Genomic DNA, 72,089 nt, shown 5'->3' with positions numbered 1-72,089 from the left:
TATGTATTTTTAATTAATTTTTTAAAATAAATTATATATGATTATTAATTTTTAATTATATATAAATTTTAACAAATATTAAATAATAATAAATATATTATAATTCGTTTGATTAAGAATTTATTGATACAAGAAAATAGGTTATTTTTTTTTCTTTTTATTTTAGTTATGGCGAATCAATAATTTTTTAGAATAATCAATTTAGGTGAAGCGCAACATCAAATTTAGTTATTACTGCTATAATATTAAAAGTCAAAACTCTATAAAGAATAGAAATTTTACTCATTATCTTATCACAATGAGAAAACGGGAAACCTACTCTTTAAACCTTTATTACACTGAGAGATTATAAAACCTATTCGTTGAACACTATCACAGTGCGCAATTTTTTTTTTAAATAGCCAACTAGTTAATCCAATTATATTCAACGTGGCGTGGTTTTGTAATAAAAACAATACCTATCCCATAACTAATTTGACTTCAGAGGTAGAATACATTGTTCCACAATTTCAGGAAAACACGCATAATCTAATTATATTCCAGATTTCCATATGACGTGGTTTTTAATGAATTATCTGATATTCTTAATAATGAATGAAGTGTCCTTAATATCCCTATAATATGATATCAATTCCTCTATAAAAATGGACCATGATACAATACAATAGAATTATTTTTCCTTTCGCAAAGTTGTTGATACTATGCAAATATTGATATTGTTCTAAAGGCATGTAACACTTTGTAAGGTTTTTATTTGGTGTATATCAATATAATGCTCTATATGGGATATCATGTTATAGGATTATTAATACAAATTCCTTATATCGATCTTTTGAATAATGTAATTCATGCTAAGAAAATCCATTAAGGTCTATTATGTAGGTATTTTGTTATGGTTTATCTTTAGGAAAAGGAATGGTGAAAAATTAATATACAAAGAAAAAATAAATAAGAAAAAAGAGAAGAAACCTAAATATGATCTTCAAAAATAATTTTTGAAGACATTACAATAAAGTTTATCATGTAAATTGCAAGAACTGAAAATAGATCGGGAGGATAATAATCATTCCTTCAAACCATTTGATATAAATCTATTTGACTTAATAGTATTAACAATAGTATAAAATATATTCAAATATATTCAAATTTAGTGTTACACAGTTAATATTAATATGAAGAATAATAATACTAATAATAATTTAAACAAAGTCTTTCAGTAGAAATCACATGAAAGAATTTTTTGGCCAACGTGTTTTGAACCAACAAATATGGTTCATCATCGCAAAAGCTTAAATACAAAAACTAATAATAATATTAATAATAATATTAATAGTATATAGTAATAAAAATAATAATAAATTATCATGATAATACGAATGATACTATACAAAATAGTTTATGTAAAAAGTATTAACAATAAAAATCTCTAATAATAAACTAGAGAAATAATAATAAATATTATACATATCTTTTAATAATAAAATGCTATATTATAAATGTTACAAATATTATAATATTTTAATAATATTAATTATCAATATAATATAATTGTAATAATATTATCAAATATAATAATAACAAATAACATTAAAACTATTAAAAAAAAAAAATCAAAACATGAAAGATAAAAGAGAAACAAAGAAAACCACTAGAAAAATGAGCATTGAGTAAAAGACATGCCTCGATACTAATACAAGAATCCAATTTATGTCAATCTTTTATATTTTATCAAAGTATAGTTTTAATAATATTATTAAATATAATAATAAATCTATACAGAGAAGGAAAATTCAAAACATAGAAGATAAAGGAGAAATAAAGAAAACAATTAGAAGAGAAAGGATTGCTTAGTAAGAGACATGCCTTATACTAGCACAGGAATTTTTTATTTTTTTATTAATTTTCCATATTTTATTTTTTCTTAACTTATTAGGGTGTTTTTCATTTTAATTGTTTTTTTTTCTTAACTTATTATGGTGTTTTTCATTTTAATTGTTTTTTTAAATTTCATACGATGATAGTGATCAATTTTGATTAAAATCTTGATATATATATAGATGTAATGTGTTTTCTCGAAAGTGTTCTGCTGAGGTAAAAGAATGAGAATGATTATGATTGATCTTAGTGGAGTGTTCTAAAATTTTTACTCGAAAAATAAAATACATTGTTCTACAATTTGACTTCAGAAGTAGAATACATTGTTCCACAATTTAATCTAATTATAATCCATATTTACATATGATGTGGTTTGTAATGAATTATCTTCAGATTAAAAAAAAAAAAATAAGTGATACGTATTTCATAGCTGATACTTCCAGGTTATAATAAATTATTCCACAATTTCTAAAAAATTACCGATAAAAAGGTGGCCAATTTTATGTCGGACACTTGTTTTACATATAATTATTCTAATAAAATATAAAATATAATTCATCTACATTAAACTAATCTCAAGGCAGATATTTTTTCACTATATAGTAATTTAATTATTTGATTTTGAAGATATAATCTTTTAAAATAATCAACCATATATAATGTCAAATTGTATTTTGAAAATTACTCAAATTTTCAAACATACACATAATTATTCTAATAAAATATAAAGTATAATTCATATACATTAAATTAATATGAAGTCAGCTGTTTGACTTCTATATATCTTATAATAGCGGTATTTCTAAATTTAATGTTTTCTTCTTCGACCGTGAATGATATTGTAATATTTTCTAAACATTTTAGATATGTTCCATTAACAATCACTGTAGTTGCATTAATGTTTGATATATTTGATTGGAAGAGAATTGTAAAGTTAAACGTGGAAGCTGTCTTCGTATAGTTAAAAAATATTAAAATATTAAAATATATATAGATTTAATATCCATTTATTTATATATTTAAATGTATGTTTCAAATAATAGAAAATAAGGATATCATGAAAAATTATAGGTCAAATTTTGACCCAAAAAAATATAAAAAAATTAAGTGTCATTCAAATCCGCTAACTATTACTATAAATAGGTTTGTGATATCAAGAGATATAACATATGATTTTAAATTAACTATGAGAGAGACTCTCTTTGCATTTTTTCATCCATTTATTGGGTATCAACATTGTCCCTTGAGTGCGGTTAGGAGAGGGAGCATGATATTCTTTAACATTGTTAGTAACTTCCCTTCTGCTAGCCATATTTTTACTTTCAACTTTCCTTGCTAGACTAAAAGAACATTGTAAGGATTTAAAACCAAAGGGACATAATCAATGTTGGATGCTTTGTTTTAAAGAACTTTAAAAATGTCTAACAAATTATACTATGAAATTTTCTTTAACTTGAGACTCAACTTTGTTGAGATTTTCTGTTTGAAGTGAAATAGGCAGAAGTCTCTGTAGGTGACAACAATAGGAATTCAGTTCCTAGATTAGCTCCAGGTTGTTGGGAGGGAGTTAATGCCTCCTATATTTGATGTGAGTGAGTTAATGAGGCTGTTAGATTCTCTATGCTATATAACAGGGAACCATTCGGATGGTTTGCTGAGTGTGTGAGAGTTTTGTGAGGATTTCTTGATGTAATCTCCTGTTTTGATTAATAAATTCCTGATGCCTATGTTTGGTGGACGTAGCCCAGATTGGTTGGGTGAACCACGTTAAAAGCTGTGTTTACTGTGCATGATTAATTCTGCTGTGTTATTTGTTGTTTAATTTAGCTGTGCATCACTCCAACAATTGGTATCAGAGCGCGTTGGAGGAGCGGCACTGCTAGAGGTGGAGCGCGGAGTTGGTTTGGTTGCTGGAGAGCAGATCGATTGCTGCCTGGAGGTGCTGCGTGGATCAGGCAGTGTCTGCTGAACAAATGGTGCTGGAGCGTGGAGGCGTTACTGCTGCGCGGAAGAGACCAGACCTGCGTGCTGGTGCGTGAATGTTTTACTGTGCGTGGATTGCTGGTGGAAGACGGTGCGTATTGCTGATAATGCATTGTGTTGCATAACTTTAATGCTGATTTTTTTTTTTACCGTGCCAAATACATATACATTGCAATTGAGAGGCATATATATTGCAATTCCGCGTGATATAACTTGTGTTTGGTCGCTGATATAACTTTGGACTGGTTACGGCTTGGTTGCTGGTTGCTGTCCCCCTTTATACGGCCCTTCTGTCATCACCCTTACCAGGAAATGCCATGAAACAATGAAATCTGTTTTATTGAAAGAAATATATACAGTGAAAAACAGTAATGCAATAAACAGCAGATACAAGTAATTTATTCACATGATCAAAACTTGCAACACATTTCTTTGAAAAAAGGAGATAGAATCATTGGATCGCCTGGCCCTAAAGTTTTGTTTCCAAACCGGTTTGCGTATACGTTTGGAGGAGACAGTTCTGTGGACGTGACTGGTATGTCCGGGGGCTATGTCTTGTTCTTATCACTTCAATATTTTTTGGGCATTTGAAACCTGTCTGCGTTAACCGCTGCCGTCTGAGATTATTGCCTTGATTAAAGAAAACCACGTGTCAGCTACCGCACGATGCTTTTAAGTTTTCTAAGTTCTCTGGGCAATGTTTGTTGATAATTCAGAGGGCATGGATTTCAGAGGATAAACTGTAATGTTGCGCAGAATTATTTTTTTTGTGTGAAGTGCGCATGAATATTGCAGATTTTTGAGCCAGAAGCAGGGAATTTGTTTTTTATTTTGGCGGTGGTCTTTAAATGTATTGTAATTCACAACAAAATTGTTTTTTGTTGTGTAAAAAGAAAGGCATAGGCAGTTTTTTTGTGTAAAAACAAAGGCATAGGCAGTTTTTTTTTTTTTAAATTGCTGGTATTTAAACGTTGAAATTGGAGATTCTTTGTTTTAGACGAGATGGCCAAAACTCAGAGTGCCCGTTTTGAAATAGAGAAATTTAATGGGAAAAATAATTTCGAGATCTGGAAGGTAAAGATGCACGATCTGCTGGTTCAATAAGGTGTGGCGAAAGCACTGTTGGGGAAAAACAAAAGACCTCCTTCCATGACGGAGGATGAATGGGATGAGATGGACGATAGAGCTCTGAGCGCAATTCGGTTATGTCTGGCGGACGATGTTCTGTTCAACATTGTGTCAGAGAAAACCACTGCAGGCTTGTGGTCGAAGCTTGAGAAGCTCTATATGACGAAATCTTTGACAAATCGGATTCTCCTGAAATGGCAGCTTTACGGTTTGCGGATGAAAGAAGGTACCTCGATTGCTGATCACCTGAATGTTTTTAATACCTTACTGGTGCAATTAGACAGTCTAGATGTGAAATTTGATTCAGAGGATAAGGCAATAACTCTATTGTGTTCATTGCCCGAATCCTGGGATCACTTTGTTACTTCCATAAGCTTTAGTACATCAGACATCCTTAAGTTTGACGATGTTGTTGGAGCCTTGTTGGCTGAGGAGACGAGGAAGAGGTCGAATGCAGACACCTCTACATCAGAGGTAATGATGGCTAGAGGTCGCTCACGAGAGAGACACTCCGGGGGAAAGCATAGAGACTCTCGCTCAAAATCCAAAGGAAAGAAGCCAAAGGTGAAGTGCTGGCATTGTGGCAAGGCTGGACATATGAAAATTTCATTGCTGGAAGCGAAAGCAGGCTGCTAAAGAAGGCTCTTCGACAGAAAAGAAGGAAGCCAACACCACAGATACAGGTTCAGTATCTGGTTCAGGTATGAGTGATGAGGTATTGTCTGTTAATGTTTCAAAACATGATCAACGTTGGTTGTTAGATTCCGGGGCATCTAACCACATGTGTATTCATAAATATTGGTTTAAAACATATAAATCAATTGATGATGGTGTTGTGTACATGGGTAATGATGTAACATGTAATATTGTGGGAATTGGGAGCACACAACTGCAAATGTTTGATGGGACAACAAAAATATTAACTGATGTGAGGCATGTACCAGATTTAAGGAAAAATTTGATTTCATTAGGAGCACTTGATTCAAATGGATATAAAACTGTAATTCAAGGTGGAGTTATGAAAATCTATAAAGGTATCTTACTAGTGATGAAGGCTAAGAAGGTAGGAAATCTTTTTCAATTAGAAGGAAGAACTGGGTCAGATCATGTGTCGGTGTCTGAACAGGACAGTAGTTCCATTTGCCTATGGCATCAAAGGTTGGGCCATATGAGCGAACGAGGGTTGAAAATTTTGGCTGACCGCAAATTACTTCCTAATCTAAGATCTGGAAAGTTATATTTCTGTAAACATTGCTTGTTTGGAAAACAAAGTAAACAAAAGTTTAAAACAGGCAAACATACTAGTAAAGGCATACTTGATTATATCCATTCAGATGTGTGGGGTCCAGCCCCTACAGCGTCGTATGGTGGCTCGTCGTATTTTGTGTCGTTTATTGATGACTTTTCTCGGAAAGTATGGGTCTACATGTTGAAAAAGAAGTCTGATGTTTTTACAGTTTTCAAGCAGTTTAGAGCATTGGTAGAAAACAACATTGGTAGAACTATAAAATGTTTAAGAACTGACAATGGTGGTGAGTTTTCCTCCAAGGAGTTTGACAGCTATTGCAAGGATGCAGGGATCGAACGACATAAGACCACGGTTTATACTCCTCATCAGAATGGAGTTGCTGAACGCATGAATAGGACTCTTCTAGAGAGAGCAAGGTGCATGCTGAGTAACGCTGGGTTGCAAAAGGAGTTGTGGACAGAAGCAGTGGCAACAGCTTGTTATGTGATAAACCGATCTCCATCAACGGCGATAGGCTGCAAGGTTCCGCAAGAGGTATGGAAAGGACACCCTTGTGACTATTCTAAACTCAGAGTGTTTGGTTGTGATGCATATGCTCTAGTGCCTAAACATCAGCGAACTAAATTAGATCCGAAATCGAAAAGGTATGTCTTTGTTGGGTATGGTGATGGAACAAAGGGATTTAGATTGTGGGATCCTACTACCCGCAAAATCATCATCAACAGAGATGTAAAGTTTAATGAATCCTCTCTTGTGCAGTTAGATGTAGATAATAGATTGAAACAGGATGATGTATCTAATTTTCAGCACATTCAGTTTGACAAGCACTTCTTCTGATAGTCATGATGATCATAGTTCAGATTCTAGTCATGAACAGGTTTCAGAATCAGATTATGAACAGGGTTCAGATGGAGGTCATGAACAGGTCTCAGATGGCGATCATGAAGAAGTTCCTACAGATGATAGACAGCCAATTGTGGAAGCACCAGAAACATTCTTAAGGAGGTCTACAAGGATCAAACGCCCTCCGAGAAGGTATGATGATCATGTTACTTCAGTTGCTTTGATCACTAATGATGATGAACCTTTGTGTTATCAGGAAGCTGTAGAAGGTTCAAATAGTGACAAATGGAAAGCAACCATGAAGGAAGAAATGATGGCCTTAGGTAAGAATGGCACGTGGGATCTGGTTGAACTTCCCAAAGGTAGGAAAACTGTGGGATGCAAGTGGGTGTTCAAGGTGAAACGGGGTGTGAATGATACGGAAGACAGGTACAAAGCGAGACTGGTTGCAAAAGGGTTTTCTCAAAAAGCTGGCATAGACTTTCATGAGATATTTTCACCAGTGGTTAAAATTGTTTCAATTAGAATTGTGTTAGCATTAGTCGATTTGTTTGATTTAGAGTTGCAGCAGTTAGATGTTAAGACTGCATTTCTACATGGTGATTTAGATGAGGAAATTTATAAGGAACAACCGGAAGGGTTTGTTTAGCATCGCAATGAGAAATTCGTCTGCAGGCTCAAGAAGTCATTATATGGCCTGAAGCAGTCGCCTCGGCAATGGTATAAGAAGTTTGATTCTTTCATGTTGAGTCAGAAATATGTAAGAAGTGAATATGATCATTGTGTTTACTTTAAGCAGTTAAATAATGGCATGTTCATTATCTTAGTGTTGTATGTTGATGATATGCTTTTAGCAAGCAAAAGCATTGAAGAAATCAACAGGTTGAAGACTCAGATGGCAAGGACGTTTGATATGAAAGATCTAGGAGCGGCAAGACAGATTTTGGGCATGGAGATTTTCAGAGACAGGGGCAATGGTAAGCTGTGGCTATCACAACAAAAGTATGTTGAGAAAATACTTTTGAGGTTTGGTATGAATAATGTGAAGCCTGTTTCAGTCCCTTTAGCTTCCCATTTTAAGCTTTCTTCGAGTTTATGTCCTAATACAGATGAAGAAAAGGATTATATGTCTCGAATTCCATATGCCAATGTAGTAGGGTGTTTAATGTATGCGATGGTCTGTACTCGACCAGATATTTCACATGCAGTTGGGGTTGTCAGCAGGTACATGGCAAATCTGGGTAAAGAACACTGGTCAGCAGTGAAATGGGTGCTTCAGTACTTGAGAGGCACAAGTAGTTATTGTATTTCTTACAATAAGAGTAGTGAATTTGTTTGCGAATATGTTGATTCCGATTTTGTAGGTGATTTGGATAAGAGAAGATCAACTTCAGGGTACGTCTTTACTCTTGCAGGTGGAGCTATAAGCTGGATGTCAAAGCTACAAAACATTGTTGCTTTATCCACTACTGAAGCAGAATACATTGCTGCTTCGCATGCTTGCAAAGAGGCGGTTTGGATGAAAGGTTTGCTTGGTGAGTTTGGTAGGTCACAGGACAACATCAGGTTACTTTGTGATAGTCAAAGTGCAATACATTTGGCTAAGAATCCGGCCTATCATAGTAAATCAAAGCATATTCCAATTAAGTACCATTTTGTAAGACAGGTTATCACTGAAAGGGGAGTCTCTCTTGAAAAGGTGCATACAAAGGAGAATTGTGCAGACATGTTCACGAAACCAGTTTTGTTAGAGAAGCTACGCTGGTGTTTGGCTTCTCTTGGCTTGCAGAAAAGATAAAATAATAATAACAGGGCATCAGGCGAATTGTTGTCAAGGTGGAGATTGTTGAGATTTTCTGTTTGAAGTGAAATAGGCAGAAATCTCTGTAGGTGACAACAATAGGAATTCAGTTCCTAGATTAGCTCCAGGTTGTTGGGAGGGAGTTAATGCCTCCTATATTTGATGTGAGTGAGTTAATGAGGCTGTTAGATTCTCTATGCTATATAACAGGCAACCATTCGGATGGTTTGCTGAGTGTGTGAGAGTTTTGTGAGGATTTCTTGATGTAATCTCTTGTTTTGATTAATAAATTCCTGATGCCTATGTTTGGTGGACGTAGCCCAGATTGGTTGGGTGAACCACGTTAAAACCTGTGTTTACTGTGCATGATTAATTCTGCTGTGTTATTTGTTGTTTAATTTAGCTGTGCATCACTCCAACAAACTTTTGGAATTGTTGAATGTGTTTGTAAATAGATGTTTTTGATGAAGATTTACCAATTAACTAATGAATACAATGTTCTTAATATCCCCATAATGTGATATCAATTCCTCTATAAAAATGGACTATGATACAATAGAACCATTTTTCCTTTCACAAAGTTGTTACTATACAAATTGATATTGTTCTAAAGGCATGTAACACTTTGTAAGATTTTTATTTGGTGTATATCAATATAATGCTCCATATGGAATATCATGTTATAGGACTATTACTAGAAATTCCTTATATCAATCTTTGGAATAATGTAATTCATGCTGAGACAAATCTTCAAGATCTATCATGTAGGTATTTTGCAATGGTTCATCTTTAGGAAATGGAATGCTTAAAAACTAATATACAAAGACAAACTAAATAGGAAAAAGTGAAGAAACGTAAATATGATACTAAAAAATAATGTTTGAAGACATTACAATAAATCTCATCATGTCAGTTGCAAGAATTGAAACTAGGTGGGGAAGATAATAATCATTCCTTCCAATCATTTGATATAAATCTAATTGAATTAATATTATTAATGATAGTATGAACTATATTCAAATTTAATGTTACACAATTAATATTAATATGAAAAATAATGGAATTTTTAATGCTAATAATAATGTTATTAATAGCATATAATAATATAAATAATGATAATTTATTATGATAATATGAACAATACTATACAAAATAGTTTGTATGAGGAGTATTAATAATAAATATCTTTAATAATAAACTAGGGATGGATAATGTACGAGAAGGAAAACATGTTAATAATAATAAGTATTATAGATATTTTTTTGATGTATAAATAGTGGAATGATGACATTCACAATGATGTGGCACTAATAAGGGTGTGGCATGTGGCGTGAATATTCGACATATTTAAGTACCTAAGTGGGCCAGAAATGAGTGACACATGGCACCCTTGAAGAGGTGGCATATAGGCTGGCAAAGACACATCACCTCACAAGGGAAACCCTGAAATATTTGAATGATGCACATGCTAATGCACTTGGGGAGAATGATATGGAACATGTTAGCGTATAGGTGCCATACATGACATGTGACGTGGAAGTTTGAACCATAGCACATGCGTCATGCATTTTCTGTATTTTCAGGTGGCCAAGTGGGATAAATCTGAGTGGCACGTGTCACAACTTAAGAGCCATTATATGGCATATATGACACAAGGGTGAGGTTATCACGATTATGTGACCAAATCTCAAAGGAAAATGCCAACACACAACAAGGAAAATAGGTCGACCTTCAGCCTCCTGACATGTATTGAAAGTCACACCCAGGGATGTGTTGTGCAGTGTTTTGGCAATGTTAATGAACTTTGGTCAACAGAGAAATTTTTTTGGTAAAGCCTTGATTCCACCCTTGACCTAATTATGGATTGGTCATAGCACTAGGTCATATGGGTGTGTTGATGGTGCTGAATATCGCCAACATACAGGATATCTCCCTAATATAAGGTCCCAATTAGACCTTACACCATTTGGTGTAGGATTCTATTGACTTGATGGGCCCTGACCGAGGTTCAACGTTAACAAACCAAGCAAATCCCTACACTACTGGCCCTTTCGGCATCAATCCGCGAAGTGCGGACTGATGTCTCACCCAAAGTAGTATGGGGGGATGCAGCAACCAAGTTTTCGTACCCTGAGATAGTTGTGATGTTGATTTTATATCCTCACTCTTGTATTCATGCAGATTGATAAGCCCTTAGGGCTTATTGATATACTTCCTTTTCCGTCTTTCAGAACCTCTACGAAGGTACCCGATTTCCCTTCACGCAACCTTAGACGATGATTCAGGCACTTAGGCGCCTCTGTAACTAGGCTACTGACTTTGTCCCCAAATTGTCTTAGGTATTAGCCAACTTACAAGTAAGATTATCCTCGCGTAAACATATATTATTACTTGCATTCATGCAATAGATGGAAACATATATTTTCACACATCAACTTAACATTATATCTGAAACTTAACATTCAACATAGCATAATCGCAACATTCATAACAGTAGTAAAATAACGCTAAACAGATGGAAAGTACACAGTAAGTTCAGAACACTTCTCTTTATTGATGATTCAGATTTTCAATACAGACTCTAACCACCCTGCACACACAGCTGCAGTGGTCCGCGCACTCAATTGCAGATTTCTACCCTACGCCTCTACACACTCAGCTGCAGAGCCTCTTTCTCCGCTAAGACTCTCACTCTTAGCTCTCCCTAGCCTTTTACATTAATGACTCATGACTACCGAACTAAGACTCTCCTTTTTATACAATCCTATGGTCCGCAAACCAAGGGTGGATCTCCAAAACCGACACAACCTATCTAAACTAAGGGCAGAAAACCCTTTTTAACTTCAGGTATCTTTGCACTCCGCAACCACAAAATGTGGAGACGTTACATTCTTTATACAAAATTCGGGCCTTTTGCCCCAAAACTTGGGTCTGTAACCCCAAAATTGACCCCCAAGGGACCTATTCCCAACAAGCCCCCAACACAAACATGGTGACTCGCCCTCGAGTCACTCAGTTGGCGCAGAGATCTTGTTGCGAAGACCTCCTAGCTCAACCAAGACAACTGCTACTGTGGCGGCGCACTGTGTTTCCGCCTACTTCGTTTCTTTGACCAACTGCTCTATCGCTGGCCCTATGCTATCAGCCTGTAGCTTCTACTGAGTCTCCTAAAAACTAGGCAACTTTCCTTCAATGGTGGTCATGATCGCATAGGCCTCGTCCAACCAAGGCTTTAAGTGAGCCTTCAGCACAATTTCCTTGTGCTGAGCTGCGTCTACCTATTCTTTCAACGCCTTGGCCTCCTGCAGCTTCGCTAGTCTCTGTGTGATGGTGACAATGCGCGCTATCACTTTAAACTCGTCGTAACGCCACTGTAGTTCCTATGCTTCTGTCTCCAACCTCTACACATTGGGGTCTTCTTGCAGGCTGGTGAGTAGCTTGAGCAATTGCTCAAAAAGGGTCATGCAGTCTGACACTACACTCTCTACTACTGCGATCGTATCTGTCACAGCAGTCGCGCGCTACTCCCTGACTTCCGACGGAGTCAAAGGCTGGGCCTTCAACTATAACTCTGCAACTTTGAGGTTCAGCTCCAGCTGAACCTTTTCTAACTCTATGCATGCCTCACGCACTCCCGCAGCGAGTTTTCAAACCCGCACATCTACTGGCTCAGTTGCCAGAATGGCTAGCTCTAGGACAGTTCGGCACGCCTCATCCACAACCTTGATTATGCGTTGATTCTTGTTTGTCAGTTCTGTCATAAGATGAACAACAAAGTCTCTTTACATAGCCAACTGATCATTGTTTACCTTTTGCTCGTTGATCACCTATAAAGCGCATTGTTCATGGGCTTGAATTTCCACAATTACTCCATCCTGCAGAAGATGAAGCACCTCGATAGGAAGCTTAGCCAAGTTAATTCCCACTCCCCTAAGGGCACTGACAGTAGTCTTGTCAGCTTCGGTTTCTGTCGTCAATGCTCCATATGGCAGCACTATGGCTCGGGGGTGCCGTGCGTGCAACATCCATGCGGCTTTTAAGGTGCCAAAGGCCAAACTAGTGGCTGCCGCACTGGTTTGAGTTTGTGACACATGGATCTGCAGCTCCCGCAGACCCGTTTGAATGGCCCCCAATGCTTGTTACTGCTGCTCGAACTATTGCATCAGTTCTGCGGTGGCATCTCACACCGCATCCCCTATATCATTCAGATCTCCCTCTGTCAAGGTGATCAGATCCAGAGACCTCTTGCGAGCCTTGGAATTCTTCCGCGACCCTACCTTTTCTAGTCCTCTGGTGCACTTGATATAGAATGAAATCGTCTCTGGGTCTGCTCCTCCCTATTCCGTCTATTCATCCTCTTCTTCCTCTATCTCTAGGGAAGGCGACCTCTGACCTCCATCAGACCCACACTACTCTTCTCCTGCCTACCTACCAACTACTGCGCGGTAACGTGCTCTCCCTTAGCCTTGTCATCGGCCTTCTTTTTCCTCTTCACAGCCAGTCGTTCCATCTTCATCTTGGCCTCCTCCTTCTTGCGTTGTGTAGTGGACTTACTCGATCCCATAACCAAGTCCAAGGCAATGTGCCACTCTGTCGGCCAATGGCCAAGGACCGCGCTGATCACGTCATCTGCGGCCAAATAGGGCAAGTCGTGCCACTTCTACTCAGGGTCCTTTCATGCCCATATTGAGACATGGTGGAAGTTAGCCTTGAATTCCATGAATTCCTGCAATCTGTCAAAATTAGTAGGCGATAACCGCGGCTTGCGGTTGATGGCCATATGCACGTTAATATCCATTAAGGTCCAAAAGATCTTGTTGTCTTTTATCCTCTGAGGATCCTTAGTTGCCCACAGTGAAGCATACTTCACACCCTCTGGTAGGTACGACAAAATTGAAGGAAATTGAATTTCTTGGGGTAGCTCCCATGCTACCAGCACTATGGACAGCAAGAGCCATGCATAGTGAAATGTCTTGTTGAGACCCTCCACCTTGTGGTAGTTCACGAGGAACTCACCATAGAGGTAACGAACCCAACTAAATTGAACTCCCTTTGCACATTGGGCCGCTAAAGCTATGACTAGTGCCGACACTTTGTCAGCGCGACACTTCCGCGTGACCTTCCCTGCTAAGAGTTGCATTGCCACTTTAACTGAAATGTCACAGATGCTCAAAATGGCATAACCACGTGCTTCTTTACCAGCTTAAATTTTTCCGTCATGGTCTTTGCAAGGGCATGCTCGCCAGCCTTCCCGCCAAACATCATTGCTAGATTTTCCCCTGTGTATGGTAGCTGCGTGATCCTATGGATCATCATATCAGTGATGGGTATTGGCTCCTCTAGCCATAAACACCCATCGTGTACCAAGCACATCAGCTGCTTGATTACCACCATTGTGATGGGCGCCCAGTTGTAATGCGGCACCCGTAGCAGGTTGAGCAGTCCTGCCTTATCCACGCCTCTCAACCACTTCCGCGGCTCCAACGCAGTTACTCCAGTGGTTTTGTGGAACACACAACACATGAGTTGGTCCATTTCTAGATGAGGAAACCTCTCTATGTCCGCTAAATCCCAGTCTTCTAATTTCAAAATGGGGACACGCCCCAACCGTGGTCCTTCGAACAAAATTTGGTCTGACAAGAGGGGTGTGTGTAGGGTGACCTTACTTTCATCAATGTCTTTGGGCACCTTGGTCTTGCCCCTATGTGGAGGAACATACTCAGGCAGCTTAGTGATGGGGTAAGACCCCTCAATTTCAACATCCTCTATTTCTACCCAAACATCCTCATCATCCATTTGGATATCCTCAATCTCTTCTTCTTCCAGCTCCAGATTAATCGTATTTCTATTTTCCTATGCGGTAGGCTTATCCTTTTGTGGGTGTTTTCTGGGAGATGCATGCACCAGCTGTGATGGTGTGGCCTGCTTTCCATTCTTTCTCTTAGGACCCTCCTTGGTCAGGGCAGGCCTTGGTCTAGTCGACCGTGGCGAGTTTGGCATTTTAGCTAGGATCTTTACAGGCGTAACCTCTGAGACAACTCGTTCTGCTACCATAGCGACCTACGAAACAACTCCCTCAGCTCTCATTGCTTCAAAGTTCATGGTTGTTGTTCTCATAATAATATCACGGGTGAGTTTTTAGATAGATTCCAGAAATTGATCAAGTAGCTCTTCGAAAAATGCGCAGTTTATGCATAGCACAAAGAACAACTCACAATTTCTCAATATGAAAAGTGTTTTCTGCTGGGCGTCCATATGTGATTTATAAGCCATTTTGAATTCAAATCTAATCGTTTCCCCCAAAATCGGTTCATTAATACTAGATTGGTAATAGATTTTCAAAGATCTTACCCATAAATTCTGACTTAAATGCCGCCCTCCCGCTCCATTTGGATATTTTTTCATCGTCAAATCATGAAAAATGACTTTAATAGTCACTTTCTGGCTGCTCTGTGTGGTTTATCCCTTGTTAGCGCAACCCTCTGCGCATTGTTGTGGATTATGTGACATTCCCTCATTCCGCGCAGTTCTTTCTTCGCGCAGCTCTCCAACCCGGGTAGTGTAGTTTATAGTCCCACGCCTCCTTTCAGCTACCTGGAGTGCTAAGACTGTGCTTCCCTCATATAGTCACCTGGCTGGATCACAGTGTATGGCTTCAATCAACTGCCATTCACCTTCCCTGGGAAGGGTCCTCCATTCAATTTAACCATATGAACTACTCCATCTGAACTACTCCACCATCGGTAATCTCCTTAATGACATATGGCCCTAGCCAGTGCATCCGAAATTTCCTTGGAAATTTATCAAATTTGTTGTCATATAACAAGATCAGATCATTTACCTTGAAGTTGCACAGTTTGATGTGCTGACTGTGCCATGCCTTTTCGCACTCCTTTTGAACCTGTTGATGAAATCCAACTAGAAAGTGGTCCTCCTCAAGCTTTGCTAACTGCGTGAGCCTCTCTTTGAGGGCTCCATGATCCACCATTCCTGTGAGCATCGTTATGTGCAGACTAAGTACAATGTATTCCATTGGCATCACAGCTTCTATGCCATACACGAGTCTGAAAGGCGTTTGCCCAGTCAACTTCTTCCAAGTCGTTCTATAGTCCCATACCACCACTGGTACACGCACATCCCAGTCATTTCTCTGAGCATTGCAGACCTTCGTTAGTGCATTCTCCAGTATCTTATTGAATGCTTCCGCTGTCTCATTTTTCTGCGGGTGATAAGGCATACTCTTCTAATGATGCACCTGATATTCTTCTATCAATGCGCTGATTGTTTTGTTAAGAAAGTGCGCACTGTGATCGCTCATCAAAATCTTTGGACAACCAAATCTTGTCAAGATGTATTCAAAAATAAACTTTGTTGTTGTCGCGCCTGTACAGCCCTTCACAGGCTGCACCTCTGCCCACCTGGTCAAGTACTCATTCGCGGTGATGATGTACTGTGCACCTGTCTTCTTTCCTTGAGGCTGAATTGGACCCACAAAGTCAATCGCCCATTTCTCGAATGGTTGTAACGTCACCTGCAACATGAAAGGCAGTTCATCCCTCCGTGATGGCCTGCAAGTCCTTTGGCATGCATCATATGCCCTACAATATGCTTTCACATCCTATGCAGGGTTGGCCACCACAACCCAGCACGCAGAACCTTCTGTGATGTTTCTTTTCCTACATAATTTCCTCCTGCAGCTCCTCCATGAGCCTCTACAAGAATGCTGCTTCATTCAAAGTCAGGTACATAACATCATAGTATTTCATCTGACCTCATTTTGTACAAGTGCCCTACAATAACGGAGAAGTCTGTCGCGCACACCGCTAACTCTTTTTGCTGGCTTGTATACCCTTCTAGAGCAGTTCCCGTCCTCAGGAAATGTATGATATCTTCAAAGTGACTATCCATGACGTGCAATGCAAAGAGCTGCGCGTCAGGTAGCCCCTCCTCCAAATTAGTAGGTTCCTCTCCCGTTTTAATGCACCACAGATGATTAGGTCCCACATTTAGTTGTCCTGGATTCACAATAACTTCAAAGTCATACTCCTGGAACAACAACAACCATCTGCAAATCTTCCCTCCCAACACAGGCTTATTGACCAGGTATTTCAATGTAGAATGATCCACATACATCTTAAAATGTCCACCCAGCAAATAGTGCCTGAACTTTTGGAGCACGTACACCATGGCTAGTCCTTCACACTCTGTATTGGAATATTTCTTCTCAGCCTCGGACAACTTCCTGCTTGCAAATGCTATAGCATGGTCCAATTCCCCCTCACCTGCCTGTGTCAGCATGGCCTCCAGCACAATACATGAGGCATCCATGTGCACATGAAATTCCTTCTTCTAGTCCGGGAAGACTAGGATTGGCGGTGACCATTTTCTCTTTTAGCATGTCCAAGCTCTTCTGGCATTCATCATTCCAACAGAACATAGCATCCTTTTTCAACAACTTCTCCATGGGCACGGTGATCTGGGCATAGCTCTTGATGAACTTCCTATAGTATCTGGTATTCCCTAGAGTTGCGCGCAACTATTTCACATTCCTTGGCGCCTCCAAGTTGATTATCACCACGATCTTCATGGGGTCTACCATCAATCCTTGTCTGCATACCACATGACCCAGCAGGATCCCGAAAGGGACACAAAACAGACACTTCTTTAGATTGAGTGTGATCTGGTATCTCTGACATGTATCTAACATCAAGCACAAACTTGCCACATGGTACTTGACAAATCCAAAAACTGTCCAATCATCAAAATATACCTCCAAAAACTTATGAATGAAGTCTTTGAATGCCACAATGACTATGTGCGAAAATATTGTTGGCGCATTCTTCAGCCCAAAAGGCATTACGGTGTACTGAACACATCCCCATTCTGTCACAAAGGTCGCCTTGCTTCTATCCTCAGGTGCAATTTTGATCTGATGGTACCCAGAGAACCCATCAGTGAAAGAGTATGCCTCCAGCTGCCTACATTATCCAAGACCTCGTCAGTGAATGGGGTCGGGAAAGGATCATGCACGCAAGCATCATTCGGTTTCTGAAGATCCACACATATCCTTATTTCCTCTTTCTTTTTCTTTTCCTAAACCACTATCAGGCTTACCCAATCAGATTCTTCCACTGGTTCAATAATTCCTTCCGCGAGCATCTTATCTAACTCAGCATGGACCCTTTCCTTATACTTTGGGTTAATGCAGTAAGGTCTTTGTTTTACAGGTTTCGTGTCTAGTTTCAGGGTGATCTTCATGAAACTTAGGTCTCCTATTATCCCTTTTAAATTAGAAAGCTTCGTGGGGAACAAATCCTAATATTCGTGGAGGAGCTCAGCGACCTTGTCTACTGTCGCATCATCCCAATAGTCCCCAATCTTTGCAAATTTTGGTTCCACCTCTATGCCAATGTTGACCTACCTAGTTTTCAGTGGTGCATTTATGTCTAGATCCTCTATTGGCAGATCTTCAACATCGCGGTGACCTTCAGTTTCTAGAATATTAATATTTCTAGGATCCTCGTCTTCTTCTTCAGTGGTCGCGTTATAGCATTCTAGTGCATGACTCAACTGGGTAGTCCAATCAGGTTGGACCAGGTCCAAGGGATCTTGTGGTATCCTAATGATTGCTGCTTTAACCTCTTGCAGCACCGCTTCAATACAATCAAACCCATCCTCAAAGTTGAACGTCATTATAAACCCCGGGCGCAATATGTCCCATTCTTCAGTGCCATGGCGGAGCTCTGTTTCCAAGTACCAATGATTGGTATGACATCCAGGGTATGACAAAACAAATGAACCCATTTAGGCTGGGGCTCTGCTACATAAGCCTTAGTACATTTGGCTAGGTGATCACGCGGATCATCCCTTCCATCATACTTACCTGTCATCCACACTTTTGGCTTCCCAAAATGTATTCTCATCATCCTCCTATAGTCGTGCCAATCACCGAAATTATCCTTGTGCGTACCCCACCATCTTGAGGGCGCAGCATGTAGTACCTAGTCCAAGGCGTGGAAGCGATGTTTCTCCAACACTTCTCTCTCAAACACATCCAAAAAGCGATCAACATCAGTTAGCCCATCATAGTGAGGCAGATCCCTGACTTTGGATGACATGCAATGCAATGACTTGGTCATCATACTACAACGCAGCATAGATACTTCATGTAGCCGGTTCTGCCAATGCTTTAATTCTTTGTCCGAATCTGACATGTAGGGGCTTTCATGGTCCTATGCAATACGTTTGTCTGCTGTCGAATTTACCCAATCCTACTCTCGCGTCGTTATCTTGTAAATTTGGTCCAGATCATCATCACTTTCATAATCTCAGACTATTTCTATATAGCACAGTCCTTTTGCAGGATCCAACGGCACCACCACCCAGAGTGACTTCTTTTCAAATATCATCTTTCACTTCTTTAGGTTGATTACCCCATTCATGTCAGTGGTCCAATCGATTCCAAGGAGCAAAAAGTAGGGATTGCTATCATCCACAATCTCTATTACTTCAAAATCTGCCAGTGCGCTCGCGCCCTTGATGTCAACTATTACCCCTTGCAACCTCCCCATCGGGATAATTTTCTGTTGATTCGCCATCCTTAACTAGATCAGAGACCATTGGAGCGCAGGCCTTCCCATTCTTTCCCAAGTCTGTTTTGGCAAAACATTCGTGTCAAAACCCAGATCCACGATAACTTGGTCCATTTCATATTCCCCTATATGCGCGGTGACTCTCATCTCACGCACGGTCCTTGCCTTATGCTTTCCAAGCTTCCTCATTACGCGTGGTTCACTAGTAGCACCATCCTTACCACCGCACCAATTGATCAATTCCTACAGACCCTTCATAGCCTTCCTATCGCAGAGCAATTTCATGCACGTCTCTAAGAATGCAGTAATCATGGATGGGTCCATTTCTTCAACTGGTTTCTCCTAACTTCCTGAGGTAGAGGCCTCAACGTGTAGAAACGTTTTCTACAAATTATATAGCTCCGATACCATGTAGAAATTTTGAATAATATGACACATATTCACTTATCCTGATTATACAGTTATAAGTGGAACATGCATAATATATAACCTCCTCTACGTTGATCATCAATTTACAGAAGCAGAAACATTCACAGGCGCACATAGAAGCATCAATCACACATATCAACACAGTATTTTCCTGGTGAAAGCATCTCGCTAAAAACCCCAACTATATGTATATTATATTGATTGAATCATGTAACAATACATAGTACAATACTCATCCCAAGTACTCAGTACTATCTCCTCATGCTACACACAATACAACTCAAATCTGATCTCGAAATCTCCCCCGCTGCTTGCCTGCCTCCACCGCTCAAAACCTGCTCAAGAATGAATTAGAATGGCTCATCCAAACTCCTATTTACCTTGTGAAAGTCACCCACACTATAAATCACATTACCACAAGCTATATTTCACTTGGTATTGGCCCACACTACGCAGAGATCATTGGAATAACTCAATCCCATGCATGTGCACAATCGCATGCACAACTGATAGCAATCTCAACCTCTAACACCTGTCTCCACTGAACTGTACATGCACTGAGTTAACTGATGTATTCTTCAGTTGCATTATGAGTTAATAATTAGTTTAACAACTCATCATTAGTCTATTTGTAGTTGGACTAATTACAACTAGTTTAACCAAGTCAAACTGAACACAACTCCATCAACTCTACAATCAACTCCACCAAACTCAACTGATTGAGTTCTAACTGAAGTCATGCATGAAAAAACTCAACTGACCCACAAAGAAAGTGTACTTCCTTCTGACAGCTGCATGTGCCACATATGTAGCTCAAACTGAAGTGCTCCAAGAGAATAAGATCAAGTTTATAGTCCAAATATTATTATGAGACAATAATATTTGACTTTTCTATTTTGGACAACCAGTCTAAAATGGACTTTGATCACTCCTCCTATGATCACTCCTGCTGTGATCACTCCTGCTGTGGTCACTCCTGCTGTGATCATCCCTGCTGTGGTCACTCCTGCTGTGATCATCCCTGCTGGGATCCAAAAATAGAACTTGCGCCATAATTTGCCTACTGGCCCACTTAGTGAAGGCGACTCTTTTCACTAAGCTCCATCATCTTGTTGCATTCTCAACAAGCATTTATTGTTGCACACTTTTCAGCACTCCCTCTCAACAAGAAAGGATTCCTCTCAAACCCGATCCTGTAACTCTGGAATGTTCTCCATGCAACACATCTGGCCGGTCCACTTGCTCTGTCATCAAAGTCTCTGACTGCTATTGCCTCTGTCGACTGAAAACTCTGCATCTCTGTTCTCTTCAATATCTGACTGCTCTAGCCTCTGTCACTTTTATCTCTGACTACATCTTTGCTACTGCTAGTTCTATCTCCCAGCATTGCATCCGCACTGCACCTCCCAACTGACCTCCCTGTTGGGCTAGAAACACCCTCTGATGTTGAAGCTCTACCTGTTGCTGACAAGTGCTCCCTCTCTGACATCTGTGCTACTACAACATCTCCTTGCATCTCGCACCATTGCACACCTCTCTGTGCCACCTAGCACTGTGCAAAACACTTGTGCCTCTCGCATTGCTACAGCCTGCTAGCTATGCGTTGTCCTGGGATTCCCTGCACTGTCACTCTCTCTGTCGCTCCATCCGCATATGTCTCTACCCAATCAGTCAGTTCCTGCTACTACACATCAGGGCTCTCGTAGCAAGGTCTCATCCAAGAGGTTGGGTACCTCAAGGATCCTGCCCCTCCTCCTTGGGACAATCAATCCACATCACCCCACCTCCTACCTGGAAGTATGGTTGCATGCGATCCCTCAGCCCACCTAGCTTGAAGTTTCCCCCTACTGGAGGTCTCTGCATGAGTAGATGTCTCTACTCGATCTCCTCTCAGCTTCCCTTGTTGTGGTTGCTCCACAACCTCCTAAAGTTGTCACACCAATCATGGCTCCTCCACAATCGTCTGAGACTTCTTCTGGCTCTGCATGTTGAGAGGTAATATACGCTCCCTCTCAACCACCAAGTCTCCATCAGTTGCCTCGCTGCTCAAGGCTTTGCATGCATCTTGAACCTCAAGAGCATATAGGTTCTTGACCCGTGAACCAATCTGCTTCACCTGTCTAGTGATGATGTGTCTAAGGAAATCCTTTTCCTTACTGAAGACTACATCATAGCCTCTGTCTTCCGGGATCGCGATTGACACCAAGTTTCTCTTCAATCCTGGTACATACTTGACATCGATCAAGGTAAGGCGAGCTCCGAGCTCCCTCTGAAAAATAATCGTGCCTACACCTGAGACACTATACTTCTCATCATTACCCATCCCCATGAGTATCTGGAGATCTTTCTCCTCCAAAGTACTGAACAAACTTTTGTCACCGGTCATGTGGAAAGAAGCTCCACTGTCAAGAAAACAACCACTTCTCACCATGAATGAAACCATGCATGCGAAGAGTGTGAAGTCCAACTCAAACTGTGAAGCAAGTGAGGCTGCCTCACCTTCAGATCCCTCCCCGGATCCCTTCTTGGACTTCTTCTTTGGGCAATTAGTAGCATAATGGCCCAACTTATGACAACGAAAGCCTCTCACCTTTGACTTTTCAACCTTCTTCCCATCATTGGAAGAACTGGATTCGGAAAGAGAAACCTTCCCCTTCCCCTTCTTCGCCTTACTCGCTAAGGTACAGTTCTCCTCATCTTGCATGGATGAAGAACCGTCTCTGGTGCTCCACCTAATCTCCTCCTGCACAAGATCCGACCAAAGTCTCTCCCATCCTGGCAGTTTCTCCCTTCCATTCACCGAGTCCTGCTAGCTATGCCAACTCTTAGGAAGGTCAAGGAGTGCTAGACTCACGATCCTCATCCGACAGTCACCCCCACACTTCCCAGCTCATCCCGGCATTGGGTGAACTTTGTGAGATACTGGGGCATACTGTCTCCATTCTCACACTTAATGTTTCTGAGTTTTATCCTTGAGCACCATTCCACAGCTCAAAAACTCAACCGCTTCTGATCTAAAATTCGTGAGAACAAAGTATTTCTTGTACAGAGGTTGATTGTATGGGCATTCACCGGATATCTCACCTTCCAAAAGAAGGATGAATCCAAAAGCTACCTGGCCCGATTACAGACTCTGCCTGAAGAAATAAAATGTAAACACTTCCTGAATAATAGATCCAATGATCAATCCTCACTTGATATCCTGTAAAAATCTCTTCTACAAATCAAGCAGCTCTGATACCATGTAGAAACTTTTTCTACAAATTATCTAGCTCCGATACCATGTAGAAATTTTGAATAATATGAAACATATTCACAAAGATTATCGTGATTATACACTTATAAGTGGAACATGCATAATACATAACCTCCTCTACATTGATCATCAATTTACAGAAGCAGAAACATTCACAGGCGCACATAGAAGCATCAATCACACATATCAACCCAATATTTTCCCGGGGAAAGCATCTCGCTAAAAACCCCAACTATCTATATATTATATTGATTGAATGACGTAACAATACATAGTACAATACTCATCCCAAGTACTCAGTACTATCTCCTCATGCTACACACAATACAGCTCAGATCTGATCTCCAAATCTCCCCCGCTGCTTGCCTGCCTCCACTGCTCAATACCTGCTCAAGAATGAATTAGAATGGCTCATCCAAACTCCTATTTACCTTGTGAAAGTCACCCACACTATAAATCACGTGAGAAAAAGCTATATTTCACTTGGTATTGGCCCACACTACGCAGAAATCATTGGCATAACTCAATCCCATGCATGTGCACAATCTCATGCACAACTGATAGCAATCTCAACCTCTAACACTTGTCTCCACTGAACTATACATGCACTGAGTTAACTGATGTATTCTTCAGTTGCATTATGAGTTAATAATTAGTTTAACAACTCATCATTAGTCTATTTGTAGTTGGACTAATTACAACTAGTTTAACCAAGTCAAACTGAACACAACTCCATCAACTCTACAATCAACTCCACCAAACTCAACTGATTGAGTTCTAACTGAAGTCATGCATGCAACAACTCAACTAACCCACAAAGAAAGCATACTTCCTTCTAAAAGCTGCATGTGCCACATATGTAGCTCAAACTGAAGTGCTCCAAGAGAATAAGATCAAGTTTATCGTCCAAATATTATTATGAGATAATAATATTTGACTTTTCTATTTTGGACAGTGAGTCTAAAATAGACTTTGATCATTCCTACTGTGATCACTCCTGCTGTGATCACTCCTACTATGATCACTCCTACTGTGGTCACTCCTGCTGTGATCATCCCTGCTGTGGTCACTCCTGCTGTGATCATCCCTGCTGGGATCCAAAAATAGAACTTGCGCCATAATTTGCCTGCGGGCCCACTTAGTGCAGGCGACTCTTTTCACTAAGCTCCATCATCTTGTTGCATTCTCAACAAGCATTTCTTGTTGCACACTTTTCAACACAGCGAAGCTTTTATTTGCTTCCATAAATGTTTCTTTTGCATGCTCCATATCAAACCCACGCTCTTTTTCTAGTGCTTTGTGGACCCATTCGCCTTTTGTAGGTTGCTTGCCTTTATCCTTCCCCATCGCAGTTCTGCTTCACAACATAATGTTTACCTTATCATGAGGCTCAACCCTCATCATCTAAAGGTTCTGCATCAGCTGTAGAGGTTGTGCCCCCTTTTCACGAATCTTAGCCAATAATATTGGGCAATCCTTAATCACATGGTCAAAATAAGTATAGTAGCGGCATGACAATCACGTCGGATTTAGACAGTCCCTCGCATAGTGTCGTGGACCTCCATAATTGTAATAAATCAGTTTTCCTCAGCCTCTACCAGGCCCTCCTCCACCTCGGCCTCAACCTTACCCCTGATACTCGCCTCACGTTCCCCCAAGGCCTTCGTCTGGAGGCTGCGTTTCTTCCTGCACCCTGTTTTCAGGTGTCCTGTCCATCATTAATTTGTAACTACGACAATTGCACTCATCATGACCTACTGATTGACAGAAATTGCAAAAGAGTTGTTGTGGTGTCTGTACGAATTTTTGCAGTAAATGGCAATTATTGGTCACATGCTTCCCAACCACCTAGCATATAACGCACCATAGTGCGAGCCCTGTACTTGGCCCTAACGCAGCCTCTGGTCGTAGAGGCATTGGTCCCCTTGCTGCAACATAGTTCACGAAGACTAGGCAGTGATCCTTGTCATGCCCCTGACCTTTGCATTTTAGGCACCAAACTTCTTTGCGTGCCTCTAGCTAAGCTATTTTGTCCTTCTTTAGACTTTGCATTTCGAGACAAAGGTTTTGCAACTACGTTTGAATCTACTGAATCCCCAGATTAGCATCCTGCATCTGTGTCTCATGCAGTCTCATCACAATTTTTAGAGCTTCTTCTTGGGTTCCAATCTTCTATTGTGATAGCACAACCCTTAGGTGAGGCAGGAGCGAGGGCAAGAGCCGTTCGTCGTGCTACCCATCAGTTAGGTTCATGTTGGCTTCACGGATTGTACACTTCAATCTTTTATCCAAATCCTAGGGTGTCTCCCCTAGCTTCATCATGATCTCCTTAAACCCCACAATCAACTGTGCTTGAGACTTAGGTCTACTAAATTCTCTATTCAGCGCGACCTGGATATCTGCCAATGCGGAGGTTGGGTTGTTAGTACTGTACTTAATGTACCACATTAGTGCATGGTCTTGCAAAGCACTGACTAGTGTAGCTTTCTTCATCTGATCATTCGTGATACCCTGAGATTCCCATACATCCTTTGTGACTAACCAAAACTGGTCCAGATCTTCATTTCCTACGGCCTTGAATATAGGTAGCTTTATGGAGTTCGCCATGTTTAACAGTGGTGGAGGTGGGGGTGGTGTGGGCGATGGGGTTAGAGGTGGGGGTGAGGATGGAGGTGGTGTAGGTATTTGCAGGAACCCTTGTCTTATCAGCTAAACAATGCTCAATGGTGAAGATTGTGTTTCTCATTCGTCGTCACTCCAAGGAGGCTCAATCAGTGGGCTATATTCAGGATCTTTTCTTCCTCCGTCCTTGAAAGACTTTCTACTTTGCGTGGCTCCAAACATCAAGGTAACCACATAACCAATTTTTCACGCAAGATAATCTTAATCCAAGTATTTAGTGACTTTAAATACTTAGCTCGCGGTCCTTTAAAGAAGCGGTACTTTAAATACTTAGCTCGCGGTCCTTTAAAGAAGCGGTGCTCTGCTTCGTTGTAACTAGTAGAGGTATCGACTGCGAACTCTTTCAAAAATCCTCCTATGATGCAGTCGAGCCAATGGTCGACAACATGCATGATCTTATATTCAGAGGCTTCCAACCTCCTTACTAACTCTGGTGTCCAAAGAATCAGATTGTCAAGCCTCCACCTTCCTTGGCCGTCTGCCAACTTAACGATCCACTTTTATAACTCAACCACGAAGGAACAGAAGAAGATTTCATGTATTTTTGTGTATAGGTATCTGTCCAACCATTGTTCTTTTGTCAATCATGGATTCTTGTTTTCTTGCACCACGGATTCATGGATCTTTCTATCCAACCAGTTTTTGATCTCTTTCTTAGTTGGATTCCAATGATACGACATCATTCATCTCGTTATACAGATCCTAGTCCCAGAAATAGAACCATTTGTTGGCTTCATGGGCCCTGACCCAAGTTCAGTGTTAAGTAGCTATGAAAATCCCTACACTACTGGCCCTTTCGACATCAATCCGCAAAGCACGGACTGAAGTCTCACCCGAAGTAGTATGGGGGGATGCAGGAACCAAGTTTTCGCACCTTGAGATAGTCGTGATGTCAATTTTATATCCTCACTCATGTCTTCGCGCAGATCGATAAGCCCTTAGGGATTATCAATGTACTTCCTTTTCTGTCTTTCAAAACCTCTGCGAAGGTACCCGATTTCCCTTCACGCAACCTTAGACGATGATTCAGGAACTTACGTGCCTCTGTAACTAGGTTACCGACTTAGTCCCCAAATTGTCTTAGGTATTAGCCAACTTTACCATACAAGTAATATTATCCTCGCGTAAACATATATTATTACTTGCGTTCATGCAATAGATGGAAACATATATTTTCGCGCATCAACTTAACATTATATCTGAAACTTAACATTCAACATAGCATAATTGCAGCATTCATAACAGTAGTAAAATAACACTAAACAGATGGAAAGTACACAGTAAGTTTAGAACACTGCTCTTTATTAATGATTTAGATTTTCAATACAGACTCTAACCGCCCTGCGCACACAGCTGAAGGGGTCTACGCACTGAACTGCGGACTTCTACCCTAGACCTCTGCACACTCAGCTACAGAGCCTCTTTCTCTACTAAGACTCTCACTCTTAGCAACCCCCAACCTATTACATCAATGACTCATGACTACTGAACTCCCTTAGACTCTCTAAGACTCTCCTTTTTATACAATCCCATGGTCCTTAGACGAAGGGCGGATCTCCAAAACCGACACAACCTATCTAAACAAAGGGCGGAAAACCCTTTTTGACTTCAGGTATCTTCGCGCACCGCAACCACAAAATGCAGAGACTTTACATTCTTTATACAAAATTCAGGCATTTTGCCCCAAAACTTGGGTTTGTAACCCCAAAATTGACCCCCAAGGGACCTGTTCCCAACAAATTCTCATATGGAAAAATGGCTTGGCTACCGTTTACTTAAAGGTTATCCTTGGCCACGGAAAATTTTAAGAACCCCCCTAAATTTATATATAAAATAAATGGGCGAATCCCCAAGATACATAGGAAAAATGGAAGGCGATTTTATCAATAATATAATATGTATATATAATTTTTTTGGCGAATCTCTCACCAAATTATATTATCTTGTAAAATCATGGCAAATCTTTCGTTGCATTATAAAATATTGTAAGATCTTGGCGAATATTTCACTGAATAATAAAGGCTTTGTAAAGCGCTAACAAAGCTCATAATGAGTATTTCTTGAAATGGCTTGAAGCCTTGCTATGTTGGGTTGTGTTATATTCTTTCCACGACTAACCCACGTAGTGAACTGGGGGGTTAGAGGGGGGGCGGAGCCCCCCCTTCATTATGCCGGTTGCACAGCGGGGGGGTCACAGGGGGGGCAGAAGCCCCCCCTGTCCGGGGGGTTTGAAGGGGGCGGGTAGCTCCCCTCTACAGGGTGCAGGGCAACGCCTCGGGAAAATTTTTTTGGACCCTATATTAGGTTGGGCGAACCTACCTATGGTTTTTAGTCCATGGTTTTGGATGCGATGGTTTTCGGTCCATGGTATTGGATGCTTCGACATGTATAAATATTTATTGTAACATTGAAAGGAACATAATGAAAAATCAAGCTGGTAGTCCCGGTTTTGGGATCCAGGGGAAAATCTTTGTGTATATGTGTTTTATGTGTTATGCTCTCGCATTGTCTATTTTTCTATGATTTAGAATTCGTATGTAGTTAATTTCTGTACGAGGTTAAAACCTACATTTGGTATCAGAGCTATTTTGGCTTCAAGGGGATGCCTTTGTTGCTGAGGGGTTTTGCTCGGGCCTGTGGTAGACCCTATTCAGTGGGAGATCTGTGAGATCGATTCTGGTGGTGAAAGAAGATGGCGAGCAGCGGAATGATAGAGATCGAGAAGTTCAATGGTCAGAGCTTTGAGTTGTGGAAACTCAAGATGGAGGATCTGTTGGTGGATAAAGATCAGTGGATCGCAGTAGATCTAGGTACTAAACCAATGGGAGTGACCGATGAAGAATGGAAGAAGTTGGATCGGAAGGCAAAGAGCATAATACGATTGTGTGTCTCAGATTCAGTATCGTTGAATGTATCAGGGGAAGCTACAGCAAAGGCTTTGTGGGACATGTTAGGGACTTTGTACCAATCTAAGTCTCTGGTCAATAAACTGTTCCTGTGGAAAAAGTTGTATAACCTGAGGATGAAAGATGGAGACTCGGTGACAGAGCATCTGAACGCATTTAATACTGTGGTAAGTCAGTTAGCGTCTGTTGATATTAAAATTTTAGATGAAGATAAGTGCATCAGTTTGTTGTGTTCTCTACCAGATTCATGGGATAGTCTGGTTATTGCAATAGGTAGCAATGCAACTGCTTTGCAGTTTGATGAAATAGTCTCAGCCTTGCTGACGGAGGAGATGAGATGGAAAAATATGGAGAGCCAGAATGGTGATGCCTTGTCAGTACGAGGATGGTCCCAGAATAGAAACAAAAATAAGTCATCGAGTGGGAGATCTAAATCTAGAGGGAGATCTAAATCTCCAGGAAAACCTGTAAAGGTGGTGTGCTGGAAATGCGGAAAGGAAGGGCACTTCAAAAGGGACTGTAAATCTAAAGCTTCTGATAAAGGAAAGGGATCTGATGATGCTCCTTCTGTAGAGGTGAAAACCACCTTAGATGAAGGTGGGGATGTGTACTTGGCTTCTTCAAGTACACATGTAGATCATGAGGCATGGTTGATTGACTCAGGTGCATCCTTTCACTTCACTCTCCATAGAGAGTGGTTTTGTGAGTATGAGAAATACGATGGTGGTGATGTCTTCTCAGGAGATGATAGGAAGGATAGAATCATTGGTCGTGGAAAAGTAAAGTTGAAGTTGCAAGGTGGAAGGGTTAGAACACTTCCGGGTGTTCTGCATATTCCTGCATTGGCCAGAAATCTAATTTCTATAAGCAAGTTGGATGATGCAAGTGTAAAAACAGTGTTCGAGAAGGATACCTGCAAGATGGTTCGGGGAGCACTAGTATTGATGCGGGGAGTTCGGACTGGAACTTTGTACAAGCTGCAAGGTAGCACTGTTGTTGATGGGTGCAATAGTTCTGTGGTTCTTGAAAGTGGAGCTGAAAATCTAGTGGTCTCTCGAGAGAAGACCATGCTGTGGCATCAAAGGCTTGGACATATTGGAGAGAAGGGCCTTCAAATACTTCATGGTAAAGGTACGGTAGAAGGTATGAGTAATAGCTCTCTGGATTTTGATTTCTGTGAAAATTGTGTATATGGGAAGCAGAATCGGGTGAGTTTCCCCTCTGGTGCTAAGAGGGCGAAACAGATATTAGAGCTTGTGCACAGTGATGTGTTTGGACCTGTGAAAGTTCCGTAACTGGGTAAGTCTGTGTACTATGTATCATTTATAGATGACTTCTCAAGGAATACATCGATATATTTCCTTAAGAAGAAATCTGAAGTCTTTGACAGGTTTAAAGAATTTAAGGCTCTGGTGAAAAATCAGACAGAGAAGAAGATAAAGGTGTTGAGGACAAATAATGGTGGAGAGTTTTGCAGCAAGGAATTTGAATAATTCTGTAAGAAGTGTGGTATAGAATGGCAGAAGACTACTCCATACACACCTCAGCAAAATGGAGTCGCAGAAAGAATGAACAAGACGTTGATGGAAAGGGCAAGAAGCATGCTCAGTGGTGCCGAGTTAGGACAGGAATTCTGGGCAGAGGCGGTGGATACTGCATGTTACTTGGTCAACAGGTCACCTTCATCAGCGTTGGAGGATAAGACTCCACAAGAAGTATGGACTGATAAGAAACCCCCTCTTTCACATCTGAGGGTATTTGGATGTGATGCATATGTACATGTTCCAAAGGAGAAACGAACCAAGTTGGATAGTAAATCTGAAAAGTGCATCTTTATTGGATATAAGGATGGTTTAAAGGGTTATAAGCTTTGGAACCCAGTCACACGGAAGGTTGTGTACAGCCAAGATGTGGTGTTCAGAGAGGTAAAAGATGTTATTAAACATGAAGTCCAACCAAAGGAACCTGAGAAGATAGAGTTTGAGCTAAAGGAGGAAGAATCAAACTTTGCAGCAGAGGAGGAATCAGAAGATGAAGAGCCACAAACTCTGGCTGTGAGAAGATCGGTTCGAGAAAGAAGGTAGCCAGAAAGGTATAGTCCTTCTGCTTTCTATTCAAATTTTGCTTTGTCTATTACTGATGATGATCCTACAATTGTGAAGGAAGCAGTAGATTCAGAGGATGGAAAACTTTGGAAAGAGGCCATGGTTGATGAAATGGCATCTTTGCACAAAAATGAGGCTTGGGATCTGGTGGAGTTACCGACTGGAAGGAAACCCATTGGCAGCAAATGGGTGTTCAAAAAGAAGACAAATACAGAAGGGAAGATGGAGATACAAAGATTGGTTGGTAGCAAAAGGATATTCCCAAGTGCCGGGAATTGATTTTGGTGATATTTTTTCTCGTATTGCCAAGGTAACTTCTATTAGATTACTTTTATCTGTTGCTGCTGCTTTTGATTTTGAGGTAGAACAGATGGATGTGAAGACAACATTTCTTCACGGGGATTTGGAAGAGGAAATCTACATGAAGCAACCTGAAGGCTTTGCGGTGAAGGGTAAGAAAGAACTGGTATGCAAGTTAAAGAAGTCTCTCTATGGGTTAAAACAATCACCAAGGATGTGGTATCAGAAATTTGATACATTTATACGGGGACTTGGCTTCACCAGAAGCAAAGCAGATCACTGTGTGTATTTTAAATTGATTGGTGACCGTGTTATTTATCTAGTCTTGTATGTGGATGATATGTTGCTGGTTGGAAATGACAAAGAAATTATCCAGGATTTAAAGACCCAATTGTCCTCCAAATTTGACATGAAAGATCTTGGTGCTGCAAACTATATTTTGGGCATGGAAATTAAAAGAGATCGGGCAAAGAGGAAGCTCTGGTTAAACCAGAGGAAGTATGTCGAGACAATACTCCAGAGGTTTAATATGCGGGATAGTAAACCGGTGAAGGTTCCTATTCCTGTAGGTGTGAGGTTATCTACTGAACAGTGTCCCAAGACACAAGAAGATGAAGAGGACATGTCCCATGTTCCATATGCAAGTGCAGTCGGTAGCCTGATGTATGCAATGGTTTGTACTAGACCAGACATTGCACATGCAGTGAGAGTATTGAGCAGGTTTATGTCAAAACCAGGGAAGGAGCACTGGACAACAGTGAAGCGGGTTTTCAGGTATTTGCGTGGCACTAGTGATTATGGTTTGTGCTACCAAGGAAGACCAGGATTGGACAGATTGTTGGATATTCATGGCTTTGTTGATGCAGGCTAGGCTAGAGATCTGGATCAGAGAAGATCTACAAGTGGGTATGTGTTTAACCTATTTGGAGGTGCAGTCAGTTAGATGAGTAAGAAACAATCTGTAGTGGCACTATCAACTACAGAGGCAGAATACATGGCAGCACTCATGCAAGCAAGGAAGCAGTTTGGTTGCAGAGATTGTGTTCAAGTATGGGGTTAGTACATGGAGCTATAAGAATAGACTGTGACAGCCAAAATGCAATTTTCTTGGCAAAGAACCCTGCTTATCATTCAAAGACAAAGCACATTGATGTTCAGTATGACTTTGTGAGGGATATGATAGAAGACAAAAAGGTGTTACTGGTAAATGTGGACACTTTGAAGAATACTGCAGATGCATTGACAAAATTTGTGAGCTTTGAGAAGTTCTCTTGGTGTAGAGAAATAATGGGCATTTCAGGGCTGGAAAAATGACTAAGCTCTCCTGTGGCCCCCTGTGGAACGAAAACAACAAGTGGGAGATTGTTGGGTTGTGTTATATTCTTTCCACGACTAACCCACATAGTGAACCGGGGGGTTAGAGGGGGGGCGGAGCCCCCCCTTTGTTGTGTCGATTGCGCAGTGGGGGGGTCACAGGGGGGGTGGCAGCCCCCCCTGTCTGGGGGGTTTGAGGGGGGCAGGTAGCCCCCCTCTATGGGGTCTGGGGCAGCGCCCCAAGAATTTTTTTTTTTCGACCCTATATTAGGTTGGGCGAACCTACCTATGGTTTTTGGTCCATGGTTTTGGATGCGACGGTTTTCGGTCCATGGTATTGGATGCTTTGGCATGTATAAATATGTATTGTAACATTGAAAGGAACATAATGAAAAATCAAGCTGGTAGTCCCGGTTTTGGGATCCAGGGGAAAATCTCTGTGTATATGTGTTTTATGTGTTATGCTCTCACATTGTTTATTTTTCTGCGATTTAGAATTCGTATGCAGGTAATTTCTGTACGGGGTTAAAACCTACATGCTAATCAATCCATCAAGAACCAAAACAAGTATATTCCTTATATGGAATATAAAGATATTTCTCATGGAAAGTCAATTAGGTTTAGCACAGGTGGTAGGGAGAAATCCTACATGTGACAATGTGTTGGACTCATAATGAGTATTTTTTGTAATGACTATGAGCCTTGTTTTCTAAGCAATCCCTCGAGGACTGAAATATGTATATTACTCATGTGGAATATAAATATATGAGTGAGGAGTGGGAAATGAGCCACAATAAGTCCTTAGAAAATTGACATGAAGAAGATAAGTGCAAAAGATAAAAAAGGTGAAAAATGGAAAAATTGAGAAGAAATACAAGGGAAAAATGGTGAAACAACAAATTAATAATCCATGGGAGGAACAAAGATTAGAGATAGTGAGGGAAGATTTTCCCTCAGCCTAGGGGTAACAAAGGTAGACATTAGAACTCTCACTTATGCAAGTGTAGGTAAACAAACATTAATCTCTATGTCAATCATGAGAGGGAGGAAATCTGTGAAAGAAATGTGAGAACAAGAATTTAAATGGAACAAAGCATTGGGATTACAATCCTTGCTCGTTGAGTTTGGGTACTTCCTTTGAGGCCTATTGAAAAATTAGGAACGATCCTTCTATGTATCTTGTTATATAATTAGTTTGTAAAATAGTTTCCAAGTAGCTATGTTAGAGCATGGATTTTGTGAATTTTTTTTTACTCATCCTACCCATGTTTAGATGGAGATGAACAAATATGAGTATTGGAGATAGAATTCTCCCATTTTTTTGTTGTAACAAATTGTACAGGTATAGCCATGTCCATCATTAAGTATGCCCCAACTGTATCGACAATATTTCCAAACCAAAAACTTTTTAGTACTAAAAAGCATAAAAAATCCAACATTACATACTAAAAGAACATATTAATAAAATATTCTAGAATAAATGTTACTGGTAAGAGAAATTTTTTAAAGGACTGCCATTATAAGATCTGTAGAAATACCCAGCTTCAATACCTGCCTCATGCAAGGGTAATCAATGTCACGGGGATATGCACTAGCACCAGCAATGATAAGTTTGGGCCTAAAAAGGGCGGCAATATTCTCAAGCATCTCATTGTCAATGAATCCTATAACCTAAGAAAACAAACAAAACCATTAACAGTTTGAACACTTCCCCAAAATACTGGTTCAATATTTTTCAATCATGGAACTGTTTCCCTCCTAATTATTATTAGACTAGCAATGTGAGCTCACCCGTGGACTCATCTAGACGGTATGGCATTGATTCAAAGTAAATTGATGTAGCAAATACTCTCTTTTTTGCTGTCATGAATCCATGAGATAGATGCCCTCCATGTGGTGAGTCCAAACCCTGAATGTTGCAAAGCAATTTTTCACTTGTTACATGCCCAAATAGGAATGATAATCTTATCAAAGGAGGTTCTTGCAAAATTTGTTTTACTTGGGTTGTCCAAAGTGAAAAATTCGACTCCATGGTTTTTTCATGGACCCTAGTTTCAAGCTATACCCATTGACCTTCAACCACTGTTACTTCAAGTGAAGCTGGAGACTCTGACAAGATTTCAAGGAATTGGTTAACGTCCATGTATAAGTCCATTAGAAGTCCTGTAAAAGTACTACACAAATAGGACTGTAACTTCAATTGTTATACAATTGATGCATCAAACACTTAGTGTGCATCATCTTCCTTTTCTGGTTTGCGCCTTTGAGCAGCACTGGTCACTCACTGTTGTTGTTTACTCTGTTTGATGCTTAACCCTTCAAAGTATGTTGATCGGACTTCTTGACAACTGTCGCGCTGTCCACTGTCCTGTCTTCTCTGCTGCTCTATCCACTATGTTCAATGTTTGAATCCTACAGTCAGCAATACGCACAATTCTATAGTCACCAATACGCCAAAAATCCGAATGAGAAAACCCTTCAAATTTCAAATTTAAATCTCTACGAAAACACGAAAGGTTATAGCGCATAAAGGTTTGCAATAGAAATCAGCCTTAAAACTCCTGCAGGCCAAGCAAAACAATGATAATAAGCCCGCGTCTCCCTTGGAATTTTATGTATCAAGATAAAACCCCAAAACGTAAAGCCCTAGCCGAAAATAAGTGAGAACCCCTCGCATCAGTCAAAGAAGAGGTTTCTGCCTTGCAAAAATGCTCAAAATTTCAAAGCGACGTCCTTAAAATGTAGAGCCCTACATATATTCACAAGAGCTAAGAAGGAAGATGAGATTTTACTATTTGAGAGAAGGTAAATAGCCTGATCATGATTTAAGTAATGTTTTGTTAAATTTCGAGGGTTGCGGCTTGCAATTCAACTCAAAAATTTATAATGTAATTAACTTATTTATTCTTTATCTTATAGTATTTTTCGAATTGCCAATTTTACATCTTAGTATCATCCTCCCAACAATCTAAGCGCAAAGAAGCCTATCATGTGGCAAGGAATCTTTTGTTCTACTAGGGTTTTCGATTTTAGACAATCAATGGAAAACATGGCTCAGTGTGAATAAAAATAAGTTTTGGAATATTTAGTTTTTAAATATGTACTAATTAAAAAAGATTTTATATAACATTTGAAACTAAGGAGAGATTTAGTTTTCAGTTTTGAATATTTATTTTCTAAATGTATATTAATTACGAAAGTCTAGGGAGAGATGTAGTTTTGAGAGAGATTAGTAGATAAGTGTTGTTATGATTTTGCTTAGTGAATTTCAGTTTTAAAATTGTCTATATTCACAAAAATTATTACAAAATATTTAATTTTTAAAATGAATAAAAAGAAAATGAGTAAAAAACATTGTGATTATAGGAAAAGAAATATCTATATATATATATATATATATATATATATATATATATATATATAAATATTTAAGATGTATACTATGGTATTTTTTTTACCGATACCGAATTGAAAATTTCTTGTATGAATTTTTATCGTATCATATCAAATTCGAATCAGAATTTAAATTCAAATTTGATAACTATGGTGTGAAGTAATAAGTGGGTGTGCTATGCCTGCTCAACTCATTGTTGGAAAAGACACTGCAATATTTCTAACCTGTCATTGACTCCATCACAGCGTTTCATCCCCATTGGGACAACAAGCTATGGTTCCAATTGAGAAGGCCCATCTCCAATTAAGAACACTGGAAACCTCACCCTTAAAACTTCATCCCACACCCTTTGCATTGCTTCTCTGCGCAGATGTCTCACACCAAGCGTCAATAACAATGTGTCTAACTCCAAAGGCAACGACTACAACCTCTGAGTAGATCAAATTCTCCAATAATAAATAGATGATAGCTCCTCCACTTTCCTAATAGTGATTCTGCGTCATTTTATATTGCACAAATAACAAATAATACAACAAATCATTTGATCTTCACACTTTTCTCTCACTAGCAATGTACAGTCTCAATTTTCAGATGCCATATCTGCAACAAACAAAACAGTGATCGCTCGTAGTGATCTTTACACACAGAACCTTGCTCCAACAATGCTACCCTCTTTGCAGCAACAGGCGAAAAATTCACTCAACAATGACTCCAAAAGCATAAGACAATCCATCACACAATTTACAAGAAATCAATCTCAACCTAGCTTTGATACCAAAATAATGGCGCAAACTATTGCAAATAAAAACCCACATAAAACTAAAATCCACACACATAACGAATGCATACAAATATTAAAAAATAATTCATTAAAGAAATAAGATATTTACAAGAGAATTATTGGCCTAATAATTAGCCTTTCTTTCCTAACTCTCCTTCTTTTACATGTGTCATTGGCTCACTTATATTTATACAAGTGGATTTGAACCCAAAGTAGGCTCTACATCCCAAACAAACTGCCACAATATCTCTCATGATCCATAAAAACTCTCACCTAATCCCTTATCTCTAGATGAGAACTAACTAACCCTCAAATCTTTCAACTTTTCCAAAATACTCGCGAACCTTCTTCTATTTACAATAATTCTCATTCTCTCCTAAAACTATAGGAAAATATATTAAATAATTAAATACCAACTTAGGAATCCAACTCCCTTAGTAAACATGTTACCCTAAGTTAGATGCTCCTGCATCTAACTTGTTTCCTTATATCTGAGGAAGACAACCTCTTAGGAAAGTAGAAGCAATTTTAGGTACTCCAGGCCCACTCCATGTTCCATATTATCATGTCAAATGATGGTTAATATTTGAACACGAAAGCTTCCGCCCTACCACTTCCTTGCTTGAATGAGTGGCTGCCATATATTCAGATTTTATAGTTGACAAGGCTGTAACCGCTTGTCTCTTACTCATCCAACTTATAGCTTCACCAAACAGTTTGAAAACATACCTGTTGGTTGACCTCCATTGATCAAGGTCTCTAGCCTAGTCAACATCGACAAAGCAACATACATCTACCTGTCTGTCGGTTTCAAGATTCCCTTGGTAGCAGATCGCATACCCACTCCATGTTCCATATTATCATGTCAAATAACTTATAACTTAAATTATTACGTATAATCAAATTAATACAAAATAATTATTATGATAAATGATTTATATGTTTTAAACATTCTACTAAAAAGAAAAATTATTACAAATAAATATTTTAAAATTGCATCTTCGATATATTAGTTATTGTGATGGGTGATGTGCATCCTTTAACCATTCCTGCTCAAAAGACATAAATGTAAAACTATCTTGAAATGGCATCTTTCTGCATTAGTGTGGCATAAAGGAACAAAATTTCAGGTAAATTGAGATACATTTGGTGCCAACATTTTCTTTGGAAATACAAGTAAATACATATAATAGTGGATAATTAAATGATATGAGGCAGTATAAAGAAAAGAACAATAAATTTGATAGCAGAAAACACCTTTTTCCCAAATGCCATTTAGATTCCATTTAGTTATTGCGAGCCCAAATCATTAAGCACAAAAATTACAATTTTTTCAAATCTGAATTATTAAAAATTCAACAAAAGACAACATATAAAAGACAACACTCCAGAAGAGTATGTCAAAAGCTAACAAAATTGTATCTCTCATGTTCCCTTGAGATCTTTCAACAACAATAATTAATTAGAACAAATTTAGTTCCCATTTTGGGATCAATAGGCATGAGGAGACGACCACCATAAATCACATAGATGCCAGCACCAAACACTACTTTATATCAATTTTCTATTTCTCCAAAACTGATCATTGTAGCTCTATAATATTAACTCCTATCTATGGATTCCAACCAATTTTCTACAGAGCATCATCGTTTTCCCTTTTCTTGTTCCTATATAGGACTCTGCATTCTGTTTTTCATGGGGTAAATTGGAATACCCTATCCCTGTTTCTCTCAGATTTTTCAAATTACCTCATACATATCATGTTGGATTGTCTCATCAACTATTTATGCCCAATTCTGATCAATTTGAATGGGAAATGCACTCATTTGAATATAGATTCCAAAATATTTGGGCATGATTCATTTATGATTTTACTTAATTTACCCAAGGAAAACGAGGTGCTTCAGAGCTTCAGTGGAAGAGATCCTTATTATTTCACTTAGTGCTTTGCATAATACATTTGTACATATGCGTACTATTTATGCTCATCCTTCACTGACCTGAAATAACAAACAATAAACAAAAAAATGAATATCCCAGAAAGAACAAACATTAGGAGTGAATTTTTCTATGGTAAGATACTCGATAGATTTAAACTTACTATGTTAATTTCAATTCATATTCTTCTTTTTCCATCTTATGCCCAAGTCTTTGATAAACCTAAAAGAAGAAAATACATTGAGAGATGAACACCATAAAACTTAAAAAGTTCGAAAATCGAAAATCCATATTGAGGAGGTAAAGGAGTACCATGGTGGAAAATATCTACTTCCAACCTTTGACTAGTTTTGCCTGAGTACTGGTTTGACCTGAATGGAAGAATTGTACCATGGAATAAGAAACATCAGAAAAGCCCATACAAAGAAATTTAAGTTCTCTAATTGCTTGTAGATATAATAATTTCCACAAACAAGACTTGGTAGAAAATTTGAATTTAGAATTTCAATGATGAATCTGGCATAAAACAATCTGTCATTTCTAAAAAGAATTTCCTATAGTTTAGTTGCATTGAATCCCGATGTTACTATATCCAACATATGCAAAAAAATTACTAATAGACATGTGCTAGATGCATATTCCAAAGAGTTTAGCATTGCCAAATCTCTCCCTTGATATAAAATAGCAAAGAGATCATTTTAAGTAAAGGATCTAGTTAGAATGTTTTCATGTTACAGGTTGTGAAGTCATGTTTGCAAGCCTAAATTGAGAAAAAGAAATGTCAAGACAACAAAAGAATAGCAAAGAAAACAGAGGAAAAGAGGTTTAAGACAATCTGTTTCATTATGATCCCAGAACAAATTTGCCTAAAGAAATTGCATTTTAAACTGAAGTGAAAAAAAATGCCAAGCGGTTTGTGGAAAAATAGTGAAGTTACAAGTGCTTTCGTTGTCAAAACCATAATGGAGAAAACTTCAAATGATACCATTATGGAGAATAGAGATAGGAGAATTGCAGAGCTTTTATAGTAAGCTCTCCTAATTGACAACTCACAAGACATATATCTTTGCACCTTGCATTAAACAATAATGGAAACCTAAAATCTATGAATAGGGACAAAGGCCCAACCATCTGAAACTGCATAGCATGTACAAATTGTTGGAAATAATACTGAGAGGGGGGGTGAATCAGTATTATCTAGCAATTTACCAAATCTTCCTTATTTGATCTTTTGAAATATTCTTGCATATCAGTACCATAAAACAATGAGCATGAATAAAGAAAATAGACAGTCACACCAAAGAACACAAGATGTAAGGTGGAAACCCAATGCAGGAGAAAAACCACCTGCTGCAATATGTCTCTATCTTCTTTCAAGAAATTCTTTTTACAATGATTTTGTACTGGTGCAGTCCTTTACCAGCACGCAGGCTGCAACCTGCAAAGAGCTACAACTCTTTCTCGTTTTCCAGTTTCTCCTGGAAGGGAGCTACAACCCCCTACTTCTTTTCATGAAGAATCAAATGATCAACAAGTATACAACAGATACAGTCTACTACAGATATCAGATCAGTAATTACATAAACAACCCAGAACACCTTATGAACAGAAATATACAGTCAACAGATCATCTTAAGACAGGGACGCATATTTTCTTTCTGTGGCCTGCGACTGGACGCAGTATACCTTATGCTGTTCTGCGTGCAGACGCACTGTTCCTTTTTGCTTTTCTGCGACCGACGCTCCCAAAAACACTATCGCGCCGCGTCTTTCGCTTCAGAGACGCACCCAATGCCACAGTCACGCCGCGTCCTTTGCCTCAGAGACGCACCTGAGTCTTTACTGTACTGCGTCCCGGCGCACTTTCCCTTCACTGAATCTGCGTCCCTTCAGATATAGAAGATAAGAGGACTTTAGAACCAACCCAAACACTCAGATCCACAGATCTGATCATGCGCCATATAGATCGTAGTCCATTAGAAGATTTGCCCTTATAGATTTGGACTAGATCACACCAAGAGATGTTCCACCAAGATGATGCTTAATCCAAATGAACTCCTTTGCTTTATATAGGCAAGCTTCTCCCCAAAGCGTGGAACAATACCACGAGCCGACACCATAGAAACACAAAACCGTCGGCTAGATACCACACAAGAAACCCCCACGTGCTTTTCTCTGCCTTGAAATGTGTGCACTGGGCGGACGCACCTCCTGAACGGCTGGCCTGCGTCCCTGGACGCGGGTTCTGTATGGTATACCTGCGGGGACGCACTTGCTGAACATATTTCCTGCGTCCTTCTTGATTTACCACCTGAATGAGTTTGCCATCAAGGACAACACCTGAATCATAATGCCAACAAACTCCCCCTTTGGACTTGATGGCAACCACATAATCTTCAGCTTACATAATCTTCAGTTTCATCATTCTCCCCCTTTGACATCAAGGGCAAAGGGTATGCTCCCCCTATGCTCATGCTTCTCCAGATCTGTAACCAGAAATCCATCATGAAGGAGACAGAGACATATTGCAGCTATTTCCAAGATCTCCTTCTCCATAATGCCAACAATGCATTATGTGCTCCCCCTGAGCCTATACCATCAATAGGAAGATGATCAACAGTGAGATGATGCATCAACAACCCCCAGCTTTTGCCTGAGGTATTCAAAAGTGTCCCTGGGCAATGGTTTGGTGAAAATATCAGCAACTTGTTCCTTAGAAGGAACATAATCCAACTTGACCTTCTGTTCAAGTACTTGTTCCCGGAGAAAATGGTACTTGATTGGTATGTGCTTGGTTTTTGAATGCATAACCGGATTCTTTGAGATGCTGATTGCACTTGTGTTGTCACATAAGATAGGAATAGGAGGTGTACAAGTGATTTGATAATCCTGCAAAGTCTGCATCATCCAAAGAAGTTGGGTGCAACAAGATGCAGCAGCAACATATTCCGCTTCAGCTGTAGACAAGGCAATTGAACTCTGTTTCTTGCTGAACCAAGATACTAGTCTGGGACCCATAAAGAATGCACCACCACTTGTGCTTTTCCTGTCATCCACGCTTCCGGCCCAATCTGCATCTGTATAAGCATGAAGAGTGAGATCTGTATCTCTAGGATACCATAGGCCATAATTTTGAGTCCCTTGAAGATATTTGAAGATTCTCTTCACTGCTTGAAGATGAGTCTCCTTTGGATTTGCCTGAAACCTTCCAACTATTCCAACTGCATGCATGATGTCTGGTCGGGTACCTGTCAAATATAGTAGACTTCCAATCATAGATCTGTAGGTTGGTTGATGTACTGCTGCAGATTCGTCATTTGCACTGAGACTACATCCTGTGACCATGGGTGTACATACTGGTTTTGCATCTTCCATGCCATATTTCTTCAAAATCTGCTTGAGATACTTGGTTTGAGATAAAAGGATTCCTCCTTTCTTTTGTTGGATTTGCAAACCAAGGAAGTATGTCAGTTCTCCTAGCAAGGACATCTCAAATTCTTTCTGCATGACCGAGGCAAAGCTTTGACTCATAGCTTCTTCATTACTGCCAAAAATAATGTCATCTACATACACAACAAGTATTAGTAATTTGTCATTTTCAACTTTTATATAAAGATTGCTATCTGCTGAACCTTTTGAAAAACCTTGTTGATGAAGATATTTGTCCAACCGGTAGTACCAAGCCCTTGGAGCTTGTTTGAGACCATAGAGAGCCTTTTTTAATCGGCATACAAGATTTGGATCGTTTCCAAGAATGAAACCATCTGGCTGTTCAATGTACACTTCTTCATCCAAGTCTCCATTCAGAAAGGCTGATTTCACATCCATTTGAAATACTTTGAAGTTCTGACAACTTGAGAGAGCAAGAAACATTCGGATGGCCTCAAGTCTTGCAACAGGAGCAAAAGTTTCTTCAAAGTCTATTCCTTCTTGCTGTGCATACCCTTTACAAACAAGTCTGGCTTTGTTTCTAATTACTTCTCCATTTTCATTCAATTTATTTTTGAAAACCCATTTTGTTCCGATAACATTCTTATCCTTTGGTCTAGGAACCAGCTCCCAAGTGTTGTTCTTTTCGATTTGCTCAAGTTCTTCATCCATTGCTTTCACCCAACATTCATCTTTGCATGCCTCTTTCACATTTTGTGGTTCAGTAGAGGAGAGTAATGCCAAATAACTTGAAGCTTCTGCAACTGTTCTTCTAGTTTGTATACCTGCTTCTTTTTGTCCCATGATCTGAGATTCTGGATGGTTCTTTTGAACATATCTGGATGGAGTCTTTTCTTCTATTCTTGTTCTTTCTTCTGCTTCTTCGTGAGGTCCTTCTTGAGATTGTTCTTGCGGTTCTTCTTCTTCATCATTCTGTCTTTGAGGGTAGCTTTCATCTTCTTCAATGTCTTCACGATGTATTTGCCTAGGAATGTATCCCTTCTCATCAACCACTACATCAATGCTGTCAACAATTCTGCCAAGTCTTTTATTGTAGCATTTGTATGCTTTGCTATGTGGAGAGTAGCCAAGAAGAATTCCTTCATCTGCTCTAGGATCAAGTTTGCCAAGCTGCTCCTCAGTATTCTTGATATAGCATTTGCTCCCAAAGATTTTGAAGTGCTTTACCGAAGGAGTTTTACCACTCCAGAGCTCATGAGGAGTTTGAGTGCTGTTCACTCGGACATTTGTCTTGTTGAGAATAATAACTGCCGCATGTGCAGCTTCACCCCAGAAGGTTGCAGGAGTTCCTGATTCATCAAGCATAGCACGAGCCATTTGCTGGATTGTTCTGTTCATTCTTTCCACTACTCCATTTTGCTGAGGAGTTCTAGCTGTAGAAAATTCTCTCCTTATCCCATGTTCATCACAGAAATCGAAAAATTCATTTGAAGTAAATTCTCCACCTCTGTCGGATCTGAGGCACTTAATCTTGTGACCTGATTCATTTTCAACCAAAGCTTTGAAGGATTTGAATTTTTCGAAAGCTTCATCTTTGTGCTTCATAAGTCCTAACCAAACAAACCTGGAGAAATCGTCAATAAATAATATCAAGTATTCCTCTCCTCTAGGTGTTCTTTTTCTGAATGGTCCACATACATCTGTGTGTACTAGCTCAAGAGGCATGCTGGCTGATCCTTCTTTCTCTGGAAAGTTAGTTCTGGTCTGTTTTCCAAACTGACATGATCTGCATATGGTGTTGTCAGGAATTTTGATATCTGGAAGATCGCGAACTGCCTGATATTTGCAAGCTTTCCTTATTTGTGAGAAGCTTAGATGTCCCAACCTTCGATGCCATAACCAGTGCTCTTCATCCTTGCTTAGATAGCATTGTTGTTGTCCTTCATCAAATATGTATAGATTATTTGGAGTTCTTTTACCTTTGAGAACTGTTTTACCTGTATCAAGATCACGAACAAGACACCCATTTGATCTGAATATAACCTCGGTTCTTTGATCACACATCTGGCTTACACTTAGAAGATTATGCTTTAGTCCATCAACAAACAAAACATTTCCAGCCTTAACATCTTCTTTTAAAGGAGCAATACCTTTTCCTTTTATAGTTGCAGGAGTATCATTTCCAAAAGAGACTTTCTTTCCCTTTTCTAAATTAGAATAAGATTCAAGTTTTTCTTTATCACCTGTCATATGCTTTGAACATCCACTGTCAATGTACCATAGATTTTCTTGTCCTTCTGCATAGAATGCTATCCCACATCTTTCTGTTTGAGGTTCCTTTATTTTCCATGTTTTGGTGCCTGAGGTTTGTTCCCTTTTTTGTTCTTGTACCTTTCTTTCCGGAAACCTGCTTCTGCATTCAAAATCTTCATGTCCAAAATTATTGCAAATAGAGCATTCAACTTCATTTTCAAGAGCTGAAAAATTGTTATAGGTCCTTTTTGTAATCCCTGTCATACTTCTTTGCTTTTGAGCTTCCCTAGTCATGATTGTTTTATACGCAACACATTGAGCTGCTTTGTGACCAAAGTTATGGCAAGAAAAGCATTGTCCATTGAAGAAGTTTCTGCGATTATTGAATCTACCAGCCAACTGATTGTAATTTCTATTTTCATCTATTCTTGAACCAAATTGGGAAGATTTTACCTGTGGCTGGTTGTGGCTTTTGTTCACCCTTAAGCTGGATTGCCCCTGATAGTTTCTGTTTGACGTTTGTCCCTGCTTTACCTGATGATCTTCCTTGTGCTCTTGTTCATTTCTTCTTGCTGCATCAAGATAACTTTTTGAAGTGGATGCTTGAGAAGTTTCTCCATTATAGCCCAGACCTGTCTTATTTAGTGGAGACCGCTGCACACTGATAATCTCATTCAACGTTTCAGATCCTTTGACAAACTTGAGATTAATAGTTTTTGTTTTCTCAATTTCTTTTCTAAGACCAACAATTTCACCTTCTAATTTTTCAAGATGTTTTTCCTTTTCATCAATCTGAAATTGTAGAGTATCAATAATCATGTTCTTTTCTTCTATACATCTCTTGAGTCTAGTAATTTCATCATAAAGGTTATCCACATCTACAGCATCCTCATAATCATCATCTTCAAATGCCATTAACAATCTATATTTGTTACCTTGTTCATCTTCATCACTGTTTGATAAGCCATCACTATCTTCATGGGTGTAGTAGCTTTTCTTATTTGCACTTTGTTTCTTGTTCCATCTAACTGGTTCCTTTCCTTTATCCTTATAAGAGCATTTTGCAACATAATGACCTACTCTTCCACAAGCAAAACATTTGAAAGGTAGCTTACCTCTGAACCTTCCAGAACCTCTTTGAAGATTTCTGACAAAATTTGATTCTTCTTCCTCTTCTTCTGGAACATGACTTGCTTCATAGTGATCTTCTTTGCCTGATGCTTTAAAAGCAGCTTCCCTTCTGTCTGATGGACCTCCCTTTCTCATTTCATAAGCAGTTAGAATTCCATGCAGCTGAGACATAGTGAGAACACGGAGTTTTTCCTTTTCTTCTACTGCAGATACTTTAGATTCAAACTTGGGGGATAAAGATCTTAGAATCTTTTGAACTACTATAGTCTCTTTTATTTCTTCACCCAAATTTTTCATACAATTAACAATCTCATCTACCCGAAGAAAATAATTAGCCACACTTTCATCATTATACATCTTGAGAGTCTCATATTGAATCCTGAGAGTTTGAAGTTTAGCTTCTTTTACCTGTTCATCTCCTTCATAGCTAGTGATCATTTTGTCCCATATCTCTTTTTCTGATTTGAAGTGCATGACCTTCATGAACTCTGTTTGAGATATACTTCCTAATAGAGTACTGATTGCTTTTGCATTTGTTTCATACTGCTTTTTCTCAGCTGGATCTGTAGGAGTAGCTGAAGGAAAGGCATAGCCTGATTCTACAATGTTCCAAACTTCTGTACCAAGAGATTGAAGATATGCAGTAACTCTTACCTTCCAATAATTGAAGTTTGTCCCATCGAAGACGGGTGGCCTGATTGATTCTTCTCTCTCGTAGTTGCTCATGATGAACGATCTACCTTCAAGCGATCAAGCTTTTCTGAAGGACCTGCTCTGATACCAATTGTTGGAAATAATACTGAGAGGGGGGGTGAATCAGTATTATCTAGCAATTTACCAAATCTTCCTTATTTGATCTTTTGAAATATTCTTGCATATCAGTACCATAAAACAATGAGCATGAATAAAGAAAATAGACAGTCACACCAAAGAACACAAGATGTAAGGTGGAAACCCAATGCAGGAGAAAAACCACCTGCTGCAATATGTCTCTATCTTCTTTCAAGAAATTCTTTTTACAATGATTTTGTACTGGTGCAGTCCTTTACCAGCACGCAGGCTGCAACCTGCAAAGAGCTACAACTCTTTCTCGTTTTCCAGTTTCTCCTGGAAGGGAGCTACAACCCCCTACTTCTTTTCATGAAGAATCAAATGATCAACAAGTATACAACAGATACAGTCTACTACAGATATCAGATCAGTAATTACATAAACAACCCAGAACACCTTATGAACAGAAATATACAGTCAACAGATCATCTTAAGACAGGGACGCATATTTTCTTTCTGTGGCCTGCGACTGGACGCAGTATACCTTATGCTGTTCTGCGTGCAGACGCACTGTTCCTTTTTTCTTTTCTGCGACCGACGCTCCCAAAAACACTATCGCGCCGCGTCTTTCGCTTCAGAGACGCACCCAATGCCACAGTCGCGCCGCGTCCTTTGCCTCAGAGACGCACCTGAGTCTTTACTGTACTGCGTCCCGGCGCACTTTCCCTTCACTGAATCTGCGTCCCTTCAGATATAGAAGATAAGAGGACTTTAGAACCAACCCAAACACTCAGATCCACAGATCTGATCATGCGCCATATAGATCGTAGTCCATTAGAAGATTTGCCCTTATAGATTTGGACTAGATCACACCAAGAGATGTTCCACCAAGATGATGCTTAATCCAAATGAACTCCTTTGCTTTATATAGGCAAGCTTCTCCCCAAAGCGTGGAACAATACCACGAGCCGACACCATAGAAACACAAAACCGTCGGCTAGATACCACACAAGAAACCCCCACGTGCTTTTCTCTGCCTTGAAATGTGTGCACTGGGCGGACGCACCTCCTGAACGGCTGGCCTGCGTCCCTGGACGCGGGTTCTATATGGTATACCTGCGGGGACGCACTTGCTGAACATATTTCCTGTGTCCTTCTTGATTTACCACCTGAATGAGTTTGCCATCAAGGACAACACCTGAATCATAATGCCAACACAAATTTCAAAAATGTTGATTTAGATTGATGATGTAAAATGTCGATTCAGTTTAGCCTTATGGTTGGGCAGAATAGTTGTTATCCTTCCCACCCAGGTCAAGTCTCGTATGTTGACATGTTTACACTCTCATAGAGTAACTTCTTGCGCTCATAAGAGAGTCTACTTGGACCAATATATATATGTATATATATATATATATATATATATATATATATATATATATATATATATATATATATATATATATATATATATATATACGTATATATGTATTTATGTGTGTATGTTTCTTTAAGATATATATATATATATATATATATATATATATATATATATATATATATATATATATATGCATACATAAAGCACACACAAACATACCATTGAGTTAGCTCATCAAGTGAAAGCCTGCCCGCTCAAGGCATAATCACCAAAAGGTTGTGGGATCATGTCCCGCTTACTGGTTGCTACTACAGTTGGTAGTTACTACTAGCCTCCATCCAGGGATTTGGGGAAGATGGAGGAATCTTGTGACGTTATTCTTCTATATATATATATATATATATATATATATATATATATCAAAATTACATAAATTAATAATGACATAATTTTTTTTTTTAACATTTAGAAAATAGAACTACTTCAAACACAAAACAATACACCACATATCATACATATAGAACCATAAACTCAGGAGTTAAAACTATAGTTTTCTCATTCAATGTCATCAAAATATATTACATAGATAAGATGATTGAGCCATAATTCCTGTGCAAGAAAGTTGTTGTTCAAGAAATGACAAACTGACAAAAATAATTGCATAATTTAGTGCAGAAAATCCTTGAAGTTTCAAGCTTCTCCTTCTCTGTATACAACCTTAAGATTTTCCGAAATGATGATGTATGAAAGAAACCCAGAAGACCTCTATATTGTGTGTTTTTTACCCTAATCCATTCCTTTTCTCACCTTGCACATCAAGCATGCAGATTCTGAGTGTGGGACATGTCTTAGGCACTTAGGAAGGGCACGTCTAGTGGATCCACACATCTGACATGGGGATTCACTAGAATCACTACACACGAAGGTGGGGGGTGTGAACAAATCTTGTTTTTGGGGCCTCAAGTGAGCCATGAAAAAGTTGGAAGGAGGGTCGCCCTATAATTCAACCAAGGTCCACAGATAGAGATGATCCAAGCATCTGCAGCAACAACCAACCCAAGAATTTAGCTCCCAAACTTCTCAATGTGGACCTGGTTTTATAAGTTCATCTAGGAAGCAAGATTGGTCAAACCCTAGAATTTAACAATTTTGCAAAACTCAACTCAAACAGACAGGGAAGGACTTTCAATTTTCACATCATTGTCCTCCTTAAAATCAAGAAACTCACCTAGCTATGGTAGGGATGGCAAGCAAAATGGAGAGAATGGAATAAGAAGCTAGGGAAGCAACATGTGACATACATGGAAACCAGGAATAGCTGGAGCACAATTTAGATCTTCTCTGACAAGGATATTCAAAGGAGGTTGGACAAGATAAGCAACAATCCATTGGCTTGGAGTTGAAAGCATACCTTTTCCTGCCAAAGAAAAAGAATTAACATTACTGTGAAAAATACACTTACACCTTAGCTTCCAAAGGGGGAAAAACAATATTTCTAAGAAACTTCCAAGATACCATAGGGGTGGACAGAACCAACTATTTAGAATCTAGAGTGACGTAATTTAGCAGCCCACCAATGATAAGGTGTGTCAAAACATCTCATCACTTGACAATTGTATGAAAACAGAAAATGATTCAAACATTGAGAAATATTGTGAAATGGAGCCAAAACCTGAGTATTGTATTAGAACAGAGCTATCTTCAGAACATAGATCTTTGAGAAAAACACAAAAATCTAAGGTTGGTTTGGCCTTTGAGGATCAATCTGGTGATGATAAAGAAATTGAACTGAAGCCAAAATGTGTAAATGGGACCAAAGTTACAGAGAAAATTTTCCAACAAGGGTCTTCGAGAAGGTGTAAGGCTAAAGTAGGTATGGATATCGAAGAATCAGATTTATCCTCGATTGGGAATATTATAGGTCTCAAAAACGGGGATATTGAAGTGATGTGGGCAGATGGAATGATTTCAAAAGTAAGTTCTCTCTTGTTTTTTCTTGGATCTATTCTTTGTTACATTGATGTTTACTAACAACAGATGGCAAATAATTTCAAATGATCAGTCATATTTGACAATCATAAACAACTTAATTTCCAAATAAAGTTTTGTTCAATAGTCTTGAAGAACTAGAACCACCACAATCCAGCTACACCAATGGTGCAAATCCTTAGCAAAAGTGGCAAAATAAATTTTTTTTAAACATGGTATACTTGATCATGTTACTTATATAGGTTTCCATCTATTTTACCAGTCTCCAAAGAGAAACTTACTAGTGAGATGATGCAGGCTACGCTACAACAGGCCAATAATATTTTTATCCCCACATCCAATATACAGGTCATGGTACACAACCTAGATCTTTGAAATACTCATGCTCCTGAGCACTACGAGTAGTGATGCGTCTACTGGGCTCCAGGCACAACATTTTCTGGGAGGGAACATGGTGGCATAAAAACAAAGAAACAAACAGCAAAGTTGTCAGCATTAAGAAAAACTGTTAGCAAACATCCTTTAATCATATTCCAAAGAAAAAAGATAATGTTTGTCCTCACCGAGAGAAGATCAATTCCTGTTGGCTCAAGACCTGGAACATGCACCTAACCACAAAGCAACTAAGAGGGTCAACACTGTTAAAACTTCACAAAAATTGATCATAACCAAAACAACTTTAGCAAGAAGACATGTCAATCACCAATGAAATAACGTAAGAACCTAAATTTAGGCATAATTTCTTACACAAACAAGAGAATGCTACATCTATGGTGGAAAAACAATGATCAACTACTTAGCCAACCTCTTTTGAAGAAGCACAGGATCACATGAAGCAATGAGCAGGGATCATCTCCATCATTAATCCAAAGAGCTCAAAAATGTAGTGCTACCCATGAGAAAACAAGAACAACAATGAGCTATCCATGTAGATCAAGATAATCATAGAGTTACTTCATCATCAATGCAAACATATCATGCATGAAGTCCATTGAAGAAAAGACCTCAATATCATAGAATATACCCTTATTCTCAACAAGTCACCCCTAGCATTAATTCAACAAGGATACAATGTCACTAAAAGCCTTTGTAAAACCATCAAGAACAAGAAGGTTTAAATTTTGAAATATAACTAGAAAAAAAACTATGCCTCACAATAAAAAAACCTGCTTCAAAAACAGAGTCACTAGTATATATCATATTGCAAATTTTAACAAGACTTCTTGCTTAGAAACAAACATCATTTATATACAACATTTCACCTTTTTCTATGGGCTGGACTTTTGAGAAAAATTTTGTGGTTGGAATCCAAAATAAGCGTTCTCTTTCATAGTTCACCATTGGAACCTTGCATGATTCAAATCAAGGGTTCCATCACCATTGAGATGTTATCATCAAAACCAGCATAAAAACCACTTGAATATCATATCCTCTACACATCAACATAACAAGTAAATACTTGCGCTATAAATCATAGAAAACCATATTGCACAATATTATAAAATGCCTTGTCAGTAACAACAGATGGAAAAGAATTTCAAATGATCAGTCATATTTGACAATCGTAAACAACTTAATTTCCAAATAAAGTTTTGTTCAATAGTCTTGAAGAACTAGAACCACCACAATCCAGCTACACCAATGGTGCAAATCCTTAGCAAATGTGGCAAAATAATTTTTTTTTAAACATGCTATACTTGATCATGTTACTTATACAGGTTTCCATCTATTTTACCAGTATCCAAAGAGAAACTCACTGGTGAGATGGTGCAGGCTACGCTACAACAGGCCAATAATATTTTTATCCCGACAACTAATATACAAGTCAGGGTACAAAACCTAGATCTTTGAAATACTTGTGCTCCTGAGCACTACAAGCAGTGATGTGTCCAAAAACACCAAAAAAATCATTTCCAAAATTCCTACACCTTTGTCTAACTGCAAGCACATCTGATGTCAATTGGGTCTATCTCCACTGGTTAGGTGGAATGATTGTTATCCTCCCTACAATGGTTCTATTCCTGCCAATGACATGTTGATATGGCCTTTGGCCCTAAGGAATTTGCTTAAGCCTGGGTGCCATCCTCAGAATGAGGCAAAGTTCCCTGGGTTTTCTCAAGATATATTTTGCAAAAAGCATTTTAGTCAATTGGGTCTAGCCCAAGCAATTGAGGGGGAATGTTATCCCTCCACACCCAGGACCAATTCTCACAAGTGACATGTTGACCTCTTAATGAATGTATTGTTGATTGCCCTGTGCCCCAAATAATTTGGGTTTACCCTGGATACCATCCTCAGAATGAGAGGAAGTGCCAGGATATATATTCCAAAAAAAAAATGTAAATTGGGGCTAGACTGGGTGGTTGTGAGCAGTGTTAACCTTCCAATATTAGGATATAAATTAAATGAAATGTATGTGGGAGATTCTTGTTTCAATTAGAATGGCAGCTCGGGCTGAGAACAACATGAGGTAAGTGTGTAAAACTAGCAAGAAACCTATTCTAGATACAGTGTTCCACCCTAGCCTAGGAATGACATTTTTAAGGGTTCACATGTGTGCATAAAAAGCACCTCACCCCACCTCAAGCCTCGTGATCCACTATCTGAGCAGATCTTCCATGAGGTCAAGTAGTAGGGGGAATTAGCACTAGGGAAAATTATAATTCCCCCCTACGGAACATGGCTGAAGTTGTAGAGGTATAAAGTCACAGGTAAGCACTATCCATAACAACATATCGCAAGGTTCCATAGGGATTTTGAGTCATCGTTTTTGAGTGAGATGTGTGTCCAATAATTTCTTTGTAATTCGTCAATCTAGCTTTTATAGTACTTGAACCATTGAATCTGGCTTCATCGGATATCCCTAACCCTAATGAACCTAATGGATATCACCATCACATGTGGATAACACTGCTTGAAATACAAGACCTAGTAGGGTAGACTGAATGCATGAACTCATGCACCCAACACACTTAGAAAACTGCACCATTCACAAAATAGGCATTCATGCATGCCCTCCCTTGGATGGGTAACTATGCCTTCCTAATTGAAGACAATACATTCATACATGTGCCTCATCTAGTGATCCTACTAAACTACTACGGCTCCATTAGAGGATCTCTTATGGGCCCTCTACTAAACATCAACTTTCCTCTGTACAAGATGGAATGTATTTGTTGAAGGATAATGTTGTTGCTGAAGGAGAACAACTACTGAGAAATAGGTAAAATCTAAGACTACCTCCACTCTTGTATCAGATAAAAGTAAAACTGTTGTCAAATTAAGCAATATTGTTAAGCAATTTTCTCTTTGTATATTCAGCAAGCCAAAAATGAAAAATATTATATCATATGTGGGTACATGGAGCAGTTAGAAATCAGTCTACTGCCATAGACTGAAATGGAGTACAACACTTTTACAAGGCCTATGGTACCAAGTGCAACATCTAGTTTAATGACAATAATATGCATTGGCTTGTAGCAATCTTCTTCTGGAAAAAAACTAAAAGAGCTTTATTACGCTTTGAATTTCAAATGCTTGTTAAATGTTCAAGTGGTAGCTGCAAAGAACAACTCAAACTGGGTGATATCAAAACAAAATAATTTAGTATTTCCAAGACAAAATAACATTATTGATGTATCTCTGAATTCCATGAAAACAAAACAATTTGATGTATTGAAATGATATTAGGAGATTAGTAAAGAGGATCAAATTAGGTGATGTTATGGCCATACCATTGTATCCATTTACACTTTGAGCGAAGAGACTCAACAACACCAAGAACATCGAGTGCCCTCCAAGACAATGTAGTCCTTGTGGTTTGTAGAGAGTCTTCTCACTCTAACATCAGTCTCTTCAAACCAACTCTGCACAAGGTCATTACAGATGTAAAAAATCAGCAAGACACAAATTTGGTAGTAAATATGACCAAAAGAAGAACTAGTGCAAACAATTTTCACAATCCTGCTTTTGAAACCAACATTATAATCTCCTTAGCATTATGATCAGCTATCAGTGTTCTTCCCAAGTTAGCGAACTCAGCTCCGCCTTGACAAAGTGTAATTGCATAAAAGGAATGTCAGTCTCATGCCAATAGGTCTCCTATGATGAATGCGCAGGAACCTAGTACATAGACCATTTTTCTCTTCGCTTAGCTACCTAGGGCTTATTTCCCTTTCCAAATATCAATAATTCTTTTCCAAGAAAACACAAAATAAGAATAATATTTTACTATATTCTAAAAGGTGAATATGCTGAAATCATGCCACAAAGTGAAAGGAAATCAAATATCTTTCCTCAAACCACCAAATATATAAAAAAATAAATAAAAAAATTATAAAAATAAAACTAGATCTATCGATCTATGCATGAAATTAGTCAAGCGACTAAACAAATCTGACCAAAACAAACCAAAAATTTCAAACTTGACAAAATCCTCTAAACAAGCAACAAACAAACTGCTAAAATTTTCTAAGATATCAGAGCTAGACATCAACGCAATTTCATGTACTTGAATAAGCCCATTGTTGCTTAGCGTTAGACTTATTAAATTAGTTATTTATCATTTAATACTAGGACACTGTCTATGTGAAAAGAAATAGGTCCCAACTTCATCAAATCTGACTTCATTTCCAATCAAAGATCAAATCCAAAGGACACTAACTCATTACTCTTGGATGGTGCTAAATTTAAATACACAAAATAACAAAAAATAAAGATATGATAAAAAGATAGACCTGCAAGATTGTATTGGTCGAGTGTGACAGGGACACCAATAACTGAGACTAGAGAGATTTATAGAATGTGGTAGTTAATACTATGTTTCTATTGTGCGATTAGTGGTATGGTGGAGAGACCTACCAAGAAGGGACGTTGGTCTCAGGAAAGTATAGTAGGGAGATCCATAGAGCATTTATGTAAAAGGAAGATAAGAAGTGTTGTCTTCAAGTTGGTTTATGTTATGGTAGACTTTTGTTCATGATAAGTGGTAACAAAACACTTACATCAATAGGTAAAAAGTAAATTCGGGGCATGAGTTGGACTGACTCATGTTATCTCATCCCTTAATGGTCCTAAGGACATGTGGGGATTCAAACAACTTAGTACCTGAAAGACTTGAAAACATGGCTCACAAATGACTGACAAGAAATGGCTAACAAATGACTTGAAAGTCTTGTTAAATTTGTTATTTATCATTTAATAATAGTCAGACACTATCTATGTGAAAAGAAATAGGTCCCAACCTCACCAAATCCAGCTTTATTTCCTGTCATAGATAAGAAACAAACAATGTAATGATTAAATATGAAACATCAATCTTAAACTAAGACACATCAAAGTAATGTCGCTGCAATGTTACAATGAAAAATACAAATGTAGAACCTATTTTTACCTGAAGTTGACATATAGTAATCTTGCATGATCAATGGAACATGCATACCAAAATAAGAGTCCTAGGGGTATTTCAATTTCCTAGTTCTCATCTTGGTCCTCATTTTCTAAATTGTGAACATGATCTTCTCTAAATGAATTGTCATTATGAGCCTCCAAAACATTATGTTCTATATCAAGTTCATTAGAGAGATTTGTTATATTGTTTTCTCCTCTTCTATCACAATCTGATCACCAAAGAGTTAGCACTCTTTCATATGGAAAATTGTCAATGTCATACTTTGTTACATATAATCTTAAACATGTATCCACATGTTTATCATGCTTGTTCCTCAACTTCGACTTCAAGAATGATATTGCACTAAACATTCTCTCATCCTCCACTGATCCCAAAATCATGGTTTGACACAAATCTGATAATTTGAAATATTCTGATATGTTTTCTTGCAGGTATTGGCTAGCACTTAAAGTAGTCCATAATCTTGTTATAGCACCATTTTCATTAGGATTCTCCAAAAAAGGATATTGATTCCACATTGTTTCAGCAAAGCGTCCACCTTGTTGATACAATTTTGATGAATCTAAAATACCTTCAATTTGTTCTCCATGTATCGATACTTTCTTGCAAAAATGGTCTACTAAACATTTTAATCTTTTTTGAAAATCAGCTTTTAAAGTTCTTGGAGATTGACAATTGTTCCAAAATTGAGGGTATACCACACACATGGCCTCCAACAATTCATCTCGAGGAAATCATTCTCTTATCTCTAGTGATAGTGATCTTGCAATTTCTATCAAATTTTGTCTCACTGAAATCACAATATTATCAAATTGGTCTCTTGACACGGGGCAATCTTTGGTGATTCATCCCGTCTTACTAATATAATGAAAGGGAACCATATACCCATGCACTGCGATACATAGTATCCCTTTTTCATTAAACGTCAAAAAAATTTCAATATTTTCTATATTGATGATCTCAGTCCAACTTTTAAACTCTGGACTAGTAAAAGAGTCTGGCATCATATACGAATTATCCAATGCAAGACATGTTGACTTTCTCGCATTTCTGTATTCCGCAATTTACATTGTGCAATTTTGAGACATTTTCATGAGGACATTCATTTCATGTAGCATAGGAAGAATTCTAGCCAATGTCAATAATGTCTCTATATTAGTTAGTTGAGAAAGAAGATCTTGAGCTTTGTCTACATTATAGAGATTTTAATACATCAACCCTACCAAAGATTTGAACTCACTAAATAGTCTTTGAGCTAGTCCATTTAATGAGATCCATATTGTATAAACATATTTCAATAGTTTTTTTCCATCCGTAATACCATATGCAAATTGTTGAAACTCTAAATATCGTTTGGGACTACGAGAAAAGTATGCATGAGTCTCACGTACAAGATCTTCAACTTTTGAAACTGATGGAAACTTGCTTACTATTTTAAATGCAAGATTCATCCTATGAGCCATACAATGAATATTAAGCATATATGGTGAAGTTGATAGTTGTAGCCTAACACAAAGGCCATTCCTTTGTCCTTGCATTACCACTGCTCCATCTGCCCCAACACATACCAACTTTTTTGCAATCATTAATTGATCTATACCACTTTCCTTCAATCCATTAAGAACAAGTTCATAAATATTTTCAGCTGTAGAAGTCTCTCTCATCTTATTAATCCCAAGTAGATAGGAATGACTAATATGGCCATTAACCATATAAATGCTCATGCAAATCCGTGAAGTATTATCTATAGTCGTAACCTCATCTAAAGAAAATGCCAAAAACCTAGCATTTGCAATCTTCTCTTTCAAATCATCCTTTTCTACTTGAGCTAGATATCCTACCCATCCCCAACCACTGGTTACAAACCAATGAGAAGATGGAAAGTTTGGCACTTGAAGAAAAAATAGAAATTTCATGTGATCTGGATAATCTGTCATAGGATGACCTTTAGATAAGATGTCAATTACAGTGCTCAATCGTATCATCTTGGATAACAAACTTCTTTCCATCATCTTTTCAAATAGAGATATGATGGTTCCTTTGCCTGCCTCAAGTTTCCTCTTACTTATTAAATATCTTTTATATTCTTCTGCATATTCAACATGTCGACATTCCTTGGAAGATTTCCATCTAACAATAAATTTCTCTTTACTATTTACAATTTTATTTTCATACACCTTTCCTACATGCTTTTGTACCGTATATTGCTTCATCTGAAATTTCACTACCTTTTGAGTTTTCCAACTACAAGCAATATATCTAACTTGTCGGAAAACCTCTTTCTCATTTGTAGGAGGTATTTCTTCAATAAATGGAAAACTTGAGCCCCAATTTTCTTGGAATCGTCTCCCTATGGTCCATTGGCCCCTTTTCCTTTTCCACAAATGGATTGTGTCACTTTCCAATGAAAAATATTTAACTTTTTCATCACCAATTTCTGTTGAAACTTCATTTATCTCACCCTAACCACTTGAGGAACCTATTATTCCATCCATTGTATGGATATCAAATGCATTTCCACAAGAGTTAACCTCTCTCTTAGTAAAAGATTGTTCAAAGGAGCTTGAATCATGAAGAGAATGTGTATTTTTGGATGGGGCCTTTTGAAAGTATGATAATACATCTGTTTGCCTTGATGGTTTCTTCCCATGATTATCTTTTGACATCTCACTGAATATTCCACAAGTAAAATTTCAAATCGATCTGCAAACCTACATCAACAGTTTCCAAGCATTGAGATATGCTTCATATAAATTCACTTGTTCATAGAAAATCGAATTGTACTTTGCAAAAGAATTTTTGAGTCAACATTGAAAGAACATATATTAGAAATTGAATTTTGAGGCAAAATGGAATTTCACAAAAATTATTTAACAATGATAATGGGAAACTATTAAATTTTAAGACATAAAATATAATAATTCATTTGTATAACATTGAAACAACATCACTTATGCGATCAGAACGAAAAATGTCTCAGGATAGAGAACGAAATAGGTTTTTGCTCCCTGGCTTCTGCTCGAATGGCACTGCCGCAAGGCTGGGGTTCCTTGCCGTGACATGCAGGGATGGTGGCCAAGGAAAAAATGCCTTTCAGAGTGGACCGAGTAATGGATGGGTTAGTATTGTGCCATTTCAGGTGGATTTTGCTCTATCTTTACCTTGACAGAAGACCAGGGAGCTCCTCAGTGATGGGGGTTTTGGTCCTACTGCGGAAACACTTGTTTTTTCTCCCCGGACAGATTCCTGGATCATTAATGATGTAGAGTTAGGGTTCTTGTTCTTGGTCTATGATGTTTTTCTACAGAATGGGCATCTTAGAGTTCTTGCCTCTGCTTCCCATAGGGGAGTGCGGGCCTGGGTTGCTCTTGTTCTGGCAGCAGTTTTTGTTAAAGGCATATGCAGGGTCGTTTCTGGGTGGGTTTCTCTGGGTAGGCAAATATGTCTCGGCTCAGTGGTGGTCAAGTCACAGGCTCCTTGCCTCCGGTTCAATCAAAGCTCCAAGAAAGGCATACCCGAAAAAGTCTTGCCCTGTTGTCTCAAGGATGGTACTGGAACTAAAAGGCTAGTAAGTACCCCCTGCTTTCAAATTTTCATAAATCCCCCTATTAGGACATCACTTATATTCTGGGTAAATAAAGCAAACAATGTGATGATTTTGAAACAATGCATCACACAAAAAACTGGATACCCTATGAACAAACAAATTTTTTTATATAGAGGTAGTATATTATAGGATAATCATCTCCTACAAGATTATCATATCCTATCAGATTCCACAATAATCCTCAATCTGAGGCTCAAGGGAGGAGTGAAGGCACCCAATAAACCCAAAAATGCAAGTGGGGGAGGGGGAAGCAGCTCTGCAAAAGACACAAGAACAAAGCAGAAACCTTCAAATGGGAGACAATCATTCAAGAATATACTTCAAGGGAAAAAATCAGTCACAGAACCAACCAAACAGGCAGGGACTGCCCCAAACCCATACATAGTGGAGCAACTAAACCACACCCCAAAACTAAACTTAGACATGCCAGAAACAAATGAGTATTGCACCTCTTTTGAATCCCAAGCCATTATATGTCGTTTCAACTGCTTCTGGCCAAAACCAGTAGAAATTTTCCATTGGATTCTTACTAACTGGCCGATAGAGTGCAAAATACATATCTGTTCTAAAGGATTTTTTATTGTCTCATTGACAGAAAAAATGACTATTGTGGAACTAATTTCGACCTTTATAGGGCTTTAAATGATGAGTGTTCCTTCTAATCATGTGTTCTAATAGGCCCACCTCCATGATGCCCACATACCAACCCAAGTCATAAGAAGGCACATCAAGGTAGGGAGTTACCGCCCAAGGGGAAGTCAGCAGCCACAAAACCAAGCACCATCAACATGTAGCTAAGAAGACTTACCATGTCTATCCACCATCGAGGATCTAGGATACACTTTTACACTTCATCCCACATGGCCTTACAAGGCTATAAATTGCATACAATTGGGCTTATGAATGGCATGGTATAAAGTTTAGGAGTACCCTTGTTTGAAGGGGTACATCGCTCACAAGCTCTAGTAAACTATCACTTTTCAATCTTAGTCAATTGGAGTATTGAGTTGAAGATTTTTGTTGTTCAAGTTTCATCATAATATGTCAAATAGCATTGCCAAAACTTTAGGGTATTCTACAAGCATAGATCCATCTTAACCCCATATCTATTAAGCATGGAGAAGAATCAAAAGTACCCACATGTAAACTCTCGTTGCTTAAAAGATCCAAGATTAAGATGGATCTATGCTAGTTTTTTCCTTTTCTTACATCAACCTTATTGTTTTTTTTACATTAGACTCGAACATCTAATTCTTGTTCCATTTTAATTTATTAGAATTACACACATTATCTGACAAATCTCTTGCCCTTGGGCTCTTGGTGCAGCCACTTTCAATCTTAGTCAAGGGTTTGACAGGATTTTTGTGATGCAAGTTGCATCATAATACATTAAGTAGCATTACCAAAACCTCAAAATGTTCTTCTACTAGCATAGGTCCATCTTAACCCAATATCTATTAAGCACTAAGAGGAATAAAAAAACATGTGCAAACCTCTCCCTACTTAAACAATCCGAGGTTAAGATGGATCTAAGCTAATTTCTTATTTTTTATAATTATTTTATTACATCAACCTTTTCTTTTCATTTCACATTAGACTTGAAAATCAAATTTTTTTCCATCACCTCTTCCAACAAAGGTTGTAGAGTGAAACTCTCTTAAATCTTGGTCAAACAGAGTATTGAGTTCAAGGGCCTTTTTGCGGCTCAAGTTTCATAATTATGTGTCTTGGAATCACCAAAACTTCAAGATGTTTTTCTATTATGAATGAATGATCTGTCATCAGGTAAGCCATCTATACTATAGTAGACATATTCCAACATTTCTTTTGTTTGGATCGCAATTTCAATTACAATCACCAAGGATATGTCCTTACGATATCTAGAGTTATGTAAGAAGCCACTTCATTCTTCATAGATATTAGTGTTTCCATCATCCACAATTCCTGGTGAAGCATATGTGCATGTAGTAATTAGGGATAGAAAAATCTTAAAAATGATAGTATCAAAAAAAAAGAAAAAGACAAGAAACTCACATCATTAAATGATGGCATCCCAACTTCCTGAGATTGGACACAGGTTGAAAGGTTATAGGAAACAATAAGCATGTTCGATATGTCCATATTGGGTTTCAGGGAATGGAAAGGATTTTTTTTTTTATTTTAAAGCTTCTGATATAAAAACCACTGTGTTCCAGCCTTTGTTAAATGCTTGAACTTGGATGCTTCTGATATGTTGCTTATCAATTTTAATGCATTTCTGGCCATTACATGGTTGGCACTAGTTGTTCAGGACTTTCTAAGAAATATAATATATTCCTGTTGATTCAGAGAATATGTTACATATGTTGTATAGATTTTGATGTATTAAATATTTAAAGGATTCACTTTCTTGCAATTGTATTCAATATTTTTAACAGTTTAGAAGATTGCTACTTTGACTGGAATTTACTTTGCATGTCTGTTATGGACAGAAAGCTCAAAGCTGTAATGGTGTAGACTATAAGCACTTGGCGACGTCACCCATGCTACTAATCTTTGCGACAATCTGTAATCACACAATAAAATCTAGTCTATTGGTACTCATAACGTAAGTTACTTAATTCCCTTCATTCCGCCCGTTTAACATTGCACAAACCCATTCATCTTAATAGCAATGAGCTACACAAGATGATTTATATTAGACTAAACATAACAATAAATAAAATCACATGCAATTACTTAAGCAGACCATCCCACAGCAAAAGATTTGACAGCAGGAATGGGTTCTAGTAATCCTAATTTCCACTCCATTCCTTGTTCTGACATATGTGCCTTAGGAAAGCACATGGAGTTCAATGCTTTAAAAAAAATCCTAAATTCACCACTTTAATCGCAATACCATATTACAATTTTGTTGTAATATTTTCTTCATTATCCATAGTACTGCAAACCATTTTGCTGACAAGACGATGCACACATCTAATATATTTAAAATAATGCAGTTAGCAACCCCCCGACTGGAGCTTGGCCACTCTGAGTGAAGTAGAAGCGAGAACATTAACTTTAACCCGCCCTATCATGAATCTATATGAACGCATATGCGTGCCTTGGAAAACCAATACATATACAGGGAAGAATGGCAACAAACTTGAAGAAAAACAAGGAATATGAAGCCAACTTACCCTGATTCAAAAGTTGGCTATAGATGGGCAGGACCTGCATAAAGGGGCCTAATTTCTGGCGCTCAGCCAACAATTCTGTCAAGTACCGGCTGCTGTTGCTACTGCTACAGTGGCATGAGACGTTCGGATCCAAGAAACCATGGATACCAAAACAAGAGAAGAATCAGTGGATTGAAAATGCAAGAATATTACAGTCAAAATAGAAACTGCTGCTGCTCACACCGAAAATAGCATTTCCAATAGAGAAACTGTTGTTGCTCGCACCGAAACTAGAAAATTAGGATTTGTGAACTATGATCGAAAACCCTATTTCGAAACAATTTTATACAGGATGAATTCATGAAAACAAGGAGCCAGGAGCCATATACACCATGAATCCATGAAAACAGGGAGCCATATACATGACGAATCCAGAATTCGTGAAAACAGGGGGCTGAATACGTGAAAACAAGGAGCCACCCTCCATTTGAAAACAAATTAACCTCTGCCCTCCATTTCAAAACAAATCTAACCTCCCAGGACCAAATCAACCCTCACAAAACACTCCCAAACCAGAAAAACCAAACTTTAAATCAGAAATATGGAAATTTTAATCTCCCAAACTAGGGGCAAATACCAAATTTCGGTGAATTTAAGGGAATATGATTTCCCAAAACCAGCAAATCGGGCCAAATGAAGGTTCAATTAATTTATCTGCCCATTTTTTATTTTGGGCTAAAATAAAAAAAATTAATTATTTTTTAAATAAAATTGGGCTAACTATATGAAAAGGGTTTTTAATAAAAAATTTGCCCTCTTAAAATGCAAAAACCCTCAAATTTCACCTTTTGGCTATAATTCAACCCTAAAATTTACCATGTCCTTGGCTTAAGCAATTAGCATGAGAGAGAAGTTCACATGTGCTTTTGAATGACCAAGAGAGTGTGCCTTGTGAGTGTTCAGTTGTAGATGTATCAAGGTTCTTTCACTATAGAGGGGAAGAAAGTGAGCCTCTGAAAGAGAAGTAATGGTACTAATCTAATGGAGACACACACATAGATGAGAAAGACTCATCTAGCATCAAGCGAAATAGTTCACATAGAGGGGATGACTGTTACAATCATTATAATACATTTCCAACAAATTAAGCACCAAATCCACCGAAATAGTTCAATTACTTCAGTACATGTGAAATCCAACATGAATCATAAACATTACAAGAATAGTCTTAAAATAGTCACAATCCATGGATGAAAATGTGTTGGAAAAATGGATTCAAGCATTAAGTAGAAGTTCCAAGATACATAAGTACAATGAAAATCACTAGCTCCAATAGTGGAGCATTAGAGACACTACTTGCTCCCTAAAATTACTATATCTATCTCTCTAGTGGCTTGTGAGAGAAGCAAAGGTTAAAATTACTTTGCATGAATAATGAGGATCCTTTCATAACTTGAGGCATGACCTTTCATATCCTCATGAGTCTTGACTTTCCAACTTCTAATTACCTTTAGACTTCTATACCCTTTGGACTTCCAAATGACTTTTGGAATTACATATGACACTTGGTATTACATGTATTTTTTACTTTTATACATGGCTCTTTTGTCCATACATGACTCTTGGACTTGCACTTATGTTTCCTTACGATACGTACATGATTACGTCATAACTTCCAAATCACCATGTGATCAGAACATGACAAGTCGTTATCATTGATGACTTGGAATTGTAGTGACTAAAGACATGGAATTCCATCGGTGGTGACATGGTTGCCACTCATGTATTTTCTCTCAGATGCAACTTCTGATCATTGATGTCTTCACCCTCCAAATATTCTTTGATCTTATGGAATATTCAAGGTGTTTCGATCATCAAGACTTCATTGTGTTCTTGATTCTTGAATTATTCATTTGTCTTCCTTCTTTTCCGAATATTCTTCATGCATCCTTTCTATGTTCTTCCTAAAATACCTATAATTGCAATCACTCATGGAAAGAAAAACACAAGCTTGAAAAATCTCATATTCTAACATGTTCCATGCAACAACAAAAAATTCATGTCTTAATAGTGAGCTCAAGAAGAGCAAGGAGAACTTTTGGATGCAAGGCCTGTTATAGACATTTTTGTGCCCTGCACCCCCAAGCATGAAATGTCCATAAACCAAGGGCTCCTAAGTCCCTAAAAGTGTTGTTCTAACCCCTAAAGGAACAAGGTCAACAGATTATAGCTTCTCCCAGAAGTTCTCCATGAGAAACTACTCAGAATTGGTCAAAACAGGATCATTGCAGCTGCTCCACTGGCTAGGTGCGTTGCATCTCACCCAAATACACTGTGAGGATGCATTGCATTTCAAAAGTCCCTTCTGTGGGGTGCGATGGGCGAGAAATGACAAATGGAAATATCATTCCGTGAGGTGGAGAGGCAATGGAAGCTTCCAGAATCTTCTCCTGTGACACTTGCCTCACTGAATTCGACCAAGGATGAGTAAGAGACCCTCAGTCTCCAAGTGGAAGCCAGAACTGTCAGAGAGAAGACACTAATCAAATCACAAGCTCACTCATCCCCCTTATAGATATCTATATATGGATCCCTCATCCCAGAGATCCAGAGGCTGGAATTTTGCATATTGTAAGGAATTGATGTTGGTTTCTAGAGACAAACATCAGATTGTTGGGTGATCTAAGCTTTGTTTGAGGTGAAGAGGGGCTTCTTTGCTGGGAGGTTGATGCTGGGTCAGAACAACCGGTTGTAACTCCTCCTGGATCTTTTCTTGTTTTATCAATAAAATCTATTTGAGTTTTCCTCCATGCTTTTGTATCATTGATGCTTGTTACATTTGTATGGTCAATTTACATATGATCCTAGATTGTTTATGATTATAGATCCATGTCTTTGTATAGTGCTATGCTTCTGTGATCTTACAGGTACTTTATGAAGCTGGGCGTGCAAGGGAGCAGGTAGCCGGGGACTATCAAAGAAGAGAGGGATCGAACCGAAGGATTAGCACAAGACAAAGGTTGGTCTTTCTATTCCTCTCTATCTATAATTCATAAAGGAAAAACATAAGTAGCTTTTCTCTGTTTGTTTCTAAGGCAGCTGTCACACCTTAGTGGGATAGAGCAGTTCTATATAGACACTTTTCCCTGTAACAAAATGGCGACTCCGCTGGGGACTAATTAGTTTGTTTGTTTATCATTCTTTGTTGTCTATTTCATAAACTTACAAGTAGCATTCGAACTGCATTTGCCATAACAAATGCAAAGTAGACAACTGCTACTTCAATCCATCTACTGGATCTGTTTATGATTTAAACAACTGATTCAAAAACTATCTGATTACCCTTGTGATAGCTCTTAGATCCTCCTTAGATCTACCCCTGATTGTTGCATTACTGATTGCTTTTTACTCGGCCAAAACCCAAGAACTGAACTGCAAACTGTGACCCAGAACCCGGACAGAGTCTCATTTCTGGCCCAGCACAGGTACTATTCAGAGATTCTAAATTTCAACGCACTTCCCGAGTGGACAACCTGCACTGCATTTCAGATTCTCTGTGTTATAGGTGCGCTGATCAGACTAGCTTTGTGTAGTTGTGGCTTCTGTGATTCATTCTTTCCAGTTCTATTCCTGAATTTTGCTGCCTGTGATCAGTATATGTCTGTTTGAAACCCCTTTTCCTTACTGTTATTCCACCTCCTTTGTACAAAAGAACTGTAGATGTTTTTGTGTGTTTGTTGAGTCATTTACAGTTCTCCTTTGCAAAAGTAGCATAGTCGTACTGTCGTCCTTTGATTTGAATCTGTCGCAAGTGTCGATTTCGATCGTAGGAAAGAGTTTGATTGCTATCGATGGTCGATTATCCTGTTACTATTGCTTTTGGTCTGAATTTGTAATTTTCTAGTGTCAAGAACAAGCATTCAGTTAAAAATCGTAAGGCGTCGTAATCATCTCCATTTTTGATTTCGAAAAGAAACTTGTTTATATTTGTCGCTTGAAAAGAAATTCAGATTTGTGCATCAACTTTCTTTTTAGCATCTATATACTAAGAAAGTCGAAAACAAATACATGCATGTGCATTTGCATATAGACATTCTGTTTGGCTTGATTTAGGAAAGTGCATTTACAGTGTGCTCTTTGCTCTTTGTGAAAAGATTCTGTCTTTCTTTTCCGTAGTAGCTATAATTTTCATTGCATAAAAGAGATAAAAAGTTTGTTTATCATCTTAGATTGCATTTTAGGAATTACATCTACATCTCGTGGTGAACCCAAAAGGCAAACTTCATAAACAAGATCAACTTAAAATAAATTCAATGAATCTAACAACGCTTTGGAACTTAACGCACAACATTTAGGGGTCTAGGCTAGAGACGTATTCTGGCGTCATAAAGCCTAGTAACTGTTGTTCTCACTGATGGTTGGGTGATTCCTCCACTTTGAGACGATAAGTGCCAGTACGGACTTGTGCTCCCACGTACCGTCGAGTATATTTTGGGAGACCCCAATAGGCTTAATCCTTTATCCATAGGAAGCCGTGTCTGCCGCCCTATCGATCGCAATGCACTGAACACAGCATTCGGGAAGATTGACTGCCGTACTGTAAAAAGTATTCTGCATTTTTGTGATTGGTTTGGTACTCCCTCTACCTAGACTTCCAGAGTAGTCCCTTTCGTTCCTTTTCAAACTCCTTAACGGAAAAGGTCCGTCTGAGCACTTGTCACTTCAGGCTCATTAAAAATCGAAGGAGACTAGAATCATCTTTTGTTTTTTCTCAACTCTTAAAAACTGAAAAAACAAGTTGTGTCAAAGAGTCTAAAATTTATTTTAAACGGAATATTCATTACCCTTTCCTACGTTGATCTTGGGTTGAGAAAATGGAATCCACCAACCAAGGGATTCCCCTTGGAGGAAATCCTAGTCCATTCTCCTCTTGGGGAGATGTTGGTGCACCCCATATGGCCACATTGTCACTTCCAGGACTGACAATTGGTTTACCTGTATGGTTCTTCTCAACCTCTGTCGTTTAGAACACCGCAATTCCTGAACAATCAAATCAGCAATTAGATGAGTCCAGAGTTACCCACCAACCTTCTACTTCCTCTAATTCTTCCTCTCCTCCTTCCTCTTCGCTTGATGGGGCTGGTAAAGCCAAAAATCAAGTACCTAAAGAGAAGAAGGAAAAGAAGAAGAAAGAGAAGAAGAAAGAGAAGAAGAAGAAGGAGCCAAAAGCGAATGGGGGCAAACGAGTGTCGTCTAACGAAAATCCACACACTACACCGACCAGGCCTAAATTGCCATGTGTCATTTGCAGAGGAGACCACTATCACAGAGATTGTCCTTGCATCCCTCAGATCTTAAGGGATTGGTCTCCTCGTTTGCACAACCCGGTGTCGTCAACCTCTGATGATCATGTTAAAAACACACCGTCAACTAGTGAAAGTGAAGCCCCAGGACAAAAAGGAAAATATAGATTTCCTTGTAAACTGTGTGAAGGCAATCATGTTGTCCACTGTTGTCCCTTCTTAGACGAAGCTAAAAGAGTTTTGGACGATCGTCTGGTTTCATCGTTACGACTTCCTCCTGGATATAAAAAACTCTTGCCGAGTCCGTCACTAGTTAAAAATCCGGCTGGCCCGCTCAGGTAGTCGGCCGAAGCATCTATCATTGAAGATAAACCATCTGAACCCATACCACACGAAAGTCAAAAGGTCGAGGCGGCAGTTGACCCGGTCTTGCCTTCAGAGGTTCCATCTTCAGATGATACAGTCACTGAAGAGAACAAGGATGACACCGTCCAAATTCTTTTCATAAGCACAGACTCCAACGAACATGGGGGCAGTTTACCCGTTCCTTTACCGCAGGAAGGAAGTTCATCAGAGTCGTACCCGGCTGTCTATTCGGTCCCACCTCCAAGCAACCTAGTTGTCTCCTTCGACTGGAATCAACTAGGCAGACCCCGTTTACCAGCTAGTGTACCGTTCCGAATCATTGTCCAAATATACAGAATGGTTATGGCTGGTACCATCATAGATGAGGGGGCTTCTGTGAGTATCCTTTCCTCGACTGCTTGGAAAGTGCTTGGCTCGCCATCACTTTTGCCTGAGATGAGAAATTTAACAGGTTTTCATAAAGGAACCAGTCGACCATTAGGGATCCTTCCCAATGTGCCCATAACATTGAGAGGGAAAACCGTTCACATGAACGTTATGGTAGTTCAAGGACCCCTGGATTACAATCTACTCCTTGGACGAGACTATATTTATTGCATGAGAGCCATTGTCTCATCACTCTTTAAAGTGATGTGTTTTCCGCACGAAGGAAGAGTGGTCAAGCTCGTAGACCAGCTTTCATTTCCTGGATCACGCATAGCAAATAGTCATATACCATCCCTGAATGGTCTTTTCACACAAGAAATGTCTCAATCTCCAGTCCGTCCACCCGATGAGCGCGAGTGATTTGGGGGGACATGACTGAAACCCAGGGGGCATGCATCTTGTTCTGCTTCGGCAGGAAAACTTTGGGTATAGGGTAGGTTTCCACAAGAGAATATGACCTCCGTACTCCCATCCGTGATTGGAAGGGGGAGTTGGACTAGAACAAGATCCTCTTGTCAAAGTTATGTGAGGTGGCAAGCACCGCCGCTCACCTTTGTTTATCTCGGTAGACATCACCAGAGAAGTGTTTTGTTTGCGCTGTGAATAGAACAATCTTTGGGTAACCTATAAGAGGTAGGCCTCTCTCGCTAAAACAAATGTTTTATCGGAAAAGAAGTAGGGGTAACCTTGAAACTCTGTTTTATACCTGGGGGCATACAAACCTTTTGGAGTGCAAGCGAAGAGCGACTATTTATTTTTTAAAATTTTTAGGACCTCTAACCCTTTAAACTCGTAGGATTGGTCGTTTCCTAACTTGCATAAAGAAAGGATGTGGGGCAAAAATAAAAAAAATTGCCGTTTATATGAGACATTCTTATCACACGACTGGATTGATCGAGCAGTGTTACCGCAAGGTTCAAGCTCGTTAAAAAATAAACCCGCATTGAGCAGTTTTAGCACATAGTTCAAGCTCGTTAAAAAATAAACATAAGACATGAGCAAATGTTTCTCCCCACATTTAAGCTCATTAAAAAATGAACTATTCCCCGGTAAATAACCATCGTGAATGTAGTACTTCAGCCGTTAAAGCCTTGGTCGTGTTTGCACCGTCACCTCCACTTTTTCATTGGCCGATCATTCACCTCCATTTGATTGTTTACCCATTTTGAGGAACAACTGCGAAGAGTGATTTCACTAGCCATCCTTGTGACACTGCCATGATTGGAAAATTCCAAACCTTACCTGGAATCAGCTGCTACCCGTTTTATCACTCGTTCCTCAAAAGACGAGTCTCCTTTAAGATCTTTTCAACTGACTCGTAAAATATGAAAAGATTGCCGAGCCATTGGCCTCTCCAGCTCGTTAAAGGGACAAGAAGTGCTATCCCTCCTCTAGATTTTAATCTTTTTGGACCTAAGGGATTATTACACAAAAGGATCGAGCGCTTGTTTTGTTCGGCTCATTAAAAGTATCGAAAATTCATCCCTTCTGTATTGTTTTATAATTTTTCGAACTTAAGGGATTAGATGACGAAAAAGGAATTTTGGAGTTACCTTTACGTTCCTTTTTAGACTCTCTAAAATTGAAAAGGACCAAGTTATCTTTGTCGTTAAACTCGTTAAAAAGATTAATAGCGACAAACTTGTCTATAGACGAGAACGAGTTTCACTATCGCTAGGCTCGTTAAAACATAGCGATGGGTTTGCCCGAAGGGAAAATTATAGAACAAGCATATGTTATCCTCCTCAAGCTTGACAAAAATAAAGAGGTACTGGTCAGCAATGACTGGGGAAAAATTGGGAAGAAAACTCAAAGAAACTTTGTTGGTAGCAAGTCGCTCTTGAACATGACACTTCCGCTCCGTGTCCGAGTCGAGTTGGGTTGTTTCATTCACCGGTCACATCACCATGGTCACACCATACCATCCACATTTGGGGTTAATGCTACCGATCCATCACATCAGTGTCGCCGATATGTTCAAGAGAAGTCATTCAGAGGATTCACCTGTGTCTCACCCACTACCATACATTATACTCCATTCTTTCATGACCGCCACCCTGAACCTTATATCATCAGATCGTTTTCACCTCCATTAAAATCATTTGCTCTATTCCATGTCATTGATGTGGGATTCATTAAGGCCCTCCTGTGATGGATCACTTCTTGCCGACATCAGCTCATCATCCAAGAAGATGATCTAGGAACACCCCATTCAGTACTTTGAAGCTTGCATACCTCAATGGCAAGTTTCTCACTTCCGGCGACAGGTTTACATCAATGGCCTTCAACCAAAAGATTTTGCGTGGTGTTCGACACCAAGTCCTTTATTCACACCACGTGAATTGTACTGCAGTACGTTGAGGGTCATTATCGTTATCGGTGATTCCTCTCGCGCTTGGTAACAGTTTACATCATTGATTGGTAATCAAGCGATGTCTTTCCATGTTCGACTTCAGAACATTTCTCACATGGATCGACTTGTACTTCGAGTGAAGATCGGACGAGATTGAAGACCCCGATCTAGTTTCATCCATCCGGGCTGCGATATATATTCAGGGAAATAAAGACATTAAATGTACATCATTGCAGCACAGATAATCATCCTACCAAAAGGATGATGGCTCTACCAGAACCATCAGTCTACACTCAGACGATTGTCTGTCCTATGTACATGAAAATGAATTTATAAAGCTGAGCATGGGAATGCCCGCCTCAGCTAGATCATGAAAATATTATGAAGATAATGTATTGTATTGTATCTTATTATAGGTCTCCTCCCAGCATTGAAAGAACTTCGGATCCTCATAATAAAGCATTTCACCCGACACCAAAATGTTAACGGCCTCATACTTTAGGGGGCAACTGTTATAGACATTTTTGTGCCATGCACCCCCAAGCATGAAATGTCCATAAACCAAGGGCTCGTAAGTCCCTAAAAGTGTTGTTCTAACCCCTAAAGGAACAAGGTCAACAGATTACAGCTTCTCCCAGAAGTTCTCCATGAGAAACTACTCAGAATTGGTCAAAACAGGATCATTGCAGCTGCTCCACTGGCTAGGTGCATTGCATCTCACCCAAATACACTGTGAGGGTGCGTTGCATTTCAAAATTCCCTTTTGTGGGGTGCGATGGGTGAGAAATGACAAATGGCAATGTCATTCCGTGAGGTGGAGAGGCAATGGAAGCTTCTAGAATCTTCTCCTGTGACACTTGCCTCACTGAATTCGACCAAGGATGAGTAAGAGACCCTCAGTCTCCAAGTGGAAGCCAGAACTGTCAAAGAGAAGACACTAATCAAATCACAAGCTCACTCACCCCCCTTACATATATCTATATATGGATCCCTCATCCCAGAGATCCAGAGGCTGGAATTTTGCATATTGTAAGGAATTGTTGTTGGTTTCTAGAGACAAACATCAGATTGTTGGGTGATCTAAGCTTTGTTTGAGGTGAAGAGCTTCTTTTCTGGGAGGTTGATGCTGGGTCAGAACAACCAGTTGTAACTCCTCCTGGATCTTTTCTTGTTTTATCAATAAAAGCTATTTGAGTTTTCCTCCATGCTTTTGTATCATTGATGCTTGTTACATTTGTATGGTCAATTTACATCTGATCCTAGATTGTTTATGATTATAGATCCATGTCTTTGTATAGTGCTATGCTTCTGTGATCTTACAGGTACTTTGTGAAGCTAGGCGTGCAAGGGAGCAGGTAGCTGGGGACTATCAAAGAAGAGAGGGATCGAACTGAAGGATTAGCGCAAGACAGAGGTTGGTCTTTCTATTCCTCTCTATCTATAATTCATAAAGGAAAAACATAAGAAGCTTTTCTCTGTTTGTTTCTAAGGCAGCTATCACACCTTAGTGGGATAGAGCAGTTCTATATAGACACTTTTCCCTGTAACAAGGCCACACTTCGAAAGGCTGAAGGATTGAAGAGAGGAAGATTTAGGGCTTCGAGATGTGCTCATGTGCTCATGAGGAAAGAGATAAGCTAAAGGGAGGGTGCAAGGCACAAGTTCGAAGGATAGGGGATGAGGCTTTGGGCTTCCCAAGTGTGTTGTGCACTGAAGGGAGACAAGGAAGATGCAGGGTGCATTACTGAAGGTTGAAGGAAAAGAATTTGAGGCTTCAAGGTATGATCATATGCTTAGGAAGGGAAAGGAAGGAAAAAATTGCATTACAAAAGGCTTAAGGGGTTAGGATTTGGGTCTTCGAAGTGTGCCCATGTGCTCAAGGAGGGTGCACTTCTTTGAGTCGAAGGAGTGCACTCAAAGGAAGACTTGGTTCTTCAAGGTGCAGTTTGGGACAAGGAAGGGGAATTATGCTTACTAGTGTGATATGAAATAT

Source organism: Pinus tabuliformis, chromosome 7 (genome assembly GCF_031772625.1).
Source record: "Pinus tabuliformis cultivar Carrire ecotype Pingquan chromosome 7, CPIR1, whole genome shotgun sequence".
Taxonomy (NCBI): Eukaryota; Viridiplantae; Streptophyta; class Pinopsida; order Pinales; family Pinaceae; genus Pinus; species Pinus tabuliformis.
Note: the sequence above shows the minus strand (reverse complement) of the source record.